The sequence below is a fragment of the Coptis chinensis genome, chromosome 2, assembly GCF_015680905.1.
Source record: "Coptis chinensis isolate HL-2020 chromosome 2, ASM1568090v1, whole genome shotgun sequence".
In the NCBI taxonomy this organism is placed as follows: Eukaryota; Viridiplantae; Streptophyta; class Magnoliopsida; order Ranunculales; family Ranunculaceae; genus Coptis; species Coptis chinensis.
The window spans coordinates 52703348-52775436 of NC_141457.1; the positions used below are offsets into that span (position 1 = coordinate 52703348).

General features: G+C 35.4%; 2 protein-coding genes and 1 pseudogene across 3 annotated transcripts; 1 reads left to right on the forward strand and 2 right to left on the reverse strand.

The window, feature by feature from the left end:
• Positions 1 to 1503: 1503 nt before the first annotated feature.
• Positions 1504 to 3496, reverse strand: LOC147516530 (protein FAR1-RELATED SEQUENCE 5-like; annotated as a pseudogene).
• A 1009-nt stretch (positions 3497 to 4505) lies between these two features.
• RSH1 (RELA/SPOT homolog 1) lies at positions 4506 to 21148 on the forward strand. Of its 2 annotated transcripts, none has more exons than XM_086589081.1 (24): positions 4506 to 4826; positions 4910 to 5076; positions 5299 to 5487; positions 5589 to 5654; positions 5864 to 5956; positions 6105 to 6236; positions 6372 to 6473; positions 6557 to 6634; positions 6723 to 6794; positions 7458 to 7565; positions 7688 to 7785; positions 9288 to 9348; positions 9469 to 9531; positions 9618 to 9674; positions 9761 to 9862; positions 10023 to 10181; positions 10278 to 10409; positions 10487 to 10573; positions 10655 to 10726; positions 12880 to 12966; positions 13043 to 13496; positions 14280 to 14341; positions 14444 to 14512; positions 20678 to 21148. In XM_086589081.1, the coding sequence occupies exons 1-24, from the start codon at positions 4811 to 4813 to the stop codon at positions 20780 to 20782; spliced, it is 2631 nt and encodes an 876-aa protein (XP_086445207.1). In that variant the 5' UTR covers positions 4506 to 4810; the 3' UTR covers positions 20783 to 21148. The 2 variants fall into 2 exon arrangements, with proteins under 2 accessions (XP_086445207.1, XP_086445206.1); XM_086589080.1 differs by having other exon boundaries at positions 4646 to 4826; positions 10655 to 10738.
• Positions 21149 to 22420: 1272 nt separating this feature from the next.
• On the reverse strand, positions 22421 to 24582 carry LOC147516532 (uncharacterized). Its single transcript, XM_086589082.1, has 4 exons — positions 24176 to 24582; positions 23233 to 23381; positions 23073 to 23137; positions 22421 to 22770 (listed from the first exon to the last, which is right to left on the reverse strand). Exons 1-4 carry the CDS (start codon positions 24227 to 24229, stop codon positions 22607 to 22609), a joined length of 432 nt encoding a protein of 143 aa, XP_086445208.1. The 5' UTR covers positions 24230 to 24582; the 3' UTR covers positions 22421 to 22606.
• Positions 24583 to 72089: the final 47507 nt, after the last annotated feature.

Here is a 72089-nt window from a genome sequence, read left to right on the forward strand (position 1 = left end):
CTCCAACTTCTCCACTTCGTTTCTCAAAAAAAAAACACGATAAAAAAACCAAAGAAAGAAAAGAAAAAGACACAATTAGCATTCCTCACCATGGACAATGATAAAACAAAAACCCAAAGTATATAGTTTCAAAAACATTGAAAACGTACTAGGCTTTGACATTTAGTTTAAAAGAGAACAGTATCATTTCATGAAGTGCAACAATATGTAATATTTTTGGAACTAACAAAAATGAATAACTATATATCTATCTGGTCGGGAAGACATTGACATTTGACAAAGAGCAAAAGAGTAAAGTCTGGATATATTCAAATAGATCGTTCATTTCCTAACCATTATAACACAATGACTAAATCTAATTAAAATATTTAAATTTTTTTGGATTCACTTTCTTCATAAGAAAAATGCCAGTTAAAACACTCTTTGACTGCAAGGCCGCCTTCATTAGTTCAAGTCCTATATATAGATAGAATAAAAATAAAAATCACAATATATACATAGACAATGATCATCCAAGTTAAAGTTCTTTAGACAATAGTTTCTCAGTAACCTCCTCTATTTCGTAATCACTCTTTTTATCAAGGGAGTTGACCTCCTAGACGTTAAGCAAAGTGATGGTAAAGATAGTAAGCATGGGCATAATTACCAGCTCATATTTCACCGTGTACGTCACTTGCCCTTTCACAAAAGCATCCCCATCAGTTGATCCCATACTTTTAGTGGCACTACTATAGGTCCCATCAGTCTGCAAATTTAAGCATTCAAACTGGATTTGGTTGCTGCCAATTCAAAGAAATTTAGCTACTTAATTAAGAGGAACTGATAATACATGGGTGTTGTCAACACGGTGAGTAATGAACTAATATTTCCATAAACACTTTACCTCTGAAGGTGATTGATTGTTGCCTGCAAGGTGCGAGCTTGTATGCCCCATTTGATGGATTGAGTTCAACCTCCCTATTTGATGATAAGGTTCAGTACTAGGCATATCAACTGTTTCCCCAACGTGTATTGCTTGCATAATGTTACTTTTAGCGTTATTTTATTCGTTTTCCCCTGCAACACCAACAAAGCAATAGCAATAACTTATTACATATTTCACTAAAAGCTAAATAATACAAATAGTATAATACTCACAAACTTATCAGGTTGTAAGTTTATCTTTTTTGAATTCCTTGCCTTTTTGGTTGTTATTTTCTCCACTGGATCCTTGATTCTGCCTTTTGGTTGACTTTTTCTTTTTCTCGGTTTAGGGTCACCTACTGTTATTGGATCATCAACATTATTTTCTGAAACCTTCTTACCACTCCCTCTTTCAGAACTTGAGGATGGATAAAATTTTTGTTTGACCTGGAGCAATTCATCTTTGGCCAAATTAAATGCATCACTCGACATTGCTGCTTTTATAACAATAGATTGTGCAATGTGCATGAGTTCACTATGTCGTGCTTTTCTGAAACTTTCTTACCACTCCCTCTTTCAGAACTTGAGGATGGATAAAAATTTTGTTTGACTTGGAGCAATTCATCTTTGGCCAAATTAAATGCATCACTCGACATTGCTGCTTTTATAACAATAGATTGTGCAATGTGCATGAGTTCACTATGTCATGCTGACACAAAGGGATCCAGGTCATGTCTAATAACATCTCCATCAGTATCAATAATAAAATCTGATGTAGCATCTTTTCTCCACCTATTCAAGTAATATTTTGATGGCAATTCAAGCCATCGTAAGCTGCATACCAACTTCAAAACATGTCCACATAATACTCCAGTGAACTCAAACTTTTTGCAACTACAATTTTAACGCGTCGAAAGTTAGAGGAACATACGTAACGATCGCGAGATCTTTGACGGTCATCAACTGGAATAACTTTATATGTCTTTGTTGTGCCATCGTCCTCAATGAATTCCAAATCCCAATCAATCAAATGAACTAATTCATTCTGGAATTCTCCAAATATCTTCCGAGTATATGTCCGTGAAGCTTAAAGTTCTAGCTTCCAGTGTGATCGAAGTGAAGGTAAGAATTGATGTGACCTCTTTGCTTCTTCAACTTCTTTTTCCCCGTCTATCTATCTGCCAACACTCGGTCATACTGTTCGATGAACTCGCGGAGAATTATTGTTCTTGGGAAGAACTTCTTTAAGAAACTGTTCACACTCTCACTTCTTTGAGTTGTCGTTATACCTGCACAAAACTCAGAACGCCCATACACTTGAGCCCACTTCTTGTGCACTTTGTACAAACCCTTCAACCACTCATTTTCTACTAGTCCATATTTTTCAAGCAACTTTGTCCAACTTGTTTCGAATTCCTCTATTGTCTCTGGTTCATATACACACATTTTCATCTCTACTAGAAAGAAGGTATGTTGCATATAAACGTGTTTTAAGTGCTTTGAAGCATTTAAAAAAAATATGCCACAAGCATAATCTATGGTGCGTACTTGGAAATACTATTTCAATTGCATTTGCCATTGACTGAGCTTGATCTGTGAATATTGTTTTCGGATGTTTTCCTCCCATAGCTCCCAAGAACCTCTGGAATAACCAAACAAATGAGTCTGTAGTTTCATTAACGAGTAGTATACATCCGAATAGGACTGTTTGCCCATGGTTGTTCACCCCTGCTATTGGAGCACAAATCATATTATAATTGTTGGTGTTATATGTGGTGTCAAAAGAGATAACGTCACCAAAAAAACTATAGTCAATTCTCGATTTCGCATCACAACAAAAACAACCTGATATACGATTATCATCATCTGTCATGAGCCTAAAAAAAAAGACTTGTTGACTTTTTGCTTACTTTGAAAATAACTAAGAAGACAATTTGCATCCCCTTGCTTTAGAAAATCGATACGCCTTCTCTAAGCAAGATTATTAGAATCTGTTCGAGTAAAATTTAAGTTCCGGCTTCCACCTGCTTCGGCACGAAAGAAAGCGTATATGGCACTAGGCCCAATTCCAACAACTCGCATATTGAAAATGATGTCTTCTTGAGAAGGTTCGATGCCTCGTTGTGATCTTAATTGGTGAACTCTGGATGGAGGTTCAAGGTTATGATTATGCTCCTCTTTGAAATTCGTAACGGTATAGTTTCCACCATCAACAAGTCTAATTTCCAACATTGCTTCACACCATGTTCTTCTTACTGCTCTTTTCTTCACTGGAGTACTTTTCTTATGGTATTCACCTTCAAAGGAACATGTTAGTTGCCTTCGAGTTTTCTTTCCATCTCTGTTCTTACTCATTTGATTTTTCCTTATACTAAATCCAGTAGCCCTCGCATACAAATTGTAAAAATCATAGGCTTCTTCTTCCGAATCAAATGTCAGTCCAATCATACTTTCGCCACTATCAGTAGTACTTTGGATTTTTGTTTCATTGTTGTCCATCTGGGTTGAGGAATGCTAATCGTGTCTTTTTCTTTTATTTTGTTTGTTCTTTTTTGTGAGTTAGAAAGAAAAGGAAAGAGACGAAGTGGAGAAGTTGGAGGGAAGAACAAAAAAGAGAGAGGGAGAGATACCGCGCCCAAATATCCCGCGTAGGATTTATAGATTCCTTATTTTGTGGTTCAATTTTATTAATTTATTTCGGTCAGTTAGTTTTCTAATTGAGAGTTCCGTCTCTGTTAAACTTGTGTGTGAGGTGAGAGAAAAAAATGACACATGGCTAGTTGTGATTTTTATTTTTATTCTATCTGTATATAGGACTTGAACTAATGAAGGCGGCCTTAGTCAAAGAGTGTTTTAACTGACATTTTTCTTATGAAGAAAGTGAATCTCTTTGTCAAATGTCAATGTCTTCCCGACCATATAGATATATAGTTATTCATTTTTGTTGGTTCCAAAAATATTATATATTGTTGCACTTCATGAAATGATACTGTTCTCTTTTAAACTAAATGTCAAAGCCTAGTACGTTTTCAATGTTTTTGAAACTATATATTTTGGGTTTTTGTTTTATCATTGTCCATTTGGGGTGAGGAATGCTAATTGTGTCTTTTTCTTTTCTTTATTTGTTTTTTTTATGGTGTTTTTTTCTTTTTCTTTTGTGAGCTAGAAAGAAAATGAGAGAAACGAAGTGGAGAAGTTGGAGGGACGAACAGAAAAGAGAGAGGGAGAGATATCACGCCCAAATATCTAGGATTCATAGATTCCTTATTTTGTGGTTCAATTTTATTAATTTATTTCGGTCAGTTAGTTTCCTAATTGAGAGTTCCGTCTCGGTTAAACTTGTGTGTGAGGTGAGAAAAAAAAATGACACATGACTAGTTGCGGTTGGACAATGACACAATGAGCATATAGCCCAAGGAGCAAATTTTTTCTCCTATACATACATACAGAGAACACGGTATGTTAAATAGTAGTATATATATGTGGTCCATACTCCATATCCATAATTCCACACAACTGGATAGTTTGAAAATTAAGGCATGACCAGTGACCACAAGACACAAGTCCCCTCTTATCTATCTTCCACTTCAACTTATTAGATTGTAAAATAGCTAATAAATACCCAATTACAAATTTACAACATAGTACATAATCTGATGCTGAGCTGTCTGTTACTCGTCCGAAAAAAGAAAAAAAAAAAAAGTGGAAAAAAGAAATATCTTTTAAAGTTGAATTTCAATACGGGTGTTGTGGTGTGTGGTTTTCGCTCGCTATTTTATCTGTTCCTCCTCTCTCCCTCCCTAAAAACACTTCCTCTCATCAAAATTTCAAACTTCATTTCTCGATATTCTCAGCTTCAGCTCAAATGTTTCGATTAATCCAATGAAATTTCGATGCTTAGAATAAAATGGCTTCCATGTCAGGTAATTTATTTATTGGTTTATGTACTATTTATTGGTTTAATAGTTATGTATGACTGAATTGTGTTTTTTGTTATTGTTTAAAGTTTTTTCAGTAGAATGTGTGAACCTTTGTAAGTTATCAGGTGGAAGTGGTAATATTATTAATAAGTATGAGTGTAGTGCTTGGAAGGCTCCTAGAGTTTTGAGTGGCTTTCTTGCTACTACTACTTGTTCTTCTTTCTTCATTGGACCAACTCGCCGCGCTAAGTATGTGAGTTCTTTCTTCATTTTACTTGATATATACATGTTTTCATAGTTTCAATAAGTTTGTTTGGTTCACATGAATTTGAAAGGAGTATTGCTTTCTTTGAATTTCATACTTCACATACCCTTCAAAGAATGTCATCGTCAATGTAGAGACCTCCTGTATCTGCTGCTCCGAATGATACACAAACTATGGTTATTTGATATCTGTGTAATGTTGTTTTAACAGTCTTGTGAGAGATGTGGAACCCTTGAGGCTGGAGACTGCTACTCCATAGAAGCTGGGGATTCTGGATTTTCTTCAAGGTTTTCCAAATCCGGTGTACATCATGTTGCTTGTAAAAGATGGCAGTTGTGTTGCTCGTCCTCTTCCAATTCAGATTACACTGATCCGATATCTCCTAAAACACTCTGGGAGGTATTTGGAACTTTATCAGTAGTGAAGAACACTCCGTTATATGCTAATATCTTATTGCTCTTCTCGTTACTTATCAGTATAATTTTTTTTTTTTTTTTCAGGATCTTAAACCAGTTATTTCGTATCTTCCAACTAAAGAGTTGGAATTGGTCCATAGTGCATTAAAGGTGCAATGGTTTCTCCTTGGCTACTTTTTTGTTTTTTATTTTATTTATTTATTTAGTTTTTTTTTATTTGGGCGTGGTTTCTTTGATGTTATGATGTGAGTTCATCGTAAAAAATGGTTTAACCTTAGAATGTTTCTGATGCAATTCATATCTTTAAGGTGAGCACATATATTTAGCTTTTGTTTCTTATTGTTATCTCTATGGCGCAGCTCGCGTTTGAGGCTCATGATGGTCAGAGAAGACGAAGTGGAGAGCCTTTTATCATTCACCCGGTTGAAGTTGCACGTATACTCGGGGAACTTGTCAGTCTAAGTCTTTTTCGAATTATTGATTCTTTGGGTAGAATGTAGAAACTTTTCTTTTTGTTTCTTGATCGATTATTAAGGTGTTTCATTTGACTTTTCTATTTATGACTGCTTATATCGTGGTTTCAACAATGACCTTTTGTAGGAATTGGGCTGGGAATCGATTGCCGCTGGACTATTGCATGACACAGTGGAAGACACAGAAAATGTTACTTTTGAAAGAATTGAGAAGGAGTTTGGTGCTACTGTTTGCCGCATTGTAGAAGGGGAGACTAAGGTGCTATTTCCAATTTTTTGATTCTTACAGTGCTTTAAACATTCACTTTTTATATTACTTCTTCCTTTGAGCTGGATAAGTTTCTGTCCGGTTGAGATGAAAATCATTCTTGTTTTTATTTCTATTATCATGAAGGTATCCAAGCTAGGTAAACTTCAATGTGGTGATGAAAATAATTCAGTCCAAGATGTAAAAGCAGATGACCTCCGGCAGATGTTTCTTGCCATGACAGAAGAGGTGCCTAATTCATAAAAATGAATTTGTGTGATGAGCTCTATCAATAATTAATTCTTCACTTAGCCAGCCTTTTTTATTTCCAGGTCCGAGTTATCATTGTCAAATTAGCTGACAGATTGCACAACATGCGTACTCTTTCACATATGCCTCACCATAAGCAGGTAGTCCCTTCTTGCCAATTTTTGCTGCGTTTTGTATGAGTTATTACTCCTTTGCCATTATTTTTATATAATGTTTTATTATATGCAGTCCAGCATCGCATCGGAGACACTACAGGTCTTTGCCCCTTTAGCAAAGTTACTAGGGATGTACCAGATCAAGGTATCACCATGCACTTCAGCTCTGCTATTTTTGTTCCTAATTTCTGATTTTGTATATTCTTGCCAGTGACAATGAGCCACCTTTAAGCATACTTGGCTTATACCACGTATCACTCAGTCCAAAAAAAAACTGATGCTCTTATGAGCATAAAGCCATTATACCTATCTGATAGTTTCATAATTGTTGCTCCCTCTCTGTATCCTCCCAGTGAATGACGTCAACTCAAAACGATTGATTACTCATACGGTCACACCCCTTTCTGGATGTTAATTTTTCTTTAATTGTTTGTAAAACATGTGCTTCAAATTGTGTCAATTCATCAAATTTTTTTCTTTATTTTTTTATTGATAAAAGTTAACAGATTGTTATAATTAGGAAATTACATCAACACTTGCTGAATAAGCCAAGCAGCTGCTTCGCCTAAGATCATTAAAAAAAAAACCCACCTTAACCTGGATAAACTCATATTAAAGTACTACCGAACATTACATGCAATATTTAATTCAACGGTTCTCTCTTTTGATTGTGGCTGGTAATGTTTCAGAACAACGGTTTACCATGTCAAAAGTAATCTATTTATCTATTTCATGATTATGCCCATACTTTTTTCACGATTAAACTTTGAGCGTTTTTTATACTAGATGTATTTGTGATTTATTGCAGTCAGAACTGGAAAATCTTTCTTTTATGTACACAAATGCTTGTGAATATGCTAAAGTCAAGAGGAGAGTTGCAGAGCTTTATAAGGAACACGAAAAGGATCTTGTAGAGGTAATGAAAATCCCCAGTAAGAACTGTGCTTATTGGTCTTCCTGCCCTCCTTCTTAGCATCAACCTTCCACCCCCCTCCCCCTGAATATATTGCTTGTTTGCAAACTTTGTATCTTATCCAGGCGAAGAAAATATTACTTGAAAAAATCGAGGAGGATCAATTCTTAGACCTTGTGACAGTAAAAACAGAAGTCCATTCTGTTTGCAAAGAACCTTACAGGTTAGAACCAATATTAATTTAGTCATTTGTTTGTTATTCTTCTCTGCTTATTGAAAAAGAATAAAATTCTTGTGATCCATTATATCATGACCTGAACCTTACAGGTCATGATATAATCATATATGTTTTATTTGAAAATTTCAGTAGCTGTTCAAGAACTATTGAGTACCATAAAGATTTGATAGATGTAAAAAATGTAATATTTTTGAATCTGGAGGCTCCATTGTATGTTTATTCTTGCACTTGTCATAGTGTGGTTTCCTCATCTTTTTAGTTAGCTGCGTGAGCGTTTTTGTCATTGCACAAGATAGTTTCAATGTCAAAATATGTAGCAATTATGAATGGCAACAAGTTGGGGAAGTTGTTTTTCACCATTCTTTGGAGATGTTAAGCTCATAAATTTTAATTGTCTTCATGGAGCGAAGGCACTTTTGTCTTGGACTTAGGCTTTGGAATTTTCTAAAATATTCAGCCTCCTTCCATACTCTTTTTCCCATCTCTATCTAGCGTTTACACGTACAATTGTTCATTATTGGCACAGGAAGTAATTTTTGTAGGATTTTGCAATTAACACTTATCAAAAGCAGTGGGATTTTAGAATGATTGAAAGGTGAGATACTTGATCTCAGAGCTAAGTATGTGGGCAACCAATAAGAACTCCAGTGGTGCAGTCCTAAAACTCCATTATCATCCCCCAAAAGCTTCTAGAACCCCTTACCTAGATTTCATCGTAAATCTCCTTAAAACCTTCATTAATACGAAAATCCGTCTGTATATCTGATCCGCCTAATTTACCTTAAATCCACTAAAACTAGTATACCGCAAAACGGTGGGAGCCGAAAAACAATTGAACAATCTGACCTAAAGCAGAGAATTGATATAAAAAATAATTTAAGAGAAAAGTCAGAGAAATAGAAAGGAAGGAGAAGATGACGAGAGTGATAACCTGAAGATGCAGAGGGGAGACGGAGGCACTTGTTGTGGAAGGAGGAAAACAGACTTTGTGGCGATGTTTGGAGAGAGAGAGAGAGAGTTAGAGAGGATCTTTTTGTGTTCAGCTAAGAAAAAAATGAGAAAAGTGTTTGTGGTCAAGCGGACAGACAGACAAGTGGGTTTTGGCTTCCCTGGGCCAAGACCTCACTTCGTTCGGGATAAAACAATCCTTTCCACCTTTCATGCAACCTTCCCCAGAAAAGCTCCGTGTGCAGATTTTGCACTGAAAAAGAATTGTGGTACTGAAAAAGAAAAGTAAAGTAGGAAGAAGAAGAAAATTAAAATTTGATTTTGGGGGGAAATTTCATTTTTATAATTATTTTTAAGTTTCATGAAAAAACAGAAAAAAGGGAAACGTGTTAACTTCTTAGGAATATGGAAATTTCTGGACTATTTAGTTGTTTATAAGATGATAAGTTTATCAGTCTTTTTATAAAGGTCTTTTACTCTAATCAGGATCTGTATCTGTAGGTTGCTCTTTAATTTTAATTTTTTATTTTTTGTTTCAGTATTTATAAAGCTGCTCTTAAATCTAAAGGTTCAATAAATGAAGTCAACCAAATCACACAGGTCTGTTTTCATACTTGTATTGAGATGTAAGGCGCTGGATTAACTAGCAGACATGCTCATTGTTTTGGTTTGGTTTTCACAATATAATTTTCTTAATATTAATTTTTCTTCATATGCCAGCTTCGCATTATTGTAAAACCAAAGCCATGTATTGGAGTCGGACCTTTATGTAGTGCGCAGCAGGTGGATCTTGTGTATGAAAAATTAATCGGGCAGTAATTTTACTTCTACTTCATGTTTGCCATTTCTCACTGGTCTGTTGTTTGCAGATTTGCTACCATATTCTTGGGCTTGTTCATGGAATTTGGACTCCCATTCCTCGAGCAGTGCGTGTTATTAATTTGCTACACTATCCTGTTACTGACTTTATATTTATAAGTAAAAGAGTTGATTGTTATATTATTTTAAACAGATGAAAGACTACATTGCGACCCCAAAACCAAATGGCTATCAAAGTCTCCATACTACAGTTATACCGTTTCTGTATGAGAGCATGTTTCGACTGGAAGTTCAGGTGAGTGCATGGACATCATATACTAATTGTTTTAATCTGATTTCTTTCTAATATTACATTTTCATGGTAAAACTTAACCCTTCGTTTTTGCTGTAAAGTTAGTTTTGGATATTTTTAGATAGATATTTATTATCTTAGTTTTGTTATTCGATTTTGGCAGATAAGGACTGAAGAAATGAATCTGATTGCTGAAAGAGGTATTGCTGCTCATTACAGTGGCAGAATGTTTGCTACTGATTTAGTTGGACATATCATGGCTAAGGGGAGAAATTCAAGGGGGAATCCAGTCTGCTTGAATGATGCAAATATTGCTCTCAGGGTATTTGATCAATTCTGATTGTTAATTTGAGTAACACATGGTCTATCTTGGATTTGAATTATCATTGCTAATTTAGAATATATTACATATCTCTAGATTGGCTGGCTCAATGCTATTAGAGAGTGGCAAGAAGAATTTGTTGGGAACATGAGCTCTAGAGAATTTGTGGACATAATCACAAGAGACCTGTTGGGTAGCCGTGTCTTTGTGTTTACACCAAAAGGAGAGGTAGGCAAATACATACTTCTATAAGGACGTCATACTTTTAGTTTTTCCTCATCTCTAATTTTCCTCTTCTTATACAGATCAAAAATCTTCCGAAGGGGGCTACTGTGATTGACTATGCTTATATGATACACACTGAAATTGGGAACAAAATGGTGGCTGCCAAGGTTTTTTTTTTTCTCTCTTTTAGAACCCTCCATTTTATGTCTTCAAGATCACAAAGTTACTAGTGACCTTTTTGGTTGCAGGTTAATGGTAATCTTGTTTCTCCAACCCGTGTACTTGCAAATGCTGAAGTTGTGGAGATAATTACATACAATGTCAGATACTCAGTATATCCATCTCCTCTCTTCCGTGATTTCTTGTGAATATTAGTTATAGTTATTTCTGGTGGAGTAAGCTATTATACAAGGATGCTGTGGTCCCCACAAGTTGGTCAAGTTTTTTGTTTGGTTAAATTTGACATCCAAGCTTTATGTTCTTAGATTCACCTTTGTGCGATTAAGTCGAATAAAGCTACTTAAGGTTCTTCCTGTCATGGGTGGGCTGGAGGTGCCGCCACCCTCTCGTATATAACATGGAAGGTTCCATTTACAATTACTGACATCATCTGGTCGAATCCTTTTCATTCAATTTTGAAACTCTGTTTGAAAATAGTGCTGTTGAGGTTATGGAGCCCCTAGATTCTAGAGCCCAAGCCTTTGACGAAGCACAGAATGATACGTTAGTAGCCACTCCATGCTCGGACATATGACTTAACATGCAGATGTTGTTACTTTTACACTCTATACCTCAATCTAGAGTATCATTGGAGTTGATTATTTACATTTTTGCTATAGTATGTATATCTGTTTCGGACATAAATAACAATATCTTAATCACTTATTCTTAAACACTGATGTTGTTGAAGTCACACTTTTTATTGATCTATGTGCATGATAACCAAAGAACTTTCCACTAACTCTTTTGAAATCATGTCACCTGAATGGGTGTGAGAAAGTCAAGTACCATGTGTAGTTTGTGATTATTTTCTTCCGGAAGTTTGGGTGCTTTTCAACTACGTGATGCATTTCTTTCGGAAGATCTGCTGGTTATTTCTCTCCACAGAAGTCATTATTTAAACACTGGAGGAGTTCCACGTAACGTCCTATTTGCAGCATCCTGATTGGTGATGTCCTTTTTGACCTCCTAAGAACATGGTCCTTTGTGTATGAAAGTGGTATGCAAAGTCATTTGGGCCAAAGTGTGAATTGACACTTACTTTTGTTTTGTATTTTTTATTGTTGATTTTTCGATTTCGATTTAGTATCTTTGAACCAACTTGAGTAGAAGTTTTGGGATACTATGTTTTTTGGTTGTGTGGAACACTCAGACATCTTCTATGCAAATGACCCTCTGATGCATGAGTACTTCAAAATAGAAGCAGGACCGCTCAACTGAAAATGTGATGTCCATGGAAAGTGCATGCTGTGTTCGAGCTATATTGATGCATTATAATAATGATCTAATTGCTAGCTTCGAAATCCAGAGATCACAATGCATTAAAGCCAAAACCTCTCATGAGCTGTGCAGTTAAATCGCTACTCAGTCGCTACTCGCTTTTTTCAAGCGAGTAGCGAGTAGGTGTAATCGGTCGGGGATTAATCGGACGATTTTTCATAACACTATATTTCTTTACAAATAATTATTAAATATATTTAACTTTGAAATACCAACATAATGAAGCCAATTAAGAACCCAATCAATCAATAAACAATTAAAACACTCAATCAACTAAAATAAATATGATTAAAATGTAGAACTTTACAGAATCGAGGGTTGGCGAATCGGCGAAATGTCGAGTTCAATGTTTAACATTGAAATAGTGAACACAATTACTCGGCTAATCGGCTAATTGGGCCTAATCAGCCGAGTACTCGGGGAGTTTTTGAGCCTGATTGTAATCGGGGATTAAATTGTTAGTCGGGTCGGCTAAACAGCGAGTAGCGAGTACTCACTGATTACTCAGGGAGTACTCAACGATTTAATAGCCCAGCTGATGAGTAGGTGAATAAAAAATGTATCTGTGCTCTTCAGAATCATGTCCTTCAGAAGATGAGTTATGGTAAGAAAAAAGGAGAATGAAAGAGAGAATTCTCGAATAAGGTGGCTCCAGTTACACATTATCTAATAAAATTCTTATTTTACTGGTAAAAAGAATGATGTGGCTCCAGTTAGAATTCAGTGAAAGATAGGCACTTTGTCAAGCACAAATATTTGGGTGGATATTTGGTTTTTATGAATTACCTATGTAAAAACTTTTTTCGTAATTTCTTTAGGTCTTCTTAGTTCTTCTATAAGCTGAGTATTGTATCAATGTCTGGTCTCTGAAATGTCTTAAATCATGATTTTGTGCTTTTGCAATCCCTGAAGCTTAAATGGACCTCATGGTAATGTATGGCTTACAGTTCATTGTTTCATGTTCTCTTTTCAGGCACTCTCAAGTAAATCTGCTTTGCAGAGGCATCAACACTGGTTGGAACATGCTAGGACTCGAAGTGCCCGGCACAAGATAATGAAAGTGTGTGTTTTCTTGAGCTGTAGCTTGCTATTTCACTCGTGTCTTTTCTAATAGATAAACTTTGTTGTTTGTCTAGTTTTTGAGAGAGCAAGCTGCTATGTCTGCTACTGAAATGACAGAAGATGCTGTAAATAATTTTGTTGCTGATGTTGCGGAGAGTGAATTGGACAACCTCTTGGATTCTCCAAAAGGGAATGAACCTTTATGGAAGAAAATCCTCATGAATGTTACAGAATTTTCTACTCCAAAGAAAAACAATGGAGATATCGTCCATGATCAAAATGGTAGGGTTGGTCCTCCGAAGGTCAATGGAAAACACAACAAGCATATGAAATATGTGAGTTTGACGTCCCATGGAGAGTCATTATCTCAAGGAAATGGTATTGCCAAATTGATACATGCTAACGTTCCAATTTACAAGGAGGTTCTGCCTGGTTTGGATAGCTGGCAAGCCAGCAAGGTTGCATCCTGGCATAACCTTGAAGGGCACTCAGTCCAGTGGTTCTGTGTAGTATGTATAGATCGAAGAGGTGAGATTCCTCAAATTTCAAATGACACTTCTTTGTTTTTTCCCCCGTCAATAAACACTAACGAGAATTTGATGTGCTATCTGACTGCTAAAGGAAGAACTAAGCTCTCCTTTGGCATTGGTCTTTGTAGTAGACATGTGACGGTGCCTGGGGGCTACCATGTGACGGACTGTTTCTCTTCGGGGAAAATGCACAAAGAGTATGTTGAAGCAAAATGGGAGGCGTTTAGGATACTCAATAATATTTGACTTGGACTTGGTTTACATGCTTTTGTAGATATGAATCCCCAGCCATATAGATCAACTCCACGAGAAATCACCCAATTCTAAAAGGTTTATCCTATCAAACGTAATCTTCAAGGTTACGTCCATGATGCTTCGACTTGTATATTAAGTGATTTTTTTCTTGGAGATGATCTATATGGTTAGAATGTCAGTCTCACACCAAAGCACTGCAATCGAATGTTTTGTGTCAAAATAAGCGTGAGAAAAATTGAGGAATTTTATTTTGGAGTCTCCATAACCCCTCCAACTTGAAATAACCCTTTTCTGCAGACAGTCTTAACCCTTTCCACAGACACTCTTTCTGGACTGTTTTGATCTTTCTGGGACTCAAGAAATTCATCAAAATTTGAATCGTTTGAAGTATGGTCATTCCATTGATGGAATTTCTGTTTATAGAATCCTCTCTTTGAATATGCTGCGAGTGTATTTTATTCATGCATTCTTTACAGTTGAGATTCCTCTCCGATTGCTACAGCTTGATTCACTTTATTCTTTTCAGGCATGCTGACGGAGGTTACATCAGCACTGACGGCTGTAGGGATTACAATTTGTTCGTGCGTGGTGAGTGACACTTGTTTAAAAGTCCTAGCTGTCATTAAATGACGAATGACATTATATTGAATTGCCTCAATCACTGTATCTAATTTTTCACAAATTGAGCAGGCAGAGATTGATAGAAGAATGGGGATGGGCGTGATGTTATTTCATGTCGAGGGTAACCTAGACAGTCTGGTATGTCAAACTAATCCCACTTTTATTTGGTGCTACTAGTTGTAACTTTTAAGGCTGATTTATCTTTGATTTGAAGTAACATTTCCTTTGGAGAATTTAGAAAAGTAAATTGGAAATAAGTACTGGATTTAAGTAGCTGTGGAAAAGTAGGGTGAGGCCAGAGTTGGAATACAATAGCTAAGTACACAATGCAAGAAACTAGGTAAAGCTCCCTGATTCTAGTACAATTGTTAAACCCACTCCTCTTAGCCTTTTTAAATCTCCTCCCTCCTTTTTTTTATCTATTAAACTTGTCCCATGACCACAACTGTGATTTGGCCCTTTGATTGAATTTTTTCTAACTTTAAAATGTGTGCTGCCATGTGGGATTGTCATTGATTTTGCGCCTAAAAAGTTTGTGAAAATGGAAACCCAAAAATATGCAAAGTTAAATTTGCATAGTACATTTCTGTGCACAGATTCAGTTTGCTGAGTAATTTCTACTATGCACTACTATTTCCATAGTATATTTTGTATGTGAAATGACTGATGTACATTTTTTTCCTGTGTAAAAGTGTTTTTATATGATATGAAATAGGAGAAAAAAAACTGAGACAGATGAACAAATTACTATATGCATGAATAATTTTATTATTCGGGATTTCTTTTGTGTTTTGGGGTGTGCTATGTGTTTGATATCTTTTGTGGTAGTTTGGAGGATGTATTGATTGTGTTAATGGTGTGCTATGAACTTGATGCATGCTATAGAGGTGTCCAAGTGTTTTTGGAGGTGTATATGGTGGTTGAGATGTGTAAAAAGGGTTTAGGTTCGGGTTTATTATGGGCTTTGGTGAAAAGGAGAGGTATTCTATATGGGAGCTTTTGGTTGGGGATTTGTGGAATGGAATAGGAAGGAGGGAGATGTGCCTAAAAGTCTGGTATACAAGGTCCATTACTAGTTTGGATACATCAATTTGCAGTACTACAAAAGCAACCAACAGAAGTATGTGTTTGGGTAATAAAGTATCAAAACACACTATCAAATCTGCAAGGGTAGTTGTTGTGAGAAAAATGAGACTGTGCCTTATGTGATTGCCTACATATCCAAAATGTGTTCCAGGAATCAAGTCTCTAAAAAATGCAGTTCTTTTGAAAAAGAGAAGTTGTATTTATAAATGTAGAAAAATGAGAGTTCTTAGAGCTCAAGGACTCCTACTGGCTAGGACTGGCCAATTGAACATGTGACCGGTCCAGGTGGCCAACTGAACATATGAGCTTTCCAGGTGGACTTATGATCTGGACTAAGTCCCTAATGAAATTGTTAGCGAGGGTACGAGTGGGGAGGTACGTACATTGTCCCCTCTTTGCCATATGGAATTTATTCGATGTAGAAAACAAGAAAATGAAGGATATAGGACAATGTATTAATCGGTAAAGATGGGTGAGAGTTGGGTACGGAGTTACATAACAAAAATATAGGATCGGAAAAAAAAGGAGTAATTGGTGACAAAAAACGTAGTGGGTTATTAAGTGGACTAGACAATGGTGAAAATAAGGTAGATTAGTCTCTCTATAGTAAAAAGAAACGTTGCGCCCAATCTTTATGAAAGTGGGTCTGGTAAACTACTATGGTAGTGTGGTGGGATATTGTTGAAGCAAGGACGAACCTTTAAGAACTTAAGTGATAATCTGTAAAAATAAATGGATAAAGATATATCAAAATTCAAAGTGGCATAGGTGTTTTGATAACATAGGAAATGTAGAGGTAGTGGATTAGCATGTACTAAGAGGATCCTACTTGAGAAGGAGAATGAGACGTACTAACCTCTACTGTTGAGGTTGTTGTCTATATAAAGGGGGGTTTATGTTTGGTGTTAAAAATATAGAAAAATTGAAAAAATAATAATTTGGCCCAAGGAAGAGAGTTTATAGAGAACCAACGTGAAAGATGGTAGTTGTGACGAATATGTGAAGCGAAAATGCAAAGTAACAATGATGATGCGAGAATGACGATGATAACATGTACTGGTGACACACTACGATGATGGTGGTTAGAACGCTCGACTTTGCCAAAATCTATTGTTCGTGTGACTGAAGGAATGAAAGGTCTTTATAAGTTGAAGAACTTTGATGTGGAGCAACTTAAAAACTACAACAGAAGATATGCAGTAAAAGACGGAGAACTAGTTGTAACGCATGTGCAGATGAAGCAAGGTTTGACAATCCCGTTGGATTACAGAGTAGCACATTTACTGTCCTTATGGAAGATTGCACCAATACAAATCAGGATGCCGTTATGGATGATATTTGCACGTGCTAGAGCATTGGTGAAAAGCTACAAAGTCCCTTTGGGTTTGAAGAATTGTATTAATTGCTACAACCACAACGTCACGTGGAGGAGGATGATTCAACATATTTTACAATGGACTGGTTGAGAAGAGATTTAAAGGTACCCCGTAAGGCTACAAAGACTGGGATAAATATTGTTTTCTTGTGCAAGGACCATGGAATCCCATGGAACCACGCGTTCCTTCCTAATAAGATACGAGGTATGAATACAATTTCTATTATTATGACTTAGCCTGCATTGTTGTAATTTTTCTGAATGATGGTTGTAATGTTCTATAGATGAACGCCCTAGTATTCCGAATATCGAGATTGGGAAATGAGCTACGGAAAACTTGCAATTATCATCGTGAGGAACACATTCTTGATTTGTCTTGACCTGATGGGGTTGCTTATTGGGTTGGCATAGTGGGAAACAAAGTGGTCGGGAGAATTTTTTTGGACCAAAGACGTACTAAGGGCAGTATCTCACACCCAAAGGTCAAATGGCAGAGTGGTACGTACAGTATGTAAATGGATGAAACACTTGTAAAATTTGTTGTATGTTTCCATCAAATCCAAGCAGATGTTACTGATGTGCCGGACTTGATGATCATTCACGCGATCAAAGAAGCTCTCTGTTTTGATACTAATGGAATCTATAAATCACTTGTGAGGACCCCAGTCAAAATTTGACTTGTTCGTGCGAATGCAACAGTTCATTAAAGTTGAAGTAGATGCAGTAGCAAGAGCTGCCAGGGACAAAGATTTTTGAAGCAAAGATTTTACATAAAACAAAAGTAAGAAAAAACAAAGCACTACAGAAGCGCAACAACATAAGTTGGATCTTAAAAAGAAACACCATTCGTGAAGTAATGAAGCTCACTCCATTGAATACGCATCGGTCGATGAAAAGATTAAAAGTCGCAATATGCTATCTTCTCCCATGCCTGTACCTGAAGATAAGAAGTCTAGGTGTGATAAAACTCAGTGTCATTTCCACTATGATTTTTGTCACGAGACTGAACATTGTAGGTCTTTACGAGGAAAGATCCAATAAAATTATATTATTGCTAATGAAGAAATTATTGCTAATGAAGAAGAAAGTTGGGAGAGAAAAGAGAGTTCGGCTTAGTTAGTTTCAGCCTCCTTTCACTATTCTCATATAAAAAAATAATTTATCAATATACGGCTATTTTTTTATATGAGAATAGTTAGAGAAGGCCAAAACGAACTAAGCCGAACTCTCTTTTCTCTCTCAACTTTCTTCTTCATTAGCAATAATATAATTTTATTGTATCTTTCCTCGTAAGGCCATGCAGTGTTCAGTCTCATGACCAAAATCATTGTGGAAATGACACCATAGATTTTTGTCACGCCTAAACTTGTTATTTTCAGGTAGAGGCATGGGAGGGGATAGCAGATTGCGACTTTTAATCTTTTCATAGACCGAGGCATACTTGGTATTCAACGGAGTGAGCTTCATTTCTTCACGAACGGTGTTTGTCTTGTTAAGATCCAACTTCTTTTGTTGAGCTTTTGTAGTGCTTGGTTTTGTTTTTTGTGGATTCTTTGCTTCGAAAATCTCTGTCCTTGGAAGCTCTTGCTGCTGCATCTACTTCAATATTATTGAACTGATGCATTTACTCGAACAAATCAGATTTTGACTAGAGAGGGTCCCTTACAAGTGATTTATAGATTCCATTAGTATCGAAACGGATGGCTTCTTGGAATGCGTGAATGATCATCAAGTTTGGCACATCAGTAACATCTGTTTAGATTTGATGGAAACGAATTTCGCAAGTGTTTCATCCCTTTACATATTGTACGCACCTCTCTCTGCCATTTGACCCCTTTGGGTGTGAGATACTGCCCTTAGTACGTCTTTGGTCTAGAAGATTTCTCCCGACCACTTTGTTTCTCGCTATGCCAACCCCAATAAGCAACATCATCAAATCAAGAATGTGTTCCTCATGATGATAATTGCAAGTTTTTTGCAGCTCGTTTCCCGATGTCGACATTCTGAATACTAGGGTGTTAATCTATACAACCATCATTCAGAAAAATTACTACAATGCAGACTAAGTCAAAGTAATAGAAATTTTATTCATACCTCGTATCTTATTAGGAATGTGTGTGGGGATTCCATGGTCCTCATTTTTTATCCCAGTCTTTGTAGTCTTTCAGGAGACCTTTAAATCTCTTCTCGGTCTTCTGGTCCATTGTAAAATATGTTGAACCATCCTCCTCCATGCGGCGTTGTGGTCGTAGCAATTGATACAATTCTTCAAACCCAAAGGGACTTTGTAGCTTTTCACCAATGCTCTGGTGTTCAGTCTTGTGACCAAAATCATTGTAAAAATGACACTATAGATTTTTATCACGCCTAGACTTAGTATCTTCAGGTAGAGGCATGGGAGGGAAGAGCAGATTGCGACTTTCAATCCTTCCATAGACTGAGGCATACTTGGTATTCAAAGGAGTGAGCTTCATTTCTTCATGAATGGTGTTTGTCTTTTTAAGATCCAGCTTTTGTAGTGCTTTGTTTTTGCTTGCTTTTGTTTTATGTGGAATCTTGTAGTGTTAGCCATTAACAAAGATTGAGAGAGATCTGTGGAAGCAGTACATTGATAAGAACCGCAGACGAATGTGGAGGTACGTACAGTATGTAAAAGTCAGCTTCTATCTACTACTTACTAAGGGCATAGTTTCTGAAGCCAAGGACATGAAAACAAGGAAGAGGGAGGAGTCCAGTGACCTTTGGAGGAGCGAGAACTTGAAGAGTTATCTATGAAGGTATAAAAGGGCGGTGGGAGAAGAAGATTGAGGAAGCAGGTGATGCACATATGGGTGGACAGCAAGGATGAAGTTGATCTAGGTGAGACCAGCAAGACCTTGACAGTCACAATAGAGAAAATGGTGATGGGATACGACTTGGACACTATGAGGGACGTAATAAAGGCCGGTAAACAGAGAGGAATTGCTGGGTTTTGGCAGTAGATGGGCTGTCAATAATGCAAAGAGTGATGGCACTGTTTTAAGAAACGCATGAGTTTGAAGGCGCCTCACACAAGCGCTTGAGGCTTACTCCTCAATGTCAGCAAAAAACATAGCTTTTGTTTCATTTTTGAAAACTAAGTTTTTAGGATCTTGAGTTACTCTGCCAAAAAAAAACAAGGTTATGAAAAACTCAGGTGCTGAAGCAGTGGAGTTCTCAAATGGGGGTGGCATGGAGGATGGGGATGATCTGGATTATGGACTGATGGAGATCCTATCTAGTGGGTTAGTAGGTGGCAGGGAGCCACGGAGGGTGGAGGGTATGGGTTGTTTTAAAAGACTTGGCTGTCTTGGTCCAGGCCTGGTGAAGGAGTATTAGATTCCACTTGTTTTTTGTTTTGCTTTTCTTTCTTTTGTTTTTCTCATGGTAATGTTTGTGTGTTGTAATATATGTAATATTAGCCTGTAAGCATGGGTAGGGTTGGGCTGATGGTCCTGGAAAATTAGGAATCACTGGCATCTGAGCCCCCACCCCCTCCCCCACACACTCACATACACAAATTAAGCCAGCACTTAGGGTAAGACAGCTCGTTATTCATAGTGGTTGTTTATATGGTTACAGATTATAATTGGGTTTTAACTAATCTTTTGGGTGTTTTTTCTTTCACTATATAAACTTAATGTCTACTATATGTAAGAAACAGGAAATCAATAGCTTACTGAGAATTCAAAACTACACAAGAAAAAGATTTAAGAGCATTTTGTATAGACTTTCAAAGTAAAGTAGTTTAAATATTTAAACAATGCTAAGTGCTGCCCAGTGTTTTCTTATTTTTCTGATATAAGGAACTGATTCTTCCTCAGGTAAATGCTTGTTTGAGCATGGATCTTATTCTTGGTGTTTTGGGTTGGTCTGTGGGTTGTACCTGGCCGAGCTCATCAGAAAATGATCATTTTCTTGAATGCTAATGAGCTGTGTGTTCCATCTCGTCCGCCCACAATTTCTGACGTGGGCTATAAAATTTTGTCCTGCGAAGATCAATTTTCAGCAGATTGTCATATGTAGATCTCAATATTAGGTGTTGTAAGATGTTTACATTTTTTTGTTGGAAGCACATACACAAATAAACCAGCTGCTAATTGAGCGAGTCTGTGTAACGAGGGGAATGTATATAGAGGAAAAGAGTGAATGAGTGATTGTATATAGCTTGAAGAGTATACCTGCCCATTTAGCTTTGTTCTTATTATACAAGAGCTGGATGTTAAAATGTACTGTACAATGTAAGGAGCGTTTTTATATGTATGTATGTATGATGATGATACAGTTGATAGGAATACTATGACCAAGGAATCTTTTATTTCCGGTATGATATTGAATCTGTTAAACCCATGGCTAAACATTCCTGGAGGCAAAATATTTTCTGTCCATGCTCCCTTTGAGGCAGAACTATGGGTAACGATTTTTACTTGTTTTTGTTGGGTAATGATCTCTACTTGTTAATTGTTGTAGTTTACTAAACTCGACCATGTTATTCAATAATTCCGACCATGTTATTCAATATATTTGATGCATTATTTATTTTGTTGAGGCGAATGATGTTTGGTTGTGCTACAACCCAGACAAGTTCAGTGCCCTTAGCTATCATAAAATATATTTTGCAATACATATTTTGTGGTATTTTATGAGGGCGTATAAAACATGTGGAGGTTGACTTAGTTATGAGCAAAACGATAGTTACTCCCTTCATGCACTGTAGAGGCCATTAGAGACCATCTTGGTGATAGTCTCACTAAGCCGCTAATGTGTGCTCCATTTCATTCTCTTTGTGTCAACTTGGGCATTTGTGATCTATATGTTCAAGTTTTGAATGGGTGTTAGAGTTCTACTTGAGTAGTTAGATAGGTTTTCAAATATTGTAATCCAATTATCTTCCTATACAAGAACAAGACGTGTGAGAGAAGGGCGAAACAAATTAAGCCGTACTTTCTTTTCTCTTTTTAAACTTTCTTCTTCATTAGTTGTTCTTTTAGTAATGTTTTTAGAGTGAGTAATCAAGGAACCGATTATCTCTCAAAGCTATGTAAGTCTTTTAGCGATCATGTAATAAGCTTTAATTTTGGTGATAGGATTTAATTTTATGCAAGAAAAAAAGATGAACTATGTATCTGGAATAGATCCGACTAGCTAATGTCGTGTTTTAGGCTACTAGTGTGAATGGAAAACAACTCTTGTGGCACCCATCTTTGTGGAAAGAAAAAACGACGCCATCATTGTATGTGTGTGGGGCATGGATCTGTATGAAGAAATTGAACTCGAAGAGTGCTAGTGAGGGGAATCCACTAGCGGTTTAAAAATTGATTGGAATGATTCGCAGAAGAATTTGATGAAAGATGAAGTTCTCTATGCTTTTTTCGAACAGTCTACTGGTAGAAAAGGTGGTAGTGGTTTCAACATGTCATTTGAGGGGCTATTTCGATACAGTCGGCATATCTTTAACTGGCCAATTACCACCGTCTCAAAAACCTAATGACAGATTTTACATTGTCAAGCCTTTGCTGCTGCGGCAAAATACATTCTTTGTATCTGTTCCCTAGATTGAGATTCGAATCAACAAACTTTTCCCAAGCTTCTATACCACTTTGTATACGGAGATGGTAAAAGTCGGTTATTTTACTTATGGACAATAGTTTTACAGCTGGATGGGCACATTGCCATGGATGTCAAACAGTTCAAATGGAATGGCAATTATAGATGGAGCTTATAAGCAGTGCCGGCCCTGAGCTTATATGCAATTATTGACTCATCTTCTTCTTTAAGTTCTCCATTTCTAATGACGATGAATCAGATCTTAAAACCCCAGTTGATGAACCTGAAGGGACTCTTTCAATTTCCAGTGAAGTAAGCAATTTTCCTTTTTGATCATTCACATCCTGAGAAACACTTTCTGCATTCCCACCTGGACTTAGACAAGTAAATCAAAAATCAAAAAATGAAAGAAACAAGGTTTAAGACTTTCTGTTTCTGACAGATATTTCCAAAATTGTTTTGTGACATCCCAAACCCCAAAATAAAAAACAAAACCTTGGAATATTTTGAAAGGGGTGGACTGTTTATGCAAACACATGCAAGTTTCAGAACACTTGGACTAGCTGATCTAATTTCAGTGTCATTCTCACACAAATATCAGAAGAAAAAAGATGCAATTCCTAGAAAAGAGATTCCCAGTGCAAAAGAAGCATAAAGAATAACCCCACTTGCCTTCTTTTGGGTAGCTGTCGCCAAGTGCAATTTCAAGATGTAGTTTCTTTGGCACGAAACCATTCCTGTGGTGTAAGTGCAATTATTCAAATCACGGTAATATCAAAGTAATATACAAAGTTCAAGCATCCAAAAAGACTATTACAGAAATGGACCATGCCTGAATGCAAGAAAGACTAGACATTGGGCTCGAAGTTGTTTCAGATGGTGCTCCCTGAAGGGCATACCAGAAGAGACGTGAGGTTGAGACATGGGAAGTTTTCCTGCACTGAAATTCTCCTTACCCTGTTGTCCTTGAGATCCACTGCCCTGTTGCCCGAAAGATACGTTTAACAAAAACCAATGCACAACAACTTCACATTCTTACACACACACACAAAGAAGCTAATAATACAGTATCGACTAAAATCACAAACCATAGCCTGGAACAAAAACAATATTTGGAGAATTGGAGGAGCATTTTAAATCTTACAATCAGATGGATCTACCCCTCTTCTTGAAATATATGGCGTATTTTTTTATTTATTATTTTTTGCTAAATTTGCTTTGATTTAGCTTTTTCGGTTGAACTTGTGGTTTCCTTTGGCCTCTGTTCTAGAGCCGAGAAACCAACACAACCAATCCAAAATATCAGCTTGGTGTAGGATCTGTTTTTGCTACATGACGGATCAGTTACGGTATCTTTTGAAATAAACCTCAGTTTCATCTCAAAACACCCCCCCAACTGAACCATGCATACCCGTAATAGGATTCACCACAAAATTTTAAAACAACTTAGACCAAAGCAACTATAATTGGTAAAGGTTACATTATGGAATATACTATGACCAAAAGAAAAAGGAAATTCTTATCAGCACAACTTAAAAGTATTTTTTACAGTTGATTTCTTACGAGGAGAATTCTAATTGCAAGGATCAAGAAACATAAAGACTAAATAATATCCTACATTTAAAAAGAGAGATTCATAAGTGCCTCGCAAGACTATAATAATGTAATATGGATACACGGAAATTTTGTTCACTTGACTTAATGCAAGCCCCCTTTTCATCTTTCGTAATTCACCAAATCAAAAGTAAAAGCCAACGAAAGAAGAGAATGTATACCTGTGAAGTAAATTTTCCTCCAGCAACACCACCTTGCAAGATATTACTATTCATGGTCACAGGGGATAAACCAAGTTCAGCCTCACTATTAAGAGCTTCCTCTCTAAGTGTCTGTTGCCAATATTTGCCGGCTTTATTAATTGCAGCCCTGTCTTCGAATTGAATATATTAGTTTTTGTCTCATTCCCAACAGATGGAGCTGTAAGCCGAGGACAACTTTCCGTCATTGGACCACCAGTAATGCTAGGGTCAAACCTGGAAAATTGAGTTTCTGATGATGGTAGACTCATTTAATACTGATCCACAACTGCCCTAGGATTAACAATAATATCATGTCCAAATGGAAAAAGACTCATTTTCTGTTGTCCAACAGTCTACACCATACTACAACATATCCGGATACGAGTGTTTATTCATACTCAATTTTGTGATATGTATTGTGGATATATTCTCTTCTTTGGAGATATTTTATATTGTTTGATATGTAAATATCGTGAATATATATAAAATATCGATAAATATCGTGAATATTGTAGATATTTCTTAATATATCACGGTATATCATTTATATTTATTTGAAATATAATGATAAATATTAAATAAAATTATTATCTAAACAAAATATCGCCAAATATCACAATATATCTTAAAATATAAAAAATATTATAAATATCGTTGAAATATCATCGATATTTACAGTTGTATATATCTCTAAACTTATCGCAATATTTATATTTCTTTTGTTGAAATCTTGATATCTATAGCGATATATTGTGATATTTTGTATTATGGTCCACACGGCCCCATTTCAATTATACTCATATTTTAGGGCCTGAAGAGGTCCCTCAGCCACGCCTAGTCCCATTAACTCTGTACTATATACTCTCTACTACATGTAATAAGTCAGCCAAGTAATAACTAATTTAACAAGCCATTTAGTTGTGATTATTTTTAAAATTACATACTCCAACTTTTAATGTTGATATATGTTACCCACAATGCTACGCTTATGCTACATTTTCTAATTTTCAAATTAAATTTTGTTATTGCAAGAGTGCAAAAAAGGCAACTAGATCATTTTCCTCTTCAAAGTGTCAAAGTGCATGTGATGTGATTTTTTTTTTTTCTTTTTTACTACATACTTATCTAAGCCGCCCCAATTTTGGAACATGCATATGACCCCCCCTAAAACTCAGGGCCACCCCTGTTTATAAGTTATTGAATAACACTTCTAGGTGCTCCAACCAATTGGGAATGTGGTTGTTGTACCTTCTTCTATCTCGGTTACAACTACCACAATTGACTTCAATCTTTTCTTGTTTTGTGAAAAAAAAATGTAAAAAGCTTTATTTCTCCTTTCGATCCGAGAGATGAACTTTGTATTTATGTATTTAAAGAGATGATTAATGTAGGTTGAGGTACGCCATAACCTCTCAACCTTTCAAAAAACAATAAAATAATAAAAAATCAAACAATAATATAATTTTACTCATAGGTCAAATTCTCAAATGGCATATATACTCTATTAAAATGCGAAATCATAGAATGTACTGTCCACAATTTTTAGAATGCAAAACAATTTAAATGAACCATATACAAATCCAATGCCAATTTGAATGCCTAATAACTTGCTGATATGCAAGTGACAAGATTCACAAAAATTAAATCATTCCACAATTGAAGAAAATATAGGTATCAACAACGACAAATCAGTCAACACTAACCTAGATGATAAACAAACACCAAATTGAATATCCATTAAGGCTTAATTACATAAATATGCAACGTACTTAGGTCCTCTTAACACTTGTATCAACATACTATTTTTTTAACACTTGTATCAATATACTATTTTCGATTTCACAAAACTAGCAATCTGTTAGCATTCGTCAGTTAAGTGATGATGTGTCTATTTATTTTTAATTTTCTTTTTTTGTATTTTCCACCCAACATAACACTAGGACGTGATGTGGCAAAATGTGCAACCTAAGCTACATTCCATTTCGTAATATCGGTACCATGCAATTCAAAATTTCATAAATTTCAGCTAATTAGCGGAGTTAAAGGAAATGAAGATGGTAAGAAAAATAAAGAGGTTGTCGACCTTACTGATGACGATCCGGTGCCACAACCAAAATCAGCGAGTAAATTCACTTTTTCATTGAACTTGTTTGATTTGGGGAAATATATAGTCTGTGAATTAGGGAGTGTGTCATGGGAATACGAACGATGAAAGAGATACTTATTATTGTTTTTGAATCCTTTAGATTCTTCAGTAATGGTTGTTGTTAAAATTAGATTACACATTGCTTTATTTCAAACATTTTCTGATCCACAGTTTCTTCCATACTTTAGTGTAACGTTTCCTTAATGTTCTCCTCATGTCTCGGTTCAAGCTAAAATAGCCTAATGAAATTCAATATTTTGAAGGCTACAGAGCTTGACTACTGGGATCCAACATATTTCCAGTATTCATTTCAAAATCTATTATCAGTTATTGATCATAATCAGCTGAAGAAGCTAGACCCTAAATCAGAACCTACTTTGCTTGTTGATTTCACACAACCTACTTTGCAAGAGCTTGCCACTCAATTACAGATACTTGGACAAGAGTATGGCGCTCAACTACAGATGCCTGGAGAAGAAGAGGGTGTTTCTATGGCCATAAAAACATTGATAGACAAAGAAGTAACTGATGGCTACTTTCTTGTTAAGGCTGAATACCTGGAGAAGGTTAAGAAGTTGGTAAAGTATAAGCAGAAAATAGTTGTTTGTGAGAAAGATGATGTAGCTTAGGTTGTAGCTTACAAAATTTTGAAATTGTCATGGTAACGATATTTTGAAATTTATGAAATTTTGAATTGTCATGGTACCGATATTACGAAATGGAATGTAGCTTAGGTTGCACATTTTGTCACATCATGTCCTAGTGTTATGCCGGGTGGAAAACAAAAAAAAAAAAAAAATGAAAATAAATGGACACATCATCACTTAATTGGCGGAATCTAACAGATTGCAAGTTTTGTGAAATCGAAAATAGTATATTGATACAAGTGCTAAAAAAAATAGTATGTTGATACAAGTGTTAAGAGGACCTAAATACGTTGTATATTTATGTAATTAAGCCTATCCATTAATTACAAATTAGTCATTAAAGTAAACTAAAAGAATCATACTTCATGCTTTATATAAACTCCAAAATTGAAGACGAATCAACTCCAATCATGACTAGCTTGTTTCTCTCAAAGTAAAATAGAAAAAAAATAATTGGTTACTTCATTATTAAAAAATAAAAAACAACTTACTACTACTTTTAAAAATCTATTTTACCAAAAGATTATTGTGGTACTCTTGTTCGTAGTCAACGTTTGGAGAAAACGTTAGTATTGGATCAATTTTCCCCAAAGCTTGTCCAAGCCTTTCTTTTGAAGGTATTACAATGTGAAGAATTTTATAGACAAAATAAAAAATAAGGCTAAATCACTAGTGAGCAGTTGAAGGTAATGATTTTCAAGAAAAGTACATTTCTTTTATATATATATATATATATATATATATATAGTGTATAATCCCTACGCGACTGGACCAAAGAAAAAGAGAGATCAGGTAAAACACCTGATTAATGTGGAAGTGATTAGTCAGCAGCAAGAACACTTGATATAAACTGAACTTTTTTTTATATTTGTTGAATTAGGGAGAAAAGATTGCACACTTATCACTCAAAACAAAGAGAAAATTCAAAGCTAAAATGAAAGATGTTTCTCAACAAGGGTGAGGTATCCCTTTTATACTAGTGGGATCTCAAAATATAATTTGGAGTCCGCACAGGAAGTGACTACGTATGCTAAAGGAGTCGCAGTCGACTGGGCCACCATGACAAGGCATACTTGTCTTTTACTTCTATCTTGAAAGGATAAGAATCTTTATAATGCTAAAATCCTATTCAACTTTTGACTTTTGAAAAAGCAAAAGGTAGGATGTCTTCTTCCAGGGTCCTACTAGATAAAGCATTACTTGACCTGATTCCAGCTGTAAGGGTAATAATCCAAAGAAAAATAATGCTGATTCTGTTTTTGGTCCTTATCATGGGCCATGATGTCTGCCAATATGATCAAATATGATCATGAGTGCCAAGTTGAGTGCTTAACAGCTCATCAATTTGAGAAAGGAAATCTTCTTTGACTTCGTCAAGTTCTGAGTCTGAAGTAAAGCCACCTAGATGAGTAATGAATTCATAAGGGCCTTCTTCATTAATAAGTTGCCAAGTCTCAAGAGCAGATGGGCTAAGTGCCAAAGAACTCTTTCGGCCCAACCTTTCATAAAAGCCGGTTCTATTGGAATTATCCAATGATTCGGTTTGGATCAGAAATCGATTAGATTTAGACAAAAGAGTGAACCTTGGATTCTTTTGTGCCGCACTATATCTAATAGACCATTTTATCTGTTGAAAACCAATATCACGAATATCTGCCATCTCTTTAGATCTGTCTTTAGTAGTAATAGTATAAAACTTCTCTTGTGCTTCCAAAAGTGAAAAAACCTTTGAAATATCAGCCGGTCGTTGTCTGTAAATTCGGACCAAATGGGCTGAAGGATAAGTTTCATATTCAGTATATTCTGGACATGCTATGGTAAATTCATAGTAAACATCAGAATGCCATTTCATCATAGCATTATCTATAGCTTGAATAAGAGGAAAAGCCAAGAATGTTTTGTTGGCATCGTCGACTCCCAAAGATAACGCTGGACTGATTGTGATGGATTTGATAAATCCCATTTCTAACAGTTCATCAATTAGATACATATCTAACCACCTGAAATGCTGCCAGAAAGAACTAGGGAGAAACACATGCAAATTTGGATGCATGCTGTGAGTTCCTTCTGTTATATGAGCACTGCCTTTAATAATTAACGGACAAGTTCCCAAAACAATTGAATTCCAATTTTGAATCCATTTCTGATAATGTGAAGGGAGGAGAGTCTGTATAATATCTGGTATAGGTGATGGAGGGGATATTTTGGCTTTATTCCAAAAGAATTATGCAAAGTCTCTGGAGAGAGTACTCCAAGAAACATAATCAAGGGATCTCTTCAAATCTTGAGATCTATGAAACTTACTCTTGAAGTCAGACCAAGCCTTAATTGAATTATGGTTATTTTTGCTAAAATGTTTAGCAGTAATCTTGAGTGTCTGGATAAGACTCCTCTTATCATTCAGGTCAAAAGAATTGATAACATTGTCCAGAATGGAATTCTCAAAGCTGTGAAGCTTTTGATGTGTAAATAACTTATGTCTGTTATCATAGACATAAGGTAACTCTAGATCATCAAATCGTACTCTTCTTTTATCAGTATTGTTAGACTTTCTAGAAAGATTATGCGAAGAACTCGCAATGGTGCTGATATAATCAGACTCCAAGGTTTTACCCTTGTTGGTGCTGTTAGTTTCACTAACATGCTCCTGGGAATAATCCCAGTTAGGGAAGCCTAAATTGTCCTCAAAGTTGTTGATAATTTCAACATCAGTAGTATCTTGTAAGGATTCAGAGGCCACTGGTGGTTGCTCTGAAGGCTGTCCATATAATGGATTCTCCAATGAATGGAGCATTTTGGATTCTATAAAAGACATTAAATTATTATGTCTTAGATGCATATGATATAATCCCGGAGAAATATTCTCTGAATAATAATGAAGAGTATGTCGTTTCCAAAATATTTGGATACTCATAAGAACATCTGTTTGTGAATTATATTTCACAATCTTGGCTCTTCGTGTCCTGCAAAGAAGAAGAAATAAATTCAAAAACCAAAGGATGATTCTCGAAGTTAGTGTAAATACCATATTTATCAATTTTATTAATAAGAAGAATGGTATTTAGAAAAGGGGTTCCCAGTATAATTTGCTGGGTAAGATTTGTTTTATTAATAAAAAGGATAGAGGTATCTCAACCTCATTTTTACGAATAGCAACCTTAGTTAATTTATGCTGAATAGCTATTTTACTACTACTAGCACTAGTCATAGTTTGAGTAGTAGTTTCAAATTATTTTTGAGGAATCAATCCCTCTTGGATGCAATTCATATCTATACCACTATCAACTAAAGCAATATAATCAGTAAGAATATATTCTTTGTTAATAATCAAAGTTATAAAAATATTCCATTTTCTCGAAAATATAGAGGAAATAAAATTGAAGTGTTGAAAGTCGTTGTCTGACTTTGCTGCAATAACTTCCTTGAATTGGTGTTTCTCAATATAGAACACTCTCTGTTTTAATTGAAGAATCTCCTTGTTAAGATTCTGGACCTCAGTATTCAGGTCAATAGAAAAGAGTGATTTAAATGAACTAGGTTTATTCTTTCCTAGGCGATCAAAAACTTCTTTAAGATTGTAACCTTCAGAGGGATCAACAATATCATCCTTTATTGGTTTAAAGCAAGTTTTAATTAACTTTAGCTTAGTGTCAGAGTTAGTAATAGTATCTATAAGATCTAAAACAGACTGCTGATCAGAGGTTAAAACATTAATAGTCAAACCATTCATTTGTAAGATAGCTTCCATGCTATCACATTTTGATTGCAACATGTTACATTGACATGGTGATTCATTATCTGAAGAATTGGAATAAGGATCATTAGATTCATTTTCTAATTTAGAAGTACTAATATTAAGTAATAATTTACTTAATTGTAATTTAAGATCTTCATCAATCTCTAAATTATTAAGTTTCCGTTTGGTTTGGCATCTATTGGCATAATGACCAATCTTACCACATTTTAAACAAGTAACATTATTATTGTTATGTGGATTATTGTAAAACTCTTTATTAGATTTCCAATTGTTATTGAAAGTCTTTTTATTCTTACCATAATATTTTCTCTTGTAAGGTCTCTGGGTTTTATGAGAAGAAATCTTCTTCTTCCTCTCAGGAGGAATATCATAATCAAATTACTCACAAAATTCTCCTAACTCTTTCTTACCAGAAAGATTATGCTTTTTAAGCTGATTTTGTAGCTTTAAATTATTACAAAGGCTAAGACCTTTCTGAATGACATGATTAATAAGACTACCATAAGTATGAGAATGATAAAGAATGGTAGATCCTCCAATTAAGTCTCTAAGTTTTTTCCTAACCTTTTCTGCAAAGAAGTTAGGGAGACCATCAATAAATTTAGATTTCCAATGCTCATTATTAGCATCATGTAATTGAAGTACTTTGGCTAAGAAAACATCCTTATACCATCTAAAATGAGATAGGGATGAACATCTAAGATTTTGGAGAAGTTCTCTATTCTTCTCAGCATTCATTCCTTCGGGTTCCATAAAATGATGGACAATAGACAAACATAAAGTATAAACAACATCTGATGTAGGTACTTCCTAGTTTGCTTCTGAATTAAACTCCAACTTAGTGGAGTTAAAGATCTCATATCTTTGCTCATTAGTAAGAACATTATCCCACTAACCTTTTAAGGTTCCCACAAAACCATGGCATATAAATTTACAGACATCGGCATCTGTATTACCATGAGCTTTGCAAACATCGCATACATGAGCATCTCTTGTAAAGTGTGATAAATCTGATACTCTGATTTAGCACCAATATTCCAAATATAGATAGTTTTAGCCTGAGAAGATACTTGGTCATTAAAATAAGCTTCTTCATAAAGAATATCTTGTGGAGGGACGAGGATAATAATTCCTACTATGACCCACATGACCCATCTTATGAGTATTCTTATTATAGGTTATTTTATTAATAATATTGGGTGAAACAAAATTTGCTTCAATATCCAAAATATCATTTGGCTTTATGTTATCTTCATAATTAGATTCTTGCGATATTGTATTAAGGTTCAATTTACTTAATTGTCCTTATAGTTTTTCAATAAAATCATTTTTGGATGATGATTGATCCAACTTAAAATTTGGAATATCCAAAAGGGGTTGAAGAGATAGTCTGATGTGACCATAAAAATTATGTTGTTTTAAAGAACTATTGGTTAAAGGTTCTTTATCCTTATTCTTATTAGGATCTATATTTAGGATATGCTTAAGGATATTCTCTGCATTATTCGCAATTCTAATTAATTGAGCGCTAATAGTTTGTAAACATAAATTCGTATAATTATTTTGTTTACAAATTCTATTAACATCATCTGTATGAACAGATCTATTAAGATCATCCTGTGGTTTGATATAAGCCACAATTTCAAGACTATCCTTTAGCCTTAAAGGTGCTGTTGGAAGATGAACATCTGTCATCTCCTTTTCATCAGAAGTAGTCCACTTCTTTTGATGAAATTACAACAGGAGTAAAGGTACATTTTTCAATAGTAATAGTCTGCTTTTCTGCAGAAAATACTGGTTGAGAAATAATCTTTTCCTGTACATGCTTAACCTCTTTATTAGGTAAATTAATCATCTTATTAGATAACTTCAATTTTTCCTGTTGTTTTAATTTTAAATAATCACTAATATCCTTCTGTAGAGTAACACATTTAACTCTAGAATTAAGAATATTATGATTTTGATACTCAAGGCAAAACCATTTTGCAAGAGTACAATGATTCTTCTGGTACCAATCAAAATAATCATTATAAGGTTGAACCATAGGTTTCAACTCTATAGGAGTAAAATATTTACTCAACTTTTCATATTTTAATTTATAAAATTGATTTGTTTCATTAGATGTGTAATCCATTATAAAACAAATTCCATCTTGGAAGCTGTGGGAGATTCCCTAGCTTTCTGTGTATAAATACCATGTGGTATTTGTTGATTAGAGATACGAATCTCTTCTACAGATTGATTATACTGAGATAAAGATTCAGCTTCTGAAACTGAATGCCTAGAAGATTCTGGGATGGAGATCTTATAAGAGGATCTCGAAGACAAACTTCTACTAACAAAAGGTTTCTTAAAGTTTAATATAATTTCACTTTCAGTTGATTGAATTATTTGATCTAAATCACTATTAATGATTGGCTGTGGTTGAACAACGTTTCTGCAAGTTCATGAATCAGGAAATTGGATTTCACTCCAAGGAATCATCCTGGGTGTGGCTACACTAGAAGTTAAAAGATTAGTATCAATTAACACAGTTTTACCTGGTATAGATTTATTCCGTGCATTAGGAGTTAAAGTTTGTAACACCTTATAGTGAATTATGTAGGTAATTTCAATCACTTCAGATCCAGGTAAAAAGTGATAACCTTTAACTTGAATTTGCAATGATAAAGAATCATAAAGATTTCTATCCGATAAAGATAAACTTACATCAAAATAGACTGGTCCATGACAAAGACTAGTCTCTACTGCTCCCATAAGGGATGGTAAATAATCGAGACACCTAGCATCTCTGAAAGTTGCTTGAATACAAGTATTCATACCCAAAAGGGTTAAAGGTCTAAATGCAACCTGTATTAATCCTACATGAATAAATTTATAATTTTCATATAAGGATATAAATCACGAGGACTTAAAAGATGCAAATTATTACTCATGGAATGTAAACTAATAGTTTGTTCCATAGTCTTTACAACAATTTTACTGGTCAATTTCTCAATCCAGTTACCATATCGATATATGGTCTTGGGATCCTTATTAGGAATCATCCATTTGTTCATTTGATGGTTGTGCCATGGGTGTTGAGGTGTTAGTGCAAAAACACGTAGAGTATAATGAATTAAAATCATACCAAATAGTAATAAAACTATTCATGATGTAATCATTGATATATCGTCTTCTTCTCCAAATATTATAAACATTAAAATCAAAATCAAGTTTTCAGTATTTATATAAAGTAAAACCACGTCTATCAACGCCTTACGAGTGCAAACGGCCTAAACACATATCCTGCTAAATGGCACTGCATAATCCCTACGCGACTTGGGTGACATCCCAGAGTTACTCATATAAACGTAAAGAAACAATAATGATCTATAGCTTAAACAAATAGTCTTATATCAATAAGAATGAAATTAAGTAATCCTAACTTCATATCTAACAAGATACTATTCATAATACTGGAAAGGAAGAGTCAACAATATTTTAGGATCCAGGCAGACAGTCTTGTGTTTCGGAAAACCGAACCTTTAGCAAGTAGTCATTAAGAGTAACCCTCATGCCTTTTTCCTTAATCATATTAGGGCTATCCCTTACTTACATCATTTCTTAGGAAATCAAACAATTAAATATAATTGTAAAAATTTTTCTCACCGTTAATGCACTAACCTCAATTTAAGCTGTCATGGCTCTGATACCAAAGAAAAAGAGAGATCAGGTAAAACACCTGATTAATGCGGAAGTGATCAGTCAGTAGCAAGAACACTTGATATATATATATATATATATATCGCCCGACTCCTAAAATGACCTTAAATAAGTACCAAATCTAAAACACCCACAACTTCACCTACAAAATGATTTAAACCCTAATCTTTTGTGCATATGATCTACTAACCATAAAGAGCATCTCTACAAAAATTCAACTCGTTTGATATCCTCTAACTTAGATAAAATTATTTTCCACTTTTGAATATATATATAAAGGTCCAGAAATGTCTAGTTTTTGCATTCATCTTTTGCCAGTGTTAAAAAATTGTCAAACGAGTTGAATTTTTGTAGAGATGTTCTTTATAGTTAACAGATCATATGCACAAAAGATTAGGGTTTAAATCATTTTGTAGGTGAAGTTGTAGGTGTTTTAGATTTGGTACTTATTTAAGGTCCTTTTAGGAGCCGGGCTGTATATATATGAAGCACTTAATTAAAAAACTACTTAAGTTAACTTAAAATAAGTACGTAAGTAAAAGTTCACCTAGAAAATGAATTCAAACAAAATTTTTTGTGGTTATGAAGCACTCACCACAAAGATCATCTCCACAAAATTTTCGTTTATTTGGAAACCTTTAACATAGATAAAAATTGTTGTCATCTTTAAAAAGAAATCTAACGGTCCAGAAATGTCGAGTTTTTGCAATCATTTTTTACTAATGTAAGAGGTTTCCAAATGAGCTGAAATTTTGTGGAGATAATCATTATGGTGCGTATATCATACCCACAAAACATTAGAGTTAAATTCATTTTATAGGTGAAGTTTTACTTACGTACTTATTTTAAGTTAACTTAAGTAGCTACTTTTTAGAGAAGGAATATATATATATATATAAGCCTACCTTGACATTTTATTTTGACACTTTATTTTGACATCCACAACTGATAAAAGTAAAAACTATTGTTTACTCCTACTTAACTAATTAAACTTAAACAGAAGTAAACGCTATAGTAATTTCAATCTAGATTATCAAAGTTATCTACTCTCTTGAATCATACAATAAATGGAGTAGAAAATTCGTTCCACTCCCAGTCCTTTAAACGTAAGTTTCCGCTAGCTTAATCGATAATAACAAAACAGTTGAGAGTAATGATTTGAAATTATACTACGATGACAATTGAACTTAAATAAGATTGTTTAATTTATACTATGATAATAGAATATTCAAATATGAATATGGAGAAGGGATTAGGGAGATTTGAATCCACTTGATGTATTCCTAATATGCTAGCGTCGATTATTGCAGTTCTAATCAAATAAGATTAATTGTTGATCCCTAATTACTCATTACAATCTCTGCCAACTAATAATTAGCATGTGAGGAAGTCCAACCCATTCTCATAGCGAATCAACTATCCTTCTAGAGTGAACTCTTAACAAGCAATAATTCTAACTAACATATCAAGTCTTCATTAAGCTTCATCAAACCCCTCTAATGGAGGTTTAGCTAGATGTCATTAGACTATCATAAACAAATATATAAGAAGGAGACATAATGAAGAACAATAATGAACTTTTATTAATCTAATGAATACTGAAGAACAATAATTAACTAATGTTTAACTAATAACTAAGTCTAAATCCTAATTATCATCTATCTCTAATTAATTATATCTATCTAAGTCTAAGTATATCAAAAGTTATGCCTTAGTCCTCTTTATAAAAGAGAGGCTAGGTCTACATTTTCGTGCATGGGCTTTGGAGCCATGTTTTAGGCCTTTGAATCAAGCCCAAAACCTAATTACATAAGTCCAAAAAGGGTTTCTCTACTAGTAATACGCCCAAGTTGTTGGCAACGAACACACGTCTTGCAATGAACTTGGGCATCTTTAAATAGGGTAGGCCAATAAAAACCACACTGAAGAACTTTAGCCACCGTTTTCATACCACTATAATGGCCACCACACTCTTTGTCATGGCAGAAGGATAACACCTCATTATGTTCCTACTGGAGAATACAGCGACGAATAATCTGATCCGCACAATACTTAAAAAGGTTGGGCTCATCCCAGTAGTATAGCTTAACTCTGGGAAAAAACCTCTTTCGTTCATTTATGGACCAAATATCAGAAATAATATTAGAAGCTAAGTAGTTCACAATGTCAGCATACCATGGTACAGAAAAAATAGCATAAAGATGCTCATCAGGAAAAGAATCTGGTATGGACTCTGAATCACTATCACTGTCATTGGTAAGTCTAGATAAATGATTTGCAACCACATTTTCTACCCCTCGTTTATCCTTAATTTCTAGGATAAACTCTTGCAGGAGAAGAATCCATCAGATCAATCTCTATTTAGCATCCTTTTTGGCGAGAAGGTAACTAAGAGCTGCATGGTCGGTGTAGACTAAGGTCTTAGAACCAACCAAATAAGGGCGGAATTTATCTAAAGCATAAACCACAGCTAATTTTTTTTTTCAGTAGTAGTGTAATTGTGTTGAGCATCATTTAAAGTTTTACTAGCATAATAAATTACAGTCGACTTATCATCTAGTTTTTGTCCTAACACATCACCAATAACATAATCGCTAGCGTCGCACATTAGCTCGAAAGGTTTAGACCAATCGGGAGGCTGTATAATTGGTGCAGATATTAAAATGGCTTTTAAAGTTGCAAAAGCCTGCTTGCAGTCAAAATTGAAATCAAAGATGACATCCTTTAAAAGCAGATTAGTTAAAGGCCTAGCTATTTTCGAAAAATTCTTGATAAAACGCCTAAAGAACCTTGCATGGCCTAAAAAGGCTCTAATGTCACGGACAGTCTGTGATATAGGTAAAGACGCTATCTTATCCAATTTAGCCTTATCTACTTCTATGCCGTCACTAGATACAATATGACCTAACACTATCCATTTCTTTACCATAAAATGACACTTCTCCCAATTTAAAACCAGATTTTTCTTCTCACATCGTGTCAACACCTAGGAAAGGTTAGACAGGCACTCACTAAAAGAGTCTCCATAGATAGAAAAATCATCAATGAAAACTTCCATAAAGCGCTCCACCATATCACTAAAATATAAAGCATACACCATTGGAAGACACCAGGAGCATTATAGAGATCAAAAGGCATCCGTTTATACGCGTATGTTCTAAAAGGACATGTGAAGGTAGTCTTGTCTTGGTCATCAGGATCAATAATGATATGAAAATAGTCAGAATAGCCATCTAAAAAATAATAATAAGCATGACCAGCTAGACGTTTGAGCATCTGATCTATAAAGGGTAAGGGAAAGTGATCCTTTCGTGTCATGGCGGTTAAGCGTCTGTAATCAATACAGATCCTCTATTTCATAGGAACACATGTGGAAATATATTCACCCGTAGCATTACGAACAATGGTAACCCCCCGATTTCTTAGGGACTACATGAATAGGACTTAGCCATTCACTATCGAAAATGGGATATATGATCCCTGCATCGAGTAACCGTAAGACTTCCTCCCTGACCACCTCTTTCATGGCAGGGTTCAAGCGACACTGAGGTTCACGTGAAGTCTTCACATTATCCTCCAAATATATGCAATGCGTGCATACACCAGGGTCAATCTTTTTAATGTCGTCCAGGGATCAACCGATCGCAGAACAATGTTCCCTAATCACCCTAATCAAACAAGCCTCTTCATTAGTAGATAACTGAGAAGATATGATCACCGGATGACTACCATCCAGATCAAACTGGATATATTTCAACTCAGCAGGAAGAGGTTTAAGCACAGGGGTGGGAGGAATGGGTAAAAAGGATTCCAGAGGATCCTTGTCTTGAGTAGTGAAGACCTGTTTAGGTAAGAGGTCCTCAAACTCAGAAGGTAGAGCGTCAGAAGGATCTAAAATGGGGGTAGAATCGAAAAGGGCATTGACTTCCTCTTAGTAGGAGTCATCGTCAAAGTCGGAACTACCAAAGGAAAGGAACTGGTGCATCTGATTTTCTGGACACATATTGTTGAAATAATCTTGAGCTAGGCTCTCGATCATGCTAACTTCCCCATCTATAGATGAATCAGGTAACTGTTTCATCATTTTGAAAACATTTACCTCAACAGAAAGATGACCAAAGGACATAGACATCGAACCATCGCGGCAGTTTATGAGTGCGTTGGCAGTTGCCAAAAAAGGACGTCCTAAAATGATAGGAACAGAATCATTAGCGACTTTTGTGTCTAGGATAACGAAGTCTGCTGGGTAGTAAAAATCTTGAATCTTAACCAGCACATTTTCAACAACACCCTTATGATACTTAATAGACTGATCCACTAATTGCAACATTATTTTAGTAGGTTGTATCTCCTGTAGACCTATTTCTTTATATAAATAATAAGGGAGTAAGTTAACACTCGCCCCCAGGTCTAATAGCGCAGTCGTCATATGGGTATCCCCCAAGGTGCATTGTATTGTAGGACGACTAGGGTCCTTGTACTTAACGATTCCATTATGTTCAAATAGAGTTGGGAACTGTTCAGTTAAAAAGGCATCTTTCGGTATTTTGGTCTTCCGCCTAGTAGTGCACAACTCTTTTAGAAACTTAGCATGTTGTGGTAACTTTTTAATAGCGTCAAGAAAAGGTAGGTTAATCATTAGATTTTTAAAAACTTTCCTAATCTCATCAAAGTTAGTATCCTTGTGTAACATGGCTAGTATCTGGGGAAACGGTGGGTTCTCTCTATATTTAGCATATGGATCAATATGAGTTTTAACCTTGGCCGGTTTCCTCTTGGGTTGAGATTTAACTGGTACCTTTTACAGGAGTAGGATCATCAGTTACTACTTCGGTATCTAGTAAAATATCAGGTGTAGGGACCACTGGTGGGGTAACAACAGGCATCGTTACGACATTATCTACCACTCTGCCAGATCGGAGAGTGGTGATGACATGTAGCTCACCTACAATGATATTTTCATTACTAGGATTACCGGTTACTTCAAAGGCTGTGTTTGGCATTTTAGGATTAGGTACAGCTTGACCTGGAAACACACCTTTTGGTTGGGTTTTCTCTTGGGCTAACTCTGGGGTAAATGATTAATGGATTGTAAAACATGTTGGTTAGATTGAATCATAGATTGGAAAAGCTATTGGCTAACCTGTATGAAGGCGTCAAGACGATTCGGTTGTGTAGGTGGGTCACAGGTGGTGTGACTAGAACTATCTCATGTTGATTATTAACGGGTGGGTTGCGATAGTTATTAGTAACCGGAACGATACCTTTATTAGCATTATAATTATTATAATTACCTTGTCCTTGTCCTTGTCTCGGTGGAGCTTGATTGTAATTTGGCACTTGCCTAACATTTTGATTATTAAACCCTGGAGGTGTAACGTGATGATTATTTTTCCAACCGAAGTTGGGATGTTGTCTCCAGGGCGTGTTAGGTTCGCTATTAATGGAATAAACATTATCCGGTTGAGCGGATGGTTATTCATAGACTAGAGGACAATAGGAGTCGGGATGCTCAAGGCTGTAACAGAAATTACATGGAAGAGTGTTGACGTTCATGACAGGAGTAGGTTGTTGTTGGACATAAATGACTTCTACCTTTTTAGTGAGAGATTCGATTAAAGTTTTAAGCCCAGGATTAGATTTATCCTCAAATATACTGGCAGCCTTAACTGTGGAAGAAGAATTACTGGAGTAGGGGATGTCATTACCCCCCAGTTATTTTGACATTTAGATTGATCTTCCAAAAACCTATAAGCCTCAGAGGCACTTTTACTAAGGAAGCTACCCCCAGTCATTATATCAAGAACCTCTTTATGGTGATGTAAAAGCCCTTTGAAAAAGGCACGAACAAGCGTGCCTTTTGCAAGGTTATGATGTGGACACTCAATGAGAAGATCAATGAACTGATTCCAAGCCTCTGAAAAGGATTTGTGAGGATTCTGGCGGAAGAAATGAATCTTTTGAAGCATTTCATCTGTCTTTAGTGGTGGGTAAAACTGTTCCATGAATAATTGAACAAGTTTGGCCCATGAATCCACAGAATTAGGTGCTTGGGCAGTTAACCAAGATGCCACGTTATCGTCGAGGGTGGAAGGAAACACCCTCAATTTAATTTGCTCTGAACCAACAGTAGGATGATGAAGTGTGGTAAGAACTTGTTCTATCCTACGCATATTCTGATAAGGCTTCTCATGGTCTAACCCATGAAAAACTGGTAACAAATTAAATATATTCGGGGGGATTCGAAAATCCCTTACTGGGTCTGCAAGAACGATGCAAAACTTAGGGCTATAGTTAAGGGCTTTATAAAAATCAGAGAGAGGAGTCTCTGTTTCGTCAGCCATTTGTGTAGGTGTAGTGTGTGATATTCTAGATAGGCGTGTGCGTTGATGTTTACAATAAATAACCGAAGATGGTTTACTAGTACCAGACCTTAGTCTCATACAAGGCTAAGGCCAATATAAAGCAAACTACGAACAAACAGTCAAGCAACCTTGATATGCTAGAAAAAAAAATCCTCTAACAGGAGAGGCGAGGAGAAGAAGAAGGAGTACATGAATGCCTCCTTGCTACGCATTTGAATAACGTCTTGTATACGCGATCACAGTGCATTCACGAAGTTAGAAACACTGAATAACTTAATTGAAATGAATTGGGAACTAACCTGTGAAAATCGGGCAAATGCAGAAGTGGGTGCGGGCGCGCTTGGAACTAGGCGTAGAAGGGCACGTGCGCACTCTTGCCTGAACCAATGTCCAGTGTTTTTAGGGTGCGCGCGATTTCAAGATAGCCTACGACGGGCGCGGGCGCGCTTCGTGTAGATTTTTGAAAAAAATATTTTCTGAGCCAAACAAACACAGTCAGAACCAAACAAGGGTGGGTGGGTTTTAATGGGATTTTGATAGGGACGAAAAATCTAAAGAAAATGAATTTAAACAGAACTAAGATGGCAGCAGTGCCATTTGATAAATGTAAAAACTATTGTTTACTCCTACTTAACTAATTAAACTTAAACAGAAGTAAACGCTATAGTAATTGCATTCTAGATTATCAAAGTTATCTACTCTCTTGAATCATGCAATAAATGGAGTAGAGAATTCGTTCCACTCCTAGTCCTTTAAACGTAAGTTTCCGCTAGCTTAATCGATACTAACAAAACAGTTAAGAGTAATGATTTGAAATTATATTACAATGGCAATTGAACTTAAAGAAGATTGTTTAACTTATACTATGATAATAGAATATTCAAATGTGAATATGGAGAAGGGATTAGGGAGATTTGAATCCACTTGATGTATTCCTAATATGCTAGTGTCGATTATTGCAGTTCTAATAAAATAAGATTAAGTGTTAATCCCTAATTACTCATGACAATCTTTGCCAACTAATAATTAGCATGTGAGAAAGTCCAACCCATTCTCATAGCGAATCAACTATCCTTCTAGAGTGAACTCTTAACAAGCAATAATTCTAACTAACATATCAAGTCTTCATTAGGCTTCATCAAACCCTTCTAATGGAGGTTTAGCTAGATGTCATTAGACTATCATAAACAAATATATAAGAAGGAGACATAATGAAGAACAATAATGAACTTTTATTAATCTAATGAATACTGAAGAACAATAATTAACTAAGGTTTAACTAATAACTAAGTCGCTAAATCCTAATTATCATCTATCTCTAATTAATTATATCTATCTAAGTCTAAGTATTTCAAAAGTTATGCCTTAGTCCTCTTTATAAAAGAGAGGCTAGGTCTACATTTTCGTGCATGGGCTTTGGAGCCATGTTTTAGGCCTTTGAATCAAGCCCAAAACCTAATTACATAAGTCCAAAAAGGGTTTCTCTACTAGAAACTATTGTAATAGCCTTTTTGTCCACTTTTACTTCTCTGATTGGGTCAAAGCCAGGACCATTAGAAAGCTCTTTCCGAGCCGGTCGTTTTAACATATAATAGGCCCAATTCCGAGGTTCGAGTCCAAAGATACGGCCTGCGGAAGTTATGTTGACTTTTCTGCTCTATTTCTGCCCGCGCTGACTTTGACTTTTCAGCTTTGACCGGGCTTTAAAAAGGCTTTTTCTCCTTGAATCTTGGCCTTTAATCATAGAACTTCTTAGCAACCAACTTTTGTTCCTTTATCTCGCAAAAGTCACATGTTTCTTCACATATTTGACTCCAATGCCTGAAATACATAAACACACGTAAACAATACTAACTCATATTTATTATACACATAATTGGTCTAAATATAATGATATTAAGGGGTTAAAACTACAATTTTGGACTCTTATCAATAACTTACACAATGAACTAAGGGCTAATTTTCTTGGAGTATGTTCTCCATACAATAGAGATCATCTCCACAAAATATCAAGACATCTAATCATGTCCAACCTTGTCAAAAGTTGTGTTTAAGTTCAATATTTATCTAACGGTCCACAATTTTAGCACTCTTTTTAATAAAGCTATACATATCCAATTGAGAAGAGTTTTGGTGGAGATTTTATCCATGGTAGGAAGATCTTCTCTACCAAAAATCAGCCCTTAATTTAATGTGCAAGTTACTTTTAGGTTTTAGATGTCAAGATAAGGTGTCAAGGTAGCCTGACCCATTATATATATATATTGTCACATTATTGATTCTTTAAACCACATGCCTTTGTTTTTCAGTCAAAAAACCATTTGTGGTTAAGGTTGAAAGAGTTTATTTCGACCTCTACTTAATTTATTATATTTATATAAAACATTACTGTATAAAAATATTATATATTTTAAACGTTTACACCAATATCTTTTAAAAAAAAAGTCATTTCATTAAAATTAAAAGGTCATTTTATTAAATTAAAACAGAACAGTAGGTGAATAGAAATTAAATCAACAACTAGAAAGAAAATAAAACAACTAACAACTAGAAATTCTTAAAACAACAAGTAGAAATTCTTAAACTTCGCATTTCTTAGTTCGGATATCTGCAAAAAACATGACGCCATACACGAATGTAAATCTAAATGAGAGACCCACTAGTAGTAGCTAGTAGTTGGTCGAGACTACCATTCTCATACAGAAGGGTTATGTTTCTCACATACTGCATCACATAAAGAGGCTTGCTGAGGTCCAAAATAACTTCAATGAGCAAGGGAAAGTACTAGAGAAAAAGAAAGATACCACTCCCAATGTAGCAGTGGAAGTGATCTGAGTATTTGTACGCCAACTGTTCTTGAAATTTTTTCCATCGTTTTTATCACTTCAAGTAGCCATATGGCTTTGAATTGCAAATCTTGTTCTTGCCAATCTCAGGAACGTCATTTGGATTAGCCACATGCAAAGTCTCAGAAGACATAATGGGAACTTAAAAATAAGTGATTGGGTTTTTTGGAAGTTTTTTTTGGTCGAAGGTTTCTTGTAAGTGGTTCTTAAAATATCTTTGACACAGTGATATGTGGAAGCATTGTTGGGTAACCCAACAAGTCCAATTTGATTTATTTAGTGTTGGAAAATTGGTTTAGAAATGAAATTCTTTGTGTGAGGAATTCTTAGACATTTGAGTCGTATAAAAACCATTTAATAATGAATGAGAAATTGTCTCTAATGTACTTACTTGAGTAGAAATAATGTGATTTATACTTTAAGCTTAGGCTTATGATGTATAAGTAATATTTCTTCTAGAAGGTAGTTTATGTAACTACCGTAACCGAATTTGGCTTTTGTGAAAAGGTTTTGTCTTTTCAAAACATGTATCCTTTTCAAGAGGTGTGCAACTCTTCGAAAAGGTGCATGCTCTTCTATAAAACCAACCGAAATCATATTTTGAAATAATCTAAGAAAAAAGTCGGGAAAAAAGCAGTTTTGACCCTTGAACTTGGCCAAGATTATTAGTGGAGACCTTGAAGTTCACTTAAGGCAAATTAAACCTTGAACTTGAAGAACACAAGCAGCTCCGTTTGGGACACAAAATTCTGGTACCTGAAAGAGGATGTTCTTTTCATGCGTGGAATTTCATTTTCATGACTTGTAATCCAATCAAATTTGACCTGGCGAGTGGGTAAGAGCTAAGGTGTTATTTTAAGCCACATCAGCATCAATCAAAGCACTTACTCCGCACCTGGATTAAACTTGCAATATCAACAACATTTGATTGGCCCACTTAAGCAATTATTCCCCTTCAAAGTATGGATGGTTAAGATTAAATCAAGATATCAATATTTATTGTCAGATGAACAAGAATCCAAAGGATACAATTTTTTGCTTTTCATATAAAGACGTGTATTGTTCATCTTCTTCCTCAACCTATCACTAGGCTTAAATTCTCATGAACAAAATTTGATAAAATAGATTTACGTTTGAATTGAACAATAATATGACCTTAGACCTATCCAAAACTAAGAAGATAAAATAGATAAACTTGATCAGAGAAATACTTAAATAAAAACATCTCCTTCGTATCAAGCAATAAAGTCACTATTCAACCACCAGACACCAGTTTCATCTCTATCTAATTGCTCAATAACAAACGCCAAATTACTGAATGAGATTCCAATCACAAATGTCATTGCATAAACCCATTCGATCCACATCATCATCGCTATGAATAATTGTTGCTTGATAACAATAATTAATCCAAACTAGCTATTATTGGGCTAAAATTGTCGTTCGATGAGTAATATGTTTACAAGAATTGAGAAATAAAAAAGATCGAGAATAATAAATGGATTTAAAATTAAATGCAGGATAATGAATGTTCTATAATTTAATAAGGAAAAAGGGAATGCAATTGAAGAGAATTTGGTTGTGGTGTAATTGCATGATATGATTTAATTTGAAGAATAATGAGTCTAGCTTTGAGGTTTAATTGAGCCAGAATAGGTGAATGTGGGATGGTATTCAACTGGTGTAGTATTGTACTCATATTGGGAGTAGAATTGAAGAAACTTAATTTGATTAGGATAGGGATTGGGGTTTGGGTTTGCTGGTGATGGGAAGATCTTGCAACTCTTAACCATCCCATGTTGGCGTCCCTCTGTTTGAGTTCAAATTAAAAATTAAAAGTTAATTTGAGGTTAGTTGGAGAAGAAGCTCTGTTCTTTCTCTTCTCTTCATTTATTTTTGTTTAAATTTTATTTTCTAATGTATATCCATGTCAAAATTGAGGTGGAATAGATGTTTAATCCATGTCATCGACAAGTCATTTGACACATCAAAAACTGATTGAGTTGATACAATAAAAAGGTGAGTTACCACATAAGCAATTCACTTGCCACATCCTCTTTCAGGTACTGGAATTTTGTGTCCCAAACGGAGCTGCTTGCATTCTTCAAGTTCAAGGTTTAATTTGCCTAAAGTGAACTTTAGGGTCTTCGCTAATAATCTTGGCCAAGTTCAAGGGTCAAAACTATTTTTTTCCCGGAAAAAGTCTTTTGCATTAGTTTTTCGTGTTTTCTCTCTCTCTACAAGTTTTTCGTTGTTCGAGTACAGGCACAATGTTATGTTCATTGAGTCCTTGGAATTGAAGTGCTACATTCCTTATAATGAAATCCGTTCTATCTTGGGAGACAATTGCTTATCAACCTTGAGCACCGAGAGGGAACATATTTGTCTTAAGGACATAGTGATCATCACTAGGCTCGGATTTAATCATTAGTAAATTAAGTTCATTCATTGAACTAAAATGTTTGTTTGTTTGTTGAACTAAAGGTCTGTTAATGATATATTTGTTATATCAATTTGATTTTCTTCTTTACTTAACAATAAGTATATTTTTGGAATAAGTTTCATACATTAATTAGGTGTAAAAGTTCAAGTATCAATTATATATAATTTGATTTTATTTATATATAAAGCTAACCGACAAAGAAAACCCCCACTACAAGAATACTGAACTCTAGCATGGGATAATAAAGGTATTCTAAGAGGGGCAGCCATTAGGAGATTTGAAGCAAGAGATGCAGAGGAAGCTAGTAGATGTAAAGGTTAGATTTGGATTAACCTTACAAATGTAGGCAATTAGGGAGAGAAGGGATTGATGGTTTGGATATGACCGAGTTCGTGTGGATGAACTGCTTATGTATCAAGTTTTCTCTATTGGGGAGACTTGAATCAGGTTAGATGTAGTTCCTCATCCTATTTATATAGGCAAGATGCTCGCGCCTCCTGCTCTCCCACGTCAGGTCAGGTTCAGATCTCCTTTTCATTGGCGAACAATGATGGCGAGTTATGGAGAATCAATTAGATGCATGCCTGAATCTTCGATCTTTAAAGATATCATAAAGACATACGTTACTAGCTGTTACAAGATGGGAAGAGTGAGCTTTATGGAGGTCGCCTTTGGGCGAGATCGTCTTCTCGACTTAAGTCACTTAGATGCGAGCTCTTAGGTCGAACAGATGAGATCGGCTAGTCACAGATTGCTTTTCCTGAGATGAGTCACTATGAAGCGATCTCTAAGGATGAGGATATGAAGTCGGTTGGTAGTTCTGTATATGCTGGACACGTGTGTGATATTCATTGGATGTGATTATATATTACTCCCTCACACAGCCCCATCTCAGTAGGTCGCTTTGTGCGGAGGAACGACCTGCTGAGAGAGACCGATAGCACGTGTTTTAGCACATGTGAAGATGCGAGTAGTTGTGAGCAAAAATAGCAACCGCCTCGTTTTGTGGAATTTGAAAAGACACTACATAAAGGTACATGTCAGTCTAGGGCTTTAGTGTAATTATGACGTGCCTTGGAAACTGAAAGGTTTTTTCTTGAACAAAACCACATCTGGAGAACTGGAGAGCCACCGTTTTCTCATTTTTCAGAACTTGCGAAAGGTTTAGAGTATCTAGGTTAGTCTCTTTGCCATTTTCGTTTTCATTTCTTGCTTTGAAGGTTCTTTGTTTGTAGTCTTGTTTAGGTTGTTGTGTTGTAACAAAAGAGATAGAAAAAAAGTAAAACATGATACCCGTTCTAATGCAGTAATAGAGGAGTTGTTAGGGTTTGAGAGTGAGGAGGAGGAGGTAAAATCTGATTTCGTAATTGCTGTAGCAAGTAGTTATGGTTGTGAGGAGGTTTCTGTTTCAAGTGTGTTGCCCCCTAGAATTGTAGATAAGCGTGCTGTGAAAAGCTTTGTAGATTTAAGGGAAGCTTATGCTATAACGGTAAGTAACCTGGAGATACATGAACTGGGGGAGGATGCGGACGTTTTTAGCAATCCGTTTGTACCACTGGGCGAGGAGATCTGGAACTCCTCTACTTCCGGCCTATGTATAACTCGACAGGAATGAAACTCTGTTTGGCCTCTTGCTGAACCGGTATCACTAGTGGTGCACAATGTACTATCTCTAACCCAGAGGTATGCATCTCCAAAACCTCACCATCCTCACACTCAGCATAAGTAGAGCCTTCATCACTAGAGGTATTGTCTTGACTTGTTTTTTCCCCCATATTTGGTGATGTGCTATCTTTCTGTATAGTTTGGGCTCTCCAAACTTGCTTTGTTCGAGCTGGGCAATTTGAGAGTTTATGCCCAAATAAGCTACACCTTGAATAGGAAGCAGGCACCCAAGGATATTCTAGTGCCAGTTCTACAACCTCTTCTCCTATTTTTACTGGTATAGAAGTCCTATCTATCGAGGCCTCAACATAGATATTAGCAAAACTTAGTCTGGTTCTTGCCCTTGTAGCCTCATCCATACTTACTGGTTTCCCTATCAAGCTCGCTACATAACCTAGCCCATTATTAGTCCATAATTCTTTAGGCATATCCATGATCTTAACCCAGATGTGAATTTTTGTGATCCTGTGTCGCTGAGCTTCAACCTCTCGAGTCCACTTTCGAACAACAAATAATCGACCAGCTATGAAAATGGGATTTGCTTCCAACACTTATCTTCTATCCTCATCTAGATTAAACTTGAAATAGAACAATTCTCTATCCGATGATATGGTATAGCTATCTTTTATCTTCCATAATCGAGCCAGAGTTGCTTTAACTAAAGGGAATGGAAGTCTTTTCTCAACAAAGAACCCAACAACATAGTCACTCCAAAAGAATACTCCTTGTTCTAATATACTAGCTGGAATTTTGGCAACTCCATCAACTTGATGAGTTTCAAAGCTTCTTAGTTAGTTGCTTGTATTACTGGACCCTTCTCTAAAAAGAGAACTCCAAGAGCCTTGGTTATGCAAACCAGACGAAACATCAGAAGCAGCAGGGGGGTTAGAGGAGGAAGAAGGTATATCTATCATTTAAGAAAAAAGGGTGGCTAGAAACATGGAGGGAAGGAGCTGCTCTATCTTTTATGTTAACCGAAAAAAGGGTTTTGATGGCGGGAAGGGTTAGGTTAGGGAGGTCAAACAAAACTAAAAAGGAAAGAAAGCTTGATAGACTAGGGTAGTCCTGAAAGAGAAGACTAAAAATAGTCAAAAGCAACTGAAAACGGTGCACCTGATAGCAGGATTAGGTTAAGCTAAGTTACTCCCTTTCTCCTACTATCACTTTGGGTAGTGATATATACAAGTTTATGTAAACTAACTATTTATGCGTAAACACAAATAATCAATCAACTAAGCAAGTGCTTAGATCAATATTCCTACTCTCAAATAATAATGAAGTAATATAAAGAGTATGGATTCATTCCACTCCTAAACTACCAAGACATAAATGGAATTCAACTAATTTAAATCACAAAGAAACAATGGTGAGAATAATATTATGTTGAGAGATTTCTATTCTACGATTATACTACGGATTCCAATAAATCTAAATTAACTAAACTAATAGAAATAGGGTTTTGATAGAAGAGAAAGTTATAGAGAAGAGTAATCAATCTACCTAATCATTAGTTTCATGCAAGAATCAAAATATTCATTGAAAAGATATCATCTTTAGGTTTTTACGCAATGATCCAACCTAAAGCCTCAAACTTTATCATCCCTAGCAACAACCTACATCCCTATAATCATTATTACTAGCATGTAGGATTATTACAACCAAGTCTCTTGACTTAATTATAACAATCCCTAGTTTAATTTACTATATGCTTATTTTGGAAGTCATACAATAAACTAGACTCATTGAAAAATATACATAATTAAATAATTATACTAATAAATCTATTCCTCATTAGGCTTCATAATCACTCCCTCTAATAAGGGGATTAACCTAATATCACTGGATTAATTAAACTAAAATAATGAAAGGAAGACCTAATTAAAGAATAAGTAATTGAATAAACTAAAGCTTTAATTGAAAGGTTCTAATGGAGGCTACAAACTAAAACTAATTAACCTAAACCTAAACTAAACTAAAGAGGGAGAGAGAGAGAGAACCCTAAATTACAACTAAACTAAAGAGGGAGTAGCTGATAAACGGTTTGGTTTACTTAAGTCCGAAGTCGATAGTTCGAAGTCCGAAGTCCGCAGTCCAAAGTCTGTGAGTCGTCCGTTTAGTCAAGTTACCTTACTCACATGGGTTTGCAGGATAGGTCGAGTAAGGGATCGTCCATACCTTAGGGCTCGGCAAGGTTTACAACTGGATTTACAACTTTTGGTGAGTATGATTTTAGGTTATTTAGTTGGTTTAAGTAAATTAACGGTAATGCAAGTAACGTAAAATAATAATGATTGATTTCTACGTAATTCATAATATTTAAGTTCCCTATTATTATTCTTCGGTATAAGAAGGTAACAGTGTTTAGGATTTCAATATAGTTGTTGATAAGCACCCAAAACTGTATTATAAAAACCTGTAGAGACATAACATTTCAGTCAATTTTGTGCTTAATAATCATGAAATAATCGCATCTTCGTGCTTTTTGCAGGTTGGAGCAACTAATGTAAAAATTATGATAAAGCCAGTATTTAAGCACGGAATAGGGAGTATATACATGCTTTCCGATCAAGCCCATGTGAAGCCCAACAAATACGGACTAAAGCCCAAAGACTCAAATAGTACAGAATCTAGTCAGAAATGGGATTACGTGCACAGAAGCGTCAAACTTCCGAAGCTCATATCTCTTGAACTAGGACTCCGAATGCGACGAGTGAGCTGCTCCGATTATCGTCGCGGACGAACTCTAACGATATAGGGGGAAGTTGTAAAAATACCAAAAAATCGGACTGCCACTGGACACTACACGTGGACCCACTAGGCGGGCTCATAAGATTTGATGAATCATCATGCAAGTCAAGACAAAGGTGCAAATAATTGGTGCAAAATTGACACCTTGCATGAAGTTAATGAGTTGGTTGGATTTAGGTGATGATTATCTAAAAAAATGAAAGGTGTCAAATGGGGGTTAGTTGTGGATAAGTGAAAAATAAATGAGAAGAGAGTGTTTCACGTGGGAGAGGAGAAAAATGCTCTCTTATGTAAAGGGGGGCTGATTTTGGGAGTTGGCTAGCTTTTAATTCCTTGACTTTTACTTTTCATTTACTTCCATGTCTTTACTTTTAGTTTTTAGTTTTTAGTTTTAAGAAAAAAAGCTTGTAACTTGTTAATGGAGGACTACACCTTCTAGTTCTTGAATAAAAAACTTCTGTTTTCCTTAGGTAATTAGTTGGCTTTGTATTCATTTCTTCTTTCTATCTCTTTTTACTTATCTTACTTGTAGTTTTAATCAAATCAGAGGATCATAAGCTAAAACTCTTCCAAGGGGAGGGTTAATGATGCTCATGTGAGGATCAGGCTACAAATTTAGGATTCCAAAATCACTACTTAAAAGACTTAGGTTCTATTTTTCATCCCTGTCCCAAAATGAATGAGATTGATTGACAAATATCGATCAACTGTTGTAAAAGTAGAACTAGGAGTTGGAATGATATTTCGGAGATGAAATATCATTTCAATTCTACATGCTAGCATGATATGTTTAGAGATAGGTATATTATGTTAGGGATTTGAGATGGTAGTGACCTGTTTCTAAAAGACTTGTAGCTAGGCCTTGAATGAGTAGGATTAATCCTTCCCTATCTTTTTCTCTCTCTTTCATTTAACTATAAACAAACTTACAAATTTTAGATAACAGCAAAAAAAAAAAAAATCTATCTATCAAATCCTTCTCACTTAGTTCTCCAAGGTGTAGATTTCAGTTGTGATCATTTAGATTCTTGTCTTAGAAGTTGGAACGAAATCCTTACTCGAACTAGATTGTCATTCTAAAAGAAAAACAGTGAGTAAGGAATTATTGAGTTTTAGCACGTAGTAAGTAAATTTCTAAAAACACTGAAAAGTGCTAAGATCAGTTGTCTTTGACGTTTTATTTAAGGTATTTCATGATTTATTTACAAATATGGAAGAGAATTGAACTGTTTTGTGAAATTAAATAATTTATATCGAGATATTGGGGTTTGGAGCTTCAATTGCTCTCAGAGCTTTCCATAAACAGAGAGTGACTCTCAAGGACAAAAATGGCGAAAAAGTAACTCTGAAGGACACCTTTTTATTTTTTTAACTCACAAAGACCGGGTAGATGAAAGATCAAGTATACCCTTGACGCGAAATAAAAAATGGATCGGGTAGATGAAATGTCAAATATACCCCTGATGCAAAATAATTAACGTCCCGGCCTAGACGAAACGAAGGTTCATAGTCCTTGGGTATGAACATTCAATGTTCATACATTTAATGTTTATATTCCTTGGGTATGAACATTCAATGTTCATAGTGAACATTTAATGTTCATAGTCCTTGGGTATGAACATTGATTGAGTATATATGAACATTCAATGTTCATAGTCCTTTGGGTATGAACATTTGATGTTCATAGTAAACATTCAATGTTCATAGTCCTTGGCTATGAACATTCAATTTTCATAGTCCTTTGGGTATGAACATTCGATGTTCATAGTCCTTGGTCAATGTTCATAGTCTTTGGGTATGAACATTGATTGGGTATGAACATTGAATGTTCATAGTCCTTTTGGTTTGAACATTGAATGTTCATAGTCCTTTGGGTATGAACATTCAATGTTCATACATCAATATATTGTATAAGGTACATTCACCTATTTAGATATGAACAATCATTGTTCATACACCAGCAGAAGGTATGAACACTCATTGTTCATAGTAAAATGACAGAAAGGGTAAAATTGGAAAATATTTATTTTAAATCCGGGCCATTTGTCCTTGAGGGTTATTTTCACGGAAGGGTATAACTGGCATTTAAAAAATGTAAAAAGGCGGGGCCAACTTATTTTGTCCTTGAGGGTTACTAATTTTGAAATAGTAGGTTCATGAGTTACTTTTCCCCAAAATTTGTCCTTGTGAGTTACTCATAAAAAACCGTGTCCTCTAGACTTCATTTTCCCCAAAATTGGGCCTTGGGACCAATTTCTTGTTCCATAAATGACTATGACTATGTATACCTTCTTTAATTTTTTTTTATAGATGTGTCCTGACATACATATGTGTATGTGTACTTTATTGAATTTCATATATTTCATTCCCCACATTATGTGAAGCCTCTGCTAAGCCGCAAGCAAAAGATGCATTTTGATCCTATGTTCGAGCTTACACTGCTCATTGTGGTGAGTTAAAAGAGGATTTTATGGTTAAGAAACTTCACTTGGGACATTTGGCAAAAAGTTTTGTGCTAAAAAAACAACCATCTTTGGTTGGGGGATCATTCCAAATACAATTCAAGAAGAGAAAGGAGCATAAGTAGCGAGGATTGACGAAAAGAAGAAAATCGTTAGGGAAACCTGAAAGCGGATAATATCAGGTATTGACCATTGTTTCTATTAGTTAAGTGGTATTGCAACAAACCCGGTCCACCAACTCATTAGGCACTAGACAGTTATCCTTTTACACCCTTACATGCAGACGCATGAATGGATTTTATTTGCATAGGTCAGAATTTTCCACCAGTTCTCCAAACAAATTATCGTGAAGAGCGATATCTAGCAGCCTTTAACACCTTTATAGGCAGACACGTGAATGGTATTTATTTGCTTTGGTCGAGATTTTCCACCAGTTCTTCTAGCAAATTGTTGGATGTTGTTAGATTGTATAAGGCCAAAGGCCCACTGTAGCAGCAAAATATATTTATTATTTCCTGTTGTGTAATTTGGATTTTGTTTTGTTTAGAAGATGTGTATTAAATAATCAAATAGTGCTTTTTAGTACCGAAATTTTTAACGTAACAAAACTCTCTTCTAAAATAAATAAGCCCTTTGGTCAAACTCCAAAAAGACAAACTACTTCAAACTTTTATTAATCTTCACACTTTCGCACCTTCAAGGTAAATAAGCTTCTCTACCTACATCTCTCTCATCCCCACTTATACTTTATAAAAAAAAAACACTTCCTTAATTGGCAAAAATATTATGAATTATCAGTACGTAAATTATTAGCTTAAGTTAAGGAATTGTGAAAGCTGTTGTTTCAAACTCTTCCAACAATATTTAAGTTTCACAATACTCAAAGTTCGTGAGACATTCTGAATATTGAGTTTTGGCTTATGTTTTGTAAGTTTCACATCATTTGTAATTTGATATTTATATGGTTTATGATGGTTGGTTGCTAAATATTAACATTTGTTGGTGATTTTGGTACTGTGTACAACCGTTACACGACATGTAATTCTTTTTTACGACTATTTACTAAGCATATGGTTTTGTCTTGCAACTATTCCGCTCTACGATAGTGGCGTTGTGAATCGATGATGGATTCAACACGGAAACAACAACATTCACAAAGGAGGTAAGAATCTACTTGACTCATTCAATGCCAATATATTATTAATTGGAAATTAAAAGAATGACCTTCTAATAACTCGCATATGCACTACTACTTGGTGGACTTCTAAAATTACCCTTTGTGCATTGATTTAGTATTATAAGTGTCAAAACAAAAGAAAAAGAAGTCCTCTAGCTCATATCCGACTTATCTCATAACTCCTGACAGTCTTATTGTTTGTGTACATGTATAAAGGTAAGCAAAATGGGTATTTTTTTTGTATGATTTAGGCACTTCTTGACAACATCATTTGACATCATTATATATGCTTTCATTACATATATAATTTTCTTTAGATCATACAATATTGTTTTTTTCTTCTTTTACATGACCTTTATCTTCTGATGCGAGTAATAGTTAAGTTAGATGCTGAAAGAGTAGGTTGGAAAAACAAACTGAGGGTTGACAACACCTAAGGCCTTTGTTTCTCGACAATGTTTGGACTTGACATCTGACTGAGGAGGTCCGAAAGACGTTCCGCAGTAAATATTGTCAAAACATAGTGACACCAATACTTGCATTTATAGTTTGTTTTGTTTGTCTCTTTGTGGTTTGTTGCAGGTTTAATTCGTTATGTTAGTCAATGATAAAGCATGGCCATTTACGATAGACAAATGGTCATTATATTGGCCGTAATTATTTGAAGCTAGCTAGCATTATGGAGAAATCTGACAAATCAGATTGCCTCACTGATCCATGTGTGGATGGAGGACTTCTTTGGTTTTTTCAAAAACCACATAGTTCTCAGTGAATTTTAGAAAATGATGAAACACTTTGCACATTAAAAAAAAAAGCATCGTCACGTGTGCATTGGAAAAAATTCACTTATGCGCATGCCTAGAAGATTTATGTTTCTGGAAGTAAGGTGTGGTAGCGAGGTTCACTTGAAGGCGTATAGGTGATAACGTCATGGATATTGCTCTTTTATGTATTCACCAATTAGTATGGGACTTCGCCTATCTTGCATGTAATTTAGCATTTCCCCCCCTCTCTAGCTCCCAGTATATGACAGTAGAGTCGCTTGAACATGTCTCCTAGCTAGCTAATCATATTATTATTATTATTATTATTATTATTATTATTATTATTATTAATAAGTGCAACTCATAACTTGAGCTAAGCGGAAATGAAGTGATGGTGTGTAATCCATACTTTTTCTTTTATTTTCTATTTTCGAAATTGAATCTCAAGTTATCTTAATTGAACACTATCATTTAAGTATTCTTTTTGTGAGGAACTGGATCGTAACGCCATCATTTATATAGAAATCCATGATAATGCAGTTCATGTTAGACAACACAAAAAACGCTCTATGCTCATGTTGCCTAACACTCCTTGGTGTAGACTATTTGCTATGTTTTAAGGTTTAATTTAGTATGATTACTTTGTAGAAATGAAGATTCATAAAAGTACATCAAGACGATATGGTTATTGCAAGGCTCACAAATTACCTAATCCCTTTTTCCTATGCAAGTAGCACTTGGGACTACATGTGAATGTGCCAAAACAGATTGAACTAATCCATTATAGTTGGTGATAAGTATAAAAACAATGCTATATCTCTAACACTATTTTTATGCTTTCAAGAATTTATATTCTACTCTCTTAAATCATGCAATCTTGGGATTAATCATGTTCATATCACTCTTGCTTCTCAAACACTTAATGAATAAACATGGAAAAGACTAGGGCTATTTAGCTTTTGGGCCACTTTTTAATTGGATAATTTGCAGTTGGTCACCAATTGATTGTTTATTTGCGTTTGGGCCAAAATTGACTGTTGACTTTGAGTTAACCGTCTTGTTCCATCTATAATTTCCTAAAAATGGCTAAAATGCCCTGCGCATGCCATACACGTGACTTACTTGTAGACCAAACACAAATATTACTATTAATAGTAGGACCAAATTACTAAAAATTCTAAGTAATAGTCAAACACACAAAATCTAAGATTTGATTCAATGGCCATATATATAAGAATCTTTTTGTGACCACAACTTAACCAACTTACATTATGCATCTAAGCCAAGTTAATTAAAAAAATTATAGAAAAAAAAAAAACAAGTTAATTAACATACATACGCAAATACGACCCAAAAGTGATAGGTGGAAGAAAAACAAAATGCATATTATTAATTTTTGCATAATTGTACGAATTAAATAGTCTCGATCATTACACAAATTTTTTTGTAGTAGGAGCAAAACGAAACTTCACGAATAATATTATGAAGACATTTAAGGTTGTCATAATTCAATTGCTATACTTAGATGTTAGAAGGTGTTTGCTTTTTATTAACTTTTATACTAAAATAATTGTAAGATATTGTTCAAATTAGACTGTCTCAAGCCTAAATTTGAACAAGATTCTTACATCTATATAAAAATGACCGATTGTAGAACACCTCGTACGATTTATTACTAGTGTTAGTCATGGGGTTGAACAATCTATTGTTGATTCGATTGCTATCGATCATTGGGTATAAATTAGAATATAATAAATGTTTGTAAAAGAGATTGAGTGGATATTTGAGTGGCCAGTTTATCCAATTAGAGAGTTTTAACTTTCAAGGAGGCGGTGGTGGACTTATGCTAATGGGAGAGGTGGAAGAATAGAGGAGATAATATAATTTTTTAAGGGTGAGTTTATAGACATAACAAGGAGAATATTAACACTCTAAAATTATTGTTTAATGGTACCAAAAACATAAAATTGTGCATCCCAATTAGCAGCTAATTTTATGTCAATTTAGAGTTGGCTATTGTATTTAAGGTCAATTATCAATTACATGAAAGATGCATCATAATTAGAGCATACAATCGGAATTAGAACAAATTTAGGCCTTTTATTAAATGCCCAAGTCTTATCTCAAAATTAGGGTTTGGCCCCAAAGTTTAACTGTAAATTAGAGTTTGGTCATAAGGGTAAACGTGTCAATATATAATATATGGATGGGTAGCCGTCAATTTTGGCCTAAATGCAAATAAACGATCAATTGGTGAGCAACTGCAAATTATCCAATTAAGAAGTAGCCCAAAAGCTAAATAGCCCTGCCCAAAAGACTATTAACTGGATGAGAGAGTAATGATTATGCTAGAAAAATAGTAACTTGCATAAGAGTAATAATAACAAAAGGCAGTGCAACAATCGCAGTCATAGTCAGGGAAGAGAGGAAAAGGGAGACCCAAAGGGAGTGGAAAGAAGAAAGGCTGTTAATCTATCCCAATGATTAGAGTAAATAGTTGGAATGTTAGGGGAATAAATGACTGCACGAAAGTAAAGCAATTGAATAAGTTTATAAAGGAGAATAAAATTAGTTGTATGGGACTGTTGGAAACAAAGGTAAGAATGGAGAAAATGGCAAACATAAAAAGTATAGTGTGTCCCCAATAGGCATTGGAACACAATTATACTAGTGATGAGTATGGTAGAATATGGCTCAGTTGGGATAAAAGTATTTTGGATGTTCAAAAAGAGGTGGAAGGGGTACAATTTCTGCACTGTAAGGCTACTAGTTTGCAGTATGGGTTCAACTTTTCCTTAACTATTGTGTACACAAGCAATAAGTGATAAAAAGTAAAATGAATAGTTTTACCTACGAATAAGTAACGAGACTCAATCACAAGTAAAACTAAAACTAATTTCAGCTTATGTTATCAAAGTTTTTCTACTCTCGATGCTATTGCAATATAGTTGGAATAGAAAGTTCATTCCACTCCTAGTTCTTTATAATTCAATGCTAACTATGATTATCGGTTCTACCAAAGTCTCGTGAGAGTAATGATGTAATTTCTACTACGATGGAAATTATGCTAACAAGATGCGATAATTCAATTATGGAAATACTAAATTGACTATATGATAATGAATTAGGGAAATTTGATTCCACCTTAACTCGACTTAATTTACTAACGAAGAATTGTCGTAATCCTAATTGTAATGCTTCCGCATAACAATTGGGTGTCTCTAATCCCTAATTGTTCATGGTAATCTCTACCAACTAACAACTAGCATGTGAAGCAATCAAACCCATTCTCATGGTGAACTAATTACTTTCTAGAATGGAATAGAATATTACGAACTATTCTACGCTAACAACAATCAAGTTTTCATCAAGGCTTCTTCAAACCCTTCTAATGGAGGTTTTAGCCTTGAATCATTATACTATCATTTCTACAACAAGAACAAATATAACAACTCATTATTGAATAAATGATTAAACTTTATAATCTAATTTAATAATAGTCTAAGATTCAAAATGGATTAAACTGAATTTAAAACTAATTTAGAACTAAGATTATGAATACTAATTATCAAATTAAAACAAACTAATTATGAATTTAAGACAACTAAATCTAAATAAGAATTGAATCAATAAATAAATTGAAATGAAAAACTAATACTTTATTATAAAACTAAATATGATTCTAAATAATAATCTACTTTGTTCAAAAATTAATTAATTAAATGTAAAAAAACTAGATCTAAAACAAGTTATTAGATAATGGCTAACTAAAAAACTAGATGCTTAAGAGCTAAGTCTTGTATCTTCAAATGGAGGAGACAAGATCCACAATTTCGTGCATGGGCTGAGGAGCCATGTTTTGGGCCGAAAAATTGAGTCCAAAATCCAATTTCTTCAGTCCACAGATGCCTTTTCAGCTGAATTTGACTTTAAAAGCCTTCTTGTTTGCTTTTATTGGGTCAAGTCTTGGACCATTAGAAAGCTCGTTTTGAGCCGGTCGTTTTGACATAAGGTAGGCCCAATTCCGAGGTCTAAGTCCAAAGATACGGCTTCCGGAAGTTCTGCTGACTTTTGTGCACTATTTTTGCCCGCGTTGACTTTGACTTTTTAGCTTTGACTGAGCTTTAAATGGGTTTTTTCTCCTTGTATCTTGGCCTTTAATCATAGAACTTCTTAACAACCAACCCTTGCTCCATTATCCCATAAAAAAGGCGCATTTCTGCACATATTCGACTCCAATGCCTGAAATACATAAGAACATGATAACAGTACTAACTCTTACCTATTAATCATATAATTGGTCAAAAAACAATATTGTTAAAGGGTTAAAACTACAGTTTTGGGCTCTTATCAATAAGCACACGATTGACAGCTTTTGTGGGAGGAGTTAAAGGCCTTAAGTGTAGGTATCCATGGTCCTTGGTGTGTAATGGGAGACTTTAACAATGTGTTATTCTCCTATGAAAGAATTGGAGACAGGGCTGTACATCTTAGGGAAACTCAGCCGTTTGCTAGTTGCTTGAATGTAGCAGGGCTATTTGATCATACTGCTTCAGGTTGTTTTTATACTTGGAATAGTTGAGGGGCGAATGTGAGAAAATGGTCAAAGCTGGATAGATGCTTAGTCAATGTTGCCTGGACATCTCTAACCTTGTCCACAAGTGTGGAAGTATTAACCCAGGGAATCTCAGATCATTATTGGCCATTAGTTATGTCTTTCTTTAGTTCTACGTAAATGCCCCCCGAGGTTTTGTAATTTCTGGTTGCTTCACAAAGACTTCAAGGCTTCTCTCAAGAAGTGTTGGGATATACTAGACCATGGTAGCCCTCCGTTCATGTTGACAAGTAAGCTGAAAAGTCTAAAGGCAGTGTTAAAAGGTTGGGCATGATCATTTTGTAATGACACTCAGAGGATGGTTAAAGAAGCAAGAATATAACTCTAGTCAGTGCAAGATTTGTTACACCAGAATCCACTGGACTGCTTCCTTCGTGCTCAAGAGTTTGAGTTGCGAGAAAAGCTATGTAGCTTGATTAAAATGGAGGAAGCTGACATTTTCCATAAAATAGATATTGACTAGCTATGCTTCGGGGATAAGTGTAGTGCATATTTTTTCAATGCGCTGAAGGAGAAGAAAACTAGAAACTATGTAGGGGTTATAACAGATGCACAAGGCACAAAAAGAGAATGGAAGGACCAAGTAGCTGTTGCTTTCCTCCAATTTTATTCTGAACTTTTGGGGGTGTCCTCCAAAGCATATTGTGACTCTGGGTTCCTCAATAACCTTATAGTGAGGAGATCAATCAAAATAAAAGCCTCTCTCTCATCTTTCCTATTACTGAACTAGAAATCAAGGAAGCCTTATTCAATATGGAGGATAATAAAGCACCAGGCCCTGACGGTTATAATGCTTGTTTTTTTAAAGAAAGTTGGGATACTATTGGAGCAGATTTCATCAGAGCTATCAAGTATATATTCCTCCATAGAAAAATGATTGGAGGTATAAATTCCACTTTCCTCTGCCTCATCCCAAAAATGAAAAATTCATCTTCAGTTGGCTCTTTTCGACCCATAGCTTGTTGCAACATTATATACAAATGTGTGTCAAAAGTAATAACCAACAGGATGAAGACTTGTATCTCTGGGCTAATCTCAAGTTCCCAATCAACTTTTATACCTGGGAGGTCTATTCAAGACAACCTTCTCTTAGCTCATGAGTTATTAAGGGGGTATTCGAGGAAGCATGGCCAAAAGAGATGTGCAATAAAGCTTGATATCAAGAAGGCCTACGATTTAGTTTCTTGGCAACCTATTGAAGCCATATTGCACAAATTCAAGTTTCCCAACTTGTTCATAGAATGGGTGAAAATGTGTTATGCATCTCCTACATATTTAGTTATGGTGAATGGGATGCCTGAAGGCTATTTTGAAGGAAAAAGAAGACTTTGGTAGGGTGATCTAGTCACTCCGTATTTATTTGTACTTGTCATGGAGATCTTGAGTACACTTCTTCACCAAGATTTGCAGATGAATAGAATTAATGCTCACTCAAAGTGCAGAAAGCTATCTATCTCATACCTCTATTTTGCGGATGATGTGCTACTTTTCTGTAAAGGCAATATTGAATCCATGATATCCATATGAGATACTCTGAAAGTCTTCTCAGAAGCAACAGGGCTTCAATTCAGCAATGAAAATACTACACTCGTAACAGGCAGCATAACTGATGCAGAAGGGTTAGAATTGGTAGCAGTTTTGAATATCTCAGTGGTCACTCCACCTATAACCTACTTAGGTCTCCCCCTCACTGCAACAAGACTAGGCATCAGAGAATGTTTGCTACTGATTGAGAAGATATCTGCTAGAATATCTAACTGGAAGAATAAAGACCTAAACAGAGCCGGAAGAGTGCAATTGGTGAAATCGGTCCTATCATCTTTTCAAACCTATTGGCTCAAATTTTTGTCCTTCCTAAGAATGTGATAGAAAAAGTGGCAAAGTTATGCAATAGGTTTATTTGGGCAGGGCCAAGCATGGAAAAAAAGATGCATCATGCAAGTAGTGCGACCCTCAGACTAGATAAAGAACATGGAGGACTTGGCCTCATTGACCCTAGATTTCGGAATAAAGCTGCATACTGTGGCCTGTTTTATAAACTTGCATAGAAATCAGATTGTCTGTGGGTCAAATGGTCATGGCAACATCATATCAAACACAAGCATTTTTGGACAATAAAAGCCCCGAGGGACTGTTCATGGGTGTGGAGAGGAATAATGAAACACAGAGAAATCTCATGGAAGTTCATTAGATATTGTATTGCAAATGGCAATGGTACTAGCTTCTAGCATGACCCATGGTGTTCAGGCCCACTTATTCTCAATGGTCAAGCCAGAGCACTACTAGCGCATGCTGTCCCAGAAGATGTAAAGGTGTTAGTAGTGATAGCTAATGGTGGCTGGTCAAAGATTATCACTGACATACAGGAGTGCGAGGTCAAGGAATGGATTATGAAAATGGAGATTAATGCCTACACCACAGAGGACCAGGTTACATGGACACCTAGCAGCTTAGGAGCATTCTCTACATCTTTAGCTTATTCGGTCCTAAATAATGTGAAGAGTAAAGTCAAATGGTTCAAGATAGTATGGAGGAAGTACTCAGTTCCAAAGCACTCATTCACAGTTTGGTAATTGTTTTCTGGAGCTCTTTTAACATAGAATAGACTGATGGTGAAGAAGGTCCTTAGAACTATAAAATGTTGTTTGTGTGGAAACCATGATGAAAGTTCTTCCCATCTGTTTTTTTGATTGTTCCTATTCTAAATTGGTCTGGGAAGAGTTCAAAAGGGCTCTGGGCCTACCAGTCACTGTTAGAGCATCCCATGATGAATGGTATTACTTAATGCGATTATGCAGATCAAATACTATGGTGTCAGAAGTGATAAGAGCATTCATATGTGCAACAGTGCAAACCATTTAGACTGAGAGAAACTGGAGATTAAAGAAAAACTAATTTAAAGCAGCTGACGAGGTAAGTCAAAAGGTCCTAAACAGTCTGAAGATTTACTTGGGGAAAACACTAGAATCAGTCCAGGAAGATGTGGGCACCAAATTGTTGTTGGCAAAGTTGGGAATTGGGGTAAGATTTAAAGACAGAGGTAAAATGGGTGAAATAGGAAAATCTAGAGGTGGGTAAAGTGGTTCTGAACTCTGATGGGTCGGTGGAAGAAGGGGTGGTAAGCTATGGTGGAGTCTTGAGGGATAGTCATGGGGAAGTGATAATGGCGTATAGTGGAAGTTCTAAGAGGTTGTCAGTGATCTTTTAGGAACTCCTCGCTGTATTAAAAGGGCTAGAAGGGGCGGCACAACTGAACATCAAACATCTTCAAGTGCAATCATACTCTATGCAGGGGGTCCAGATCTTAACCAAAAGGGGGAAGCCACCGTGGTACTATAGGAACCTAGTTGCCCAAATTCAAGCTGAGAGTTTGAAGTTTGATCATTTATCCTTTGTCCATGTCTTTAGGGAGGGTAACCAAGTAGCTGATTACCTATCGAAAATGAACAAAGAAGATTGTAATGGTATTTTGTTCTTTATTCCCCCTATGGATAAAAAAAATGCATGTATTGATCACGAGGGATAAGGAAGGAACGTTGTATCTGAGAACCTGATATAAATAAAAGGTTGGGGTGTCAAAACCCCTAGTTATTTCAAAATAATAATAATAATAATAACAAAGAGACATAAAAGTAAAGAACTTGATTTGAATTGAGAAATTATGGAGGCTACACTAAGAACCCTAATTTAATTAACTCTAAAACTAAACTAAAGTACTCTATACTAAAGAAATGGGTGCTGGAAGAGGAGTATTAAGTTTAGCCTTAACCTTCTTTATATAGGAGAGGGTTAGGGTTATATTTTCATGCATGGGCCAAAAAGGAGGACTTTGGGACTCTAATATGAGCCCAAAGTCCATTAGGTTAAGTCTAAAGAAGCCACAACTACTGGAAATTACTTCAGTGCCTTTTTTGTCCACTTTTATAGCTCTGATTAGGGTAAGATTGAATCCATTGGAAAGTTTATTCTAAGCCAGTCGTTTTGACATAAAGTAAGACCAATTTCGAGTCCCGAGGCCAATGATACACCCATTTGAAGTTCTATTGACTTTTATGTTCTTTTTCTACCCGAATTGACTTTGACTGGGCTTGAAAAAGGCTTTTCTTCATGATTCTTGGGCTTTAAAGGTAGAACTTCCTTAGCAATCATATTGACTCATTTTCCATGCAAAATTGCATATTTAAGCACATAATCAGCTTCAAGACATGAAATACACAAAAACACATAAACAATATTAACTTTTATTTATTATAAACATAATTGGCCTAAATGTAATACTATTAAGGGGTTTAAACTACACTTTTGGGTGCTTATCAACCACCCCCAAATAGCATTTTACTTGTCCTCAAGCAAAGATGAGAAATACAAAAAGATTAGTGGCCAAAAATGTAGTCCTAACTAATCTCGTTTTGCAGAGTGTGATTGCATTGACCATATGCAATAAGACCTTAAACCACTAGGAATTCCCTAGTGGACGAGTTATAGCTTCGTGAGAGTTTTCCAGAGAAGATACTCACAAACTTCATTTATACTACAACGACTAAGAAATAAAAGTAATTGTCCCCTAATTTATCTCAGATATCTATACATCTCATTAGCATTTAAATAAGGATCATCAATCTAACTCCTAAATTAATACATGCATAATAATAAAATCATCTTAAGATAAACAACTATACAATAAACTATGCTATGAAATGCAATGGCAGGTTTGTTTCTGAAACTTTTGGGTAGCGTGCCTAAGTAGGTTCTCACAAGGAATGTGTCAAGACACATAACACTCTGATTTTTCCACTCAAGTTTGCTAACTCCAGTGTGCCATAGGCACATGTTTCCTCACAATCTCAATGACAATCCAATGAAACCGAGGTCGATCAAACACATCTACCACTTACTATAACACCAAATTAATCCTAATTGAGCTAGAGGTCTTTATTAGGTTATGAGGGGCTAAGATGATGGTTTAAGAAGAAACAGAATGGATATTCAAATAAACAAGTATAAAATAATATGGTCTTCAATTACATGTAACTAGAGAAAACATTGTTTTTACTTTGCTTCTACACTTAGTTTCCATTTTTAGCCTTTTTATTTTGGCTTTTTGACTCATTTTATTCTATTTTTGGATTTTTTATTTTATTTTATTTTCTTTGGATGGAAACTTCTTTTCTTTTTGTTTTCTGAAGTAACTAACTAATTTTGGTTTTCCACAGGTCTTTCTCTTTATTTTCTTTACTTATCCTATTTCTCAGACTTATTCAAGATGGGTAGGCTTATTTTTTATTTTATTGGTTTTAAAGATGGGTAAAGGATTTATGGTTGTGAAAAGGCTCAGTGGGGGCGACTAGCGGATAATTACTTATAGGTATGAAATTTTAGCTATATCGATCCAAAGAGGGCCTAAATTTTCGCTTAGGAATATGGTATGGTGGTCAAGCAAGTGGATGTGTGATTTCTCTACTCGAATTTTACTTCCCCCTTATGTCATCACTTAGATATTTCACTTATATGAGGCTTTTAGGCTAGATGCTCATAGGATATAGATTAAGTACTCTAACCTAGGTCTCAGAAAAATACTGCCAAGTACAATCAAAGATGCTCATGCAAGATGTTCAAGAAAAGATGCAATGACTATTACTTACATATTAATCTAAGTTTCAAAAATTAAATCCTAATTCAAGTACTATGTGAAATTTCTAGGCTAATATCATCATGGAGAAGGGAACAATATCATTATCACTAAGTGCATAGTATAAACTATATTTATGATTTAACATTTTTATAAAGAAAAGTGCATAATATACAACCTAATATGTGCTTAAACATTTACAACATGTTTCTATACCACCCCCAAACATAATTATGCTTTGTCCCCAAAGTATGGAATGAAAATAAAGGATAGAGAGTACCATAAAAACGTGCTTATAAATGGGAGTACCTGAAAAAGAAGGTTAATCTATACCAATATAAAGAAATAAAAACATACACAACTCCTAAATGAGTTCCTCCCATTATGGGATAACATGAAATAATAAATAGCGCTTGGGACATAAACGAACTCTAACATAAATAAAATAATAATATCATACATTCACAAATCAAGCATGCATATATCATGGCTTCTATAGGATTAGCTTCTGAAATTCAGCAAAATAGTGAAATTTCATGAAATTAAGGTACCTAATTACATTATGCATCAATATTTCGATATTTATACATGCAATTTTAATATGTGAACATACAATGTGCTAAAATTAAATATACCACCCCCAAACAATTTGGGAGAAGGGGGTTCATGAAATAAATCAATAACAAAATTAAATTACTTAACTAACTAACCTAGAATTCAATAACATAATTTAATGGACTCGACTAGAGTAAACATGAAAGGCAAAGGTGACAATTTTTTTTGAAATGAAAGATCAAAATACGCCACCCCCAAACAAAATTTGAAAACTCTTTTTTAAGTTTTAAAAATTTTGTTTGCCCTATACTCCAGAAAGGTGGTATTGTACAAAAACTTAGGTCTTTTAAAATTAGATTCCCTAGACTTACTAATATATGTTTATGTTTTTAATTTTTTTTAATATTTATATGTTTGATTTTTAAAAAACAAAATTATGATGAAGAAATAAAAATGGAACTCATGGTGTACTCTCATAATATAAGATTGGAATGGAGTACACCATAGAATACAATGAGTCTTTTATAGTCGGATACTCGAGACTTTATCTAAAAGATATGTATTAACATGCAGTTTACCATATATCAACAACTGAAATAGTTGTGGATCTTTCTGAAAAAACACGTAAATACGTATTATTTATGTTATTGTTTGTGTTACGTTTCTTTTGCAAATCTTACTCAGCCTATTAAATATTGATTAGTATAGTGGCTAGCAAGGTATCAATCCTACTCTAAATAATTAGTTGAAGATAATAGAAACTTCTAATCTAAATTACTCTAATGGATGCAAGTAAAAGATGTGGCTAAGTAATAATGAATATATGTTTGATTTGATTTGAGATGTAAACTATGCTTAAACTAAACTAAACTAAACATATAAATATGAATCAAGAGAGAGAATATCTTGGGAGAGATGAGTCCACCAAAATTATAGAATTAGTTTAATAGATCTACCTATCATGCTTAATATAAATCACCAATAGAAACTTACCATACCTACAAACCTTATGCTCATAACCATGATGATAATATGTGGCTTTCAACGTGCTTTCTATCTTACCACCAAGTACTTCTTCAATCTCTAATGATATCTTCTATCTAACTAAATTGTGATTTAAGTGGCATTCAATATACAACTCTAGGTGCCATGAAAAATCCACATGTGGCATTAACCATACAACTAATTGAGGTGCCATAAAGAATCCAATCATCACACTAGAACACTAAAAACTAGAAGAAAAGATTCTAGGGTTTGTGGTATTTGGCTCTACACAATCATAAATTACCCTAAGACCTCCTAACCTCCACAAAGAGCGTTAGATCAATGGATGAATAAGAAGAAACTCAATGGGAGATTTATACTAGAACATGATAGAAGAAGAACTAAACTAAAATATACGAAAAAGGCTTCATCTCCCCTCCCAAGAGAAGGGAGATTAGCCCCTCATACTATGCTATGAACACAATATGAAACGGAATAATCTTTATAGCTATTAATGGTGAAAAGGTCTGAACTTTCTTCTCTCTTAATTCTAGATCTAAGATACAAACACTAACTTTCCTAGATGATGTAAACTGAGGTTTTTGTGCCTTATATATTGGCTTACATGCTCGTCTGGATAGAGATCTGAATCCTATGTTTATTTGGTGTCAAACTCTCTGTAATCTTTCTTGAAGCAATCCTGGAAAAGTTAAATTAGGTTGGACCAAAGTTGGACGTGGCCCACTTTGCCCTGCAGGCTATTTCCCAAGCTACAGCTTCTGACAGCTTTCAATTTTCTAATTCTTGTGAAACTCTAACTTCTTTTCCATGTTGATCTCATCTTCCTATGAAATCGAAATTAAAGCTTTGAGATCAGATTGAAGACTCTTCTAACTCAATTATTATCCTTTTTAAGAGTCCCATTAGGCTTGGCACTTATGGAGACAAATATGATGTTTTTGCCCTAGGCCTTTAGCTGTAATTCCCAGTGACTCCTTTTTGACTTGTTTGACTTTTTTCCTTCCATATTTCACATTTAGGCTCTTTGACCTCTAAAAACTCAAATTACATTATATTAAAATATTTAAATATAAAATAGAGACTGACATACACATAATTAAGGATAAAAATCATTACTTTTGAGCACTTATCACTTTTCATAAATAGTTAACACGGAATGCACCATAAAACAGAATTAAGCACCAAGATTTCCTATGACGTGGCTTACCGGGATAAGAGTGAAGTTTAATGGACCTAGAACCTAATCTAGCATGCACTTTCTTCTTTTTCCTCCAACGAAAGGGTCTCCAAATAAATGATTGTGAGGAAAAGAATGGTTGTGGAAAATACTTGGGATATGGATAAGTTTTAGAAGGAATGGATGGAAAAAATGAGAAAGTGTCAGGTGGTTTGTCCTTGGGTATTACTTCTTCACCAGATGGGTTTAGATAGTCATGAAGCACAGGAGAAACAAGAAGGTCAAGTGCAAACTCAAGGTTCCTTTGAAAAGGTGGAAGGCGGGGAATATTGGTAGTGGTAAATGATTGGGATTTATGAGGGATTAGCTCAGGTAGATGATGGTCAGGTGGTGCTTTAGGTAGTTTTTGAGAAGGTGGATCATCATAGGCTCTTAGAAACTTGTCAAATTCCTCATCTAGGTTGTTTGCATCCACATAATTGTGGTATTCATATGCATATTTAAGGAATTCATATATATCTTCCATTGTGAGATTGACTACATCTCCCATAGGGTCGGAAGGCAGGGTGGAAAATTCTTCCTCTATTTCAGTTATGTTCAGGGAGTTGAAATTGTGATCTTTGTTTTCTTCCCTAAGAAGGGTTTCTACTAGTATGGGGACTAAGGCGTCGGCTGCACTAATATGATATACAAAACTCTCAATAAACTTCACTTCTCCTTCTATAGGCAAACCTAGTTGTCCATGCTTGAATCTAAACATGTTAACTTCCGCAGAAAGATTTCCAAAGGAAAGAGTCATTAATCCATCTCGGCATTTGATTTGGGCATTGGCAGTTGCCAAGAAATGACGCCCTAAGATGATGAGAATAAAATCATGAGCAACTTCTGTGTCAAGAATAATGAAATCAACCAGGTAGTAAAAATCCTAAACTTTAACGAGAATATTTTCAACTATACCTTTGGAATACTTAATAGAGCGATCGGCTAACTGCAAAGTCATTTTGGTCGGTTTAAGATCATGTATACTGTATGATGATTTTTCCTAATCTAGAAACACAAATATTTTGTTGATGATCAAAGAACAATGAGAAGTATTGGATCAAGAAGAAGAAGATATGTAGAAGATGATGAGTTGAACCACGTTCTTTAATGGCTGCCTACGTATCCTGTGAATAGGAATCCAACTCAAAGCGTAGTTCAACTATTCTATTTATAAGAACAGATGAGGTTTCCCAATTAGTGTTTAACTAGGAGACCGTCTCTTGTTAAGTCTCATCTTGACTCTTCTAGAAGCCCCATGTTTCCCAAGTCAAATAGGTCTCCTTTATTGACTTAAACAACAGAAAAACATGTTCAGGTTTGGAGTAGTAGTTAGAGCTCCGAGCCTAGTAGTTGATTTTCGGAACCTAGGAAATAAGAGGATTTGGACTTGATGGGTGTTCTGGTACTTTCTACCCACATCAAGACCATATCCGAGCCTTACGAAGATGTTGCCACGTGTTACATATCTATTTGCTAAAATATGCACACACAGATGCCCCCCTTTTTTATTCATGGGTTGTGAATCAAACCTTTAAGGAAAAAGGCCGGGTAAAAATGTACGTGGCGTTTTATGCATGCCTCAATTTTCTTTGTGGAATGTATCGGAAAATTTTTGCATTACTTCAGCTCAAAGAATTGTGTTATCTGGACAAGCCACAACCATAACCCGAAGTTGTCTTATAATAACCCAGATGTGAACATATCAAGACTTTTCCAAATCACTGTGACCCAGACTTGGATAAATAGATCACGAGTGTCAAGGTGTAGGAACTAAACTTTTTCCTAGTCCGGACATGTCTTATTATATGATCCGGACTTGAGAAGTTCCGGACCGAGCCTTATCTTAACCTGGACTTGTCATGCCTCACAAATTATAATGACTCGGACCTGTCATACTTTATAACCTGAACCTGAGCAAATAAGCACATGCCGCACAAGACCCAGACTTGAGATTAAGAAGGGAATCCGAACCTGTACCAATGACCTGGACCTGTACCAATGCCTCACCATGACCCGGAGTTGAAAAATCACTCAAAACAGCACATCTCAAGCTAATCCATCTGGACTTGGTCAAAGGAGCACAGGTAGGACTAGGAAAAGAAATAAGAAAATGACTATTTTATTTACTTCCCTTATACCCTTCAACTTCGTTGTTAAGTCCATTAACATACATCCGGAATTGAACTTTACTTGGTCAGGAGGTGGAAATCAAATCGCAGCTTACCAATCCAGAATTGATAGCATTTAGATAAGGAGATGGATGTGAAGCACATTACTCAAACGAAATTGGGTAGGAAGTCAATTAAGTCATGCCACAACTAACGCATCCATATGTCAAGCAGCAACTACACTTAGCTCAGGAGATATATGAAATAATGAAATCCTTTTACTTCAATACATGTTATTTGCTTGAATCAACACTTTTGGATATGGTGGAAACTTGTTCTCATCGAAAATCAAGCACTACACGTCTGTTGATCACATCAACCTCTATTTTTCAACCCAACAATTCACCTTGTCAAAGTTAATATATTCAATTTTTGTTGTCTTTAAGACCGCCATTAACAGGTTATCGAAGCTTTTTGTCATCGCACATACTTCAAGCTAAAGTAGTAATCCACTATAATCACCATGTATTCTCTAACTGATTGAGACAAGGGTAGTGAAAACCAATTTTATGTTTACAAATTGACTATTTTCTCTTTGCATCAGGTTGTCAAAATCGATTTCGGTCAATTCCGAGTTCACTAGTTGAATCATCACTTCTGGATCAAGAAAGTAACTAAATTGACTCTGTATCTCCAATTCTGATGTCTCACCAATTAGTGTCGAGTTCTTTAATTTGTAAGGCAGTTCTAGATTCAGTACTGGGCAATACAGTTCTGGATTCTACATTACACAAAACAGTTTCGGGTTTGCTACTCGACAGAGTAGTACCGAGCAATGCAGTTCCAGATTCTTCAGTCCACTAAATAGTTTTGGGTTTGTTACTCGATAGAGCAGTACCAAACTTGGACTTCCCATAGAAGGAGTGGAGTTTCGAATTTGGAGTTCCTGACTAGCTAGGAAGTGAAATTCCAAACTCGAACAAGTTCCAAAATAGCTAGGAAGTGGAGTTCAGAACTTGGACAAGTTCCGAGCGTGGAGTTCCAGATTAGCTAGGAATTGGAGTTCCGAACGTGGAGTTCCAAACTAGCTAGCTAGGAAGTGGTGTTCCGAACATGGACAAGTTCTGAACGTGGAGCTTTTGACTAGCTAGGAAGTGGAGTTCTGAAATTGGACAAGTTCTGAAATAGCTAGAAAATGGAGTTTCGAACTTGGACCAGTTCCAAACGTGGAGTTCTAGACTATCTAGGAAGTGGAGTTCCGAACTTGGACAAGTTCCGAACGTGGAGTTCATGACTAGCTATGAAGTGGTGTTTCGAACGTGGAGTTCCTAACTAGTTAGGAAGTGGAGTTCCGAACTTGGACAAGTTCCGAACTTGTTAGTCCTGCAAATACTAGTCAGTTCCGAAGATCTAACAACTCCTTTTATAGTTCCATTTCCATAGGAAGGGAGTTGATTTGGAAGTGGGCTCAAAGTATGTTCTGGAACTTCTTACCCATACTTATATTACACATTATCCAATTACTACAGAAGTGTTATCACGTGTTTACTCCCTCTTTGCATAATAGTTTTGTCACGTGTCTACTTCCTATTTGCATAAATATGTATACACATATGCCCCTATTTTCTCTCTGATGGTCATACATTCGACCGTTGAGGGAAAATGACAAAAGTGTTGAATTATATTTTATACAAATTCGTATTGCGAATCTTAGAAAAACAAGTTTTTGTAGGAAAATAGGGTTTGCCCCTGTGTCAATTCATGTAAATACCTTTAGTTTTGTTAAGAAGTAAGACTTTGTAGGAACGTAGGGTGTGCCCCTGTATTATTTCCTGTAAAGTCCATAAATGATCTGGTATCTAATGCATAAATCGACACTTATAAGCATAAGGCATTAGAACTGCTCTTAGGAGGATAATAGGAATATAAAATCCAAGCCAAGTTAAACTTTCTCCATCACACAAGGAACAACACATGAGATCTTTCACTCATCATCCCAAGAAATCATTAATTTCTAAAGGTTCTGATATAACTTTG

Coding starts and splice junctions, on each gene's coding strand:
- RSH1 (XM_086589080.1), top strand. Junction 5,488..5,588: donor CTCCTAAAACACTCTGGGAG/GTATTTGGAACT, acceptor TTTTTTTTTCAG/GATCTTAAACCAGTTATTTC. Junction 5,655..5,863: donor TGGTCCATAGTGCATTAAAG/GTGCAATGGTTT, acceptor TCTATGGCGCAG/CTCGCGTTTGAGGCTCATGA.
- LOC147516532 (XM_086589082.1), bottom strand. CDS start 24,229: ATGAATAGTAATATCTTGCAAGGTGGTGTTGCTGGAGGAAAATTTACT. Junction 23,138..23,232: donor CTAGTCTTTCTTGCATTCAG/GCATGGTCCATT, acceptor CTTACACCACAG/GAATGGTTTCGTGCCAAAGA. Junction 22,771..23,072: donor CGACAGCTACCCAAAAGAAG/GCAAGTGGGGTT, acceptor GTCTAAGTCCAG/GTGGGAATGCAGAAAGTGTT.